At 48.6% G+C, this 70,597-nt stretch overlaps 2 protein-coding genes across 2 annotated transcripts in view; one reads left to right on the forward strand and one right to left on the reverse strand.

Moving 5' to 3' along the window:
- Positions 1-9,906: 9,906 nt before the first annotated feature.
- MAP2K6 (mitogen-activated protein kinase kinase 6) lies at positions 9,907-48,732 on the reverse strand. The gene is made up of 12 exons (XM_059485704.1): positions 48,586-48,732; positions 25,945-26,011; positions 25,081-25,129; positions 24,650-24,763; positions 23,026-23,145; positions 22,163-22,279; positions 21,063-21,114; positions 19,400-19,527; positions 19,034-19,111; positions 17,573-17,712; positions 14,418-14,463; positions 9,907-10,399 (listed from the first exon to the last, which is right to left on the reverse strand). The coding sequence occupies exons 1-12, from the start codon at positions 48,599-48,601 to the stop codon at positions 10,322-10,324; spliced, it is 1,005 nt and encodes a 334-aa protein (XP_059341687.1). The 5' UTR covers positions 48,602-48,732; the 3' UTR covers positions 9,907-10,321.
- An 8,166-nt stretch (positions 48,733-56,898) lies between these two features.
- The window catches only part of ABCA5 (ATP binding cassette subfamily A member 5), a 44,074-nt gene continuing 30,375 nt past the window's right edge, over positions 56,899-70,597 (forward strand). Inside the window, exons 1-7 of the mRNA XM_059485625.1 lie at positions 56,899-56,971; positions 60,869-61,001; positions 63,091-63,203; positions 64,303-64,507; positions 66,520-66,678; positions 67,565-67,662; positions 68,899-69,128. Coding sequence (XP_059341608.1) covers positions 63,099-63,203; positions 64,303-64,507; positions 66,520-66,678; positions 67,565-67,662; positions 68,899-69,128 — 797 coding nt within the window. The 5' untranslated portion in view covers positions 56,899-56,971; positions 60,869-61,001; positions 63,091-63,098. The remainder of the gene's footprint in view (positions 56,972-60,868; positions 61,002-63,090; positions 63,204-64,302; positions 64,508-66,519; positions 66,679-67,564; positions 67,663-68,898; positions 69,129-70,597) is intronic.

A 70,597-nucleotide genomic window follows, 5' to 3' on the forward strand; every position in this document is an offset into this window, starting at 1 on the left:
GGTGGTTTGGATTCTCACAAGGAAATAATTCCCTCCACAAGGCTGGAAACTGAAAATCACCCCCGTTGCTCTGTGCTGCCTTTAACCCAGCTCTGCCCCTGCTCCCTGCCTGCAGCCCAGGGCTGTCCTGAGGGGCTGGAGCTGCCCCGTGCCCCGGCTGACAGAGGGGTTGTGTGAGGTGACAGAGCCCGGCAGAGAAAACCAGCAAAGCCTGAGACAACACAAACAAACACCACGCAATTAAAAGAAGGGTGGGAGATGTGGTCTGATGTACTTCTGCCAAGAAATAAATATTTTACACTGCCTTTCTTTTTTTATTTTTTTTTTCTAAAAGCACTTGCATTGTGTTTTTGTAAATCTCAAAATGGTTGAGTTACTCCCTGCACAACACACACTCACACACACACACACACACCTCTCACACCCTCCAATGCACACAATTCCAGCTTTGTAGAGCTACTGGATTTGCTTTGAGACAAGTTTCTTGTGCATTTGGACAATTTACTTTTGAGACAAGTTATTTGCAAGAAGGCAAAGTTCATGCATGGCTTTGACAGCTCCACTTTCTCATAAATGGTTTTTGAAAAGCAGAAAGCAAATGAGGGCCAAAGCTCCATTTAAAGTTCACCTCGGATGCCTGAAAAGCATTTATACCCACATCCTTCTGAGGTCCCTGCTTTATGAACTTCTAATCAATTCCACATTCTGCTACCCAACGCTTCTTATACGTTTGGGGAAAGAAAACAAACCAGAGAAGCAGCGTGAGCTGTCTGAAAACAGCTGCACCAGGGAAGGGCTTCAAATGTGGCCATGTGGCACTTGGGGACATGGGCTAGTGGTGGCCTTGGCAGTGCTGAGTTTTTGGTTGGACTCGATGATTTTCAAGGTTTTTCTACCCTAAATGACTCTGTGGTTCTCTGATTCTGTTATTCTTGAGCAGAAAGGCTGGGGAGGCTTTGGAAGCACCTTTCCAAGGGGAGGAATGGAATAAAAAGAACAAAACCTGACGGGTTTGGAGCCCCCAGTCCTGATTCTCTCTCACACTTCAGGGATTGCCCTCAACATCCCATGGGGAACAAGAAGCTGCAGATGAAATGCTGCATTATTTCTGCAGACGAACTGCTGGATTATTTCTGCAGATGAGTTATTGGATTATTTCTGCAGGACCAGGTGTCCTCCACCCCAGAGGTGACACCTGGCTGTCCCCAGCCCTGCCCTGGCCCATCCTGAGCACCAAGGGCTCAGCAAACTCCATGGAAATCTGACAGAGAAAAGCCTGGCACGAGCCTTGTACAAACCAAGTTTGCCACCAGCCAGATTTTAATTTCCAGGTGGAAAGTGGTTGTTTTGTCAGAATTCAGGGTGGTTTTAATGACACAGAGCATTTTACCAGCTAAATTGAACCCTGCTGCTACTCAATCCCCTCTCAAAGGAACAAGAAACCCACCTCGTTCTTCCCTCCCAAAAACATAAAAGTGAGCAGGTTTCTTCAGAAGCCCCCAAGATGTTAAAACAAAACTCCAAAAATTACAATTTTTTAAAAGCAAGATTCCCTATCCCCATCCCTAATTCTAGAGCAAACCAGGACGCTAAAAGAAAAATAATCTAAGTTGCTAAAAATATAATTTAAAATCATAATTAGGTGTCTACTGCCATCCCAGCTGGTAGGAGAAACCACAGGGATTCCACATGGCTCCAGGGCAGGCTGGGAGATATCCTCAGCACCTCTTGGATAGTACCAGAAAGGGATCAATAAAAAATAAATAAGAAGAACATGAGAAGGAATATAAGCCTTCCACAGGGATGGAAAAGCAGAGACTTTCACAGTTAAGCAACCAAATTATGTTACTGTAAAAAAAATCCTAAAAATAAAGTAAAAAAGGACTTGTATCAAAGCAGGTTGGAAAGTCTTCTCCTTCCTAACATGTTCATGTGCCCTCTCCAACACCAGACCACTGGGATCTGGGTGCTTTTCCATTTTTTTGCTCATATTTTGGTGTTTGGGGTTTTTTTCCCAGCCAAAATGATGTAGAAATATTGTTGTTACAGGTTTCCCACCATCTCCAGAAAAAGCAGACTTCACACCTTAAGAAAGAAAGTCTAGAAATCCCATATATTGATGCTAAACAGGGATCTTTGCCAATAAAACTGTAAATCCTTAAATTGAAGATTCTGGACAATTTTAGAGAGTTGTTTAGGGTTGGGTTTTTTTTTTCCCCTACACGAAATGACAAATTTTACTCCAACACATTTCCAGCTTACAAGAAGCTCCATTTAGCCTCTTCCTCTTGTTGTATTGCTATTAAAAATTGCAGAATTCCAGCTCTTTTGGATGTTGTGACTATTTCCAGCAGCCCCTGGCACAGGGACAGCTCTCACCAAGCACAAATCACTGGATTCACCAAAATAAAAACAGCGGCCGAGCCCTGGAAATTCACTTTACACAGGGATTTTAAAGGGAAAATTCAGAGCCAAATCCTGGCTTGGGGGATGTTGGATTTTGAGCCCCAGCCTGCAAGAAGCCCCCCAGAAGGCACAGTCCATGCTGTAGGTGTTTATGCAGGATCTGGGAATAAATTTGGGTTAAAAATGGATGGAGAGCTCTGCAGCTGTACCTGGATTTGGGAAAATTCGATCCTGGCTCAACAGCTGTGACAGAGGCTGGGATTTATCTTTAAAACCACATTTTTTGGCTTTTACCAGGCACTTAATCCATATTTCTTCACCCTGGTTGTGCAAATCAAGGACACCTGGCCCTTCCTGACTTTTCACAGTATCCACCCTGAAAAACAACCCAAACCATAAAAATGCTGAAGGTTTTGGGGTGTTCTGGGACACCCTGAGATGGCTGAATGTTCTCTCCTAGAGGGAAAAATCCCGAGATATGGCAGAACCCAACACCTCCATCCCGTAATTCCTGGGGAAAATGTGTCTGAGTGAGTTTTTGGAGGCCGTGGATACTCCAGGCTGCTCTTCCAGCCTCCAGACATTGGCCCCTCTCACTGAATTTAGCTCCATCCACCTCCTGGCACAGCTTGGTGTGTCAGGTCACAGCCTTTTGGAAAGATCACGGCCTGCTCTCATTATTTCCTCAAAAACAATCATTATCTAGGGGCAAAACCAGACTGAACTCAAGCCTGAGCTGGCCTGAATTATTCCTGGAAGATAAAGCAAGCAGCAGCTTTCCTGATGGGTTCAGGAATACTTTGGGGTGTGTTTAGTCTTGATTCAAAAATTACACCACTGCGAGTTTCCTGGATTTAGCTAAGCCCAAAAGCGAAACTAACAGATCAAAATACCCCGAAATCAAACTGCTAGGAAGGCTTTTCAGCTCTGGCTAACACCAGGCAGCTTTGGAAATGGCCAGAGGACGTCTGAGCTTTTGAGATTTCCATCTGCACGTCCAAACTTCTCCCGGTTTATCCCCGCAGAACCTCGCGGCCCCGTCCTGCAAACACCAGGAGCCTCCCGAGGAAGGGACTGAGGCTCATCCTGGCCCAGCCACCTCAGAGCAGGGCTGCTGCAGCTCCAAAGGGCAGCAAATGAAGGGACAAACTCCTGCAGGGTGGGGATTCCCAGCTGGGGAATCAGGGAGCAGGGAACTGGGGAGGACAGGAGCTCCTTCCTCACCAAAAGCACTCCCTTCCAGCTGGCTGTGAGTAAAATCCCATGAAAATAAAAATATGAGAAATATTTTGATATGAAAATAAAAATAAAAAGGTGCCCAGGATGTCAGGTGTCCCAAACGGCAGCAAATGAAGTGACAAACTCCTGCAGGGTGGCTGTGCAGGTCATTCCCAGCTGGGGAATCAGGGAACAGGGAACTGGAGAGGACAGGCAGCTCCTTCCTCCCCTACACACCCCATGGACTGCAGACCCCTTCCCCTCCCTGCTGGCTGCCCATGAAAACAAAAAGATGAGAAATATTTTGACATGAAAATAAAGATATGAAGGTGCCCAGGATGTCAGGTGTGCCAGAGCTCTGCAGCATCCCAGGGCTGCTCTGAAGGACACAAATCAAGGACTCCTGGCCCTTTCTGACTTTTCACAGCATCCACCCTGAAAAGAAACCCCAAAACATAAAAATGCTGAAGGTTTTTGGGTGTTCTGGGACACTCTGAGATGGTGAATGTTCTCTCTTAGAGACCATCCCCACTCATCCTGCAGCCCCAGCTACTCCCTGGCTGTCCCTGGTGAATTCCCTCCTCCTGCTGGCCTGAAAATGGAAGATTTCCAGCATTAAACTGGTTGAGACCACCTTGAAAGCTTCCCCTCTTCTCTCTCAGCTCCAGAGACCTCCAGGCTTTTCCCTTTTTTTAAAAGGCAAAAACCCTCCAGGCTTTTCCCTTTTTTTAAAAGGCAAAAACCCTCCAGGCTTTTCCCTTTTTTTAAGGCCACACAGCAGCAGCATGCCTTGGGTCACCTGCAGGTTTTCCCCCGTGGGTTCTTCTTGGGTTTTAGGTTTTGCTCCCCTTGCTGGAGCTGGGGATGAGTGGGACCCATAAATGTGGGTCTGAAGGAAGATGTGGGGAGGGCAAGGGCAGCCAGGCTGCTCTCAGGCTGTGTCCTGCCCCTCCTGCTCCTCCCTGGCAGAGTGCTCTGAGCTGATATCATGATCAGAGCACTCATTTTGTCCCCAGGCCATTAAATCCACCCTTAAATTCACTGCACTCTCAGAGTCCTTTCCATTTATCCAGCAATGGACCTTTGTGCCTGCAGCACTGCCCCAGCAGCTCCTGGCTGTGTTTATTCATCTGCAAACACCTCAGACCTGAGATGCAGCTTTGTCTGGCCCTATTTATCACCAAAAGCCTCTGTTTTGATGGAGTGGGGTTGTGTGAAGGAGCAGAGAGTCCTTTCAGCCTTCAACAGAGCTGCCACTCCTCCAGCATGATCCAGGGGGGATCTCCAGGGCAAATTCCACATTCTCCATCTGCTCCAGCAAAGGCTGAGCTGAAATATTCATGAGGAGATGTGATCCCTTCTCAGCAGAAACAATCTGGGTTTTACAGGCCAGGCAGAGGCCAGAGGAGCAGGCACAGCTCTGGGATCCATCCTCTGCTGCTGCTTTCAAGGAAACCAGGAGCCTGGGGCAGGACACAGGGTGTGAAATGTGCACATCTGGTGTGAAATGTGCACATCTGGAGTGTTCTGGGTGTGCTGACCACCCTCCCTCTCCCCAGGCACATCCAGAGCAGAGAGAGGAACCTGCTCTAACATCCACGACCATAACATGGCAATAAAGATTAATGAGCAAAAATTGCCATTTTACATCTAATCCGTGGGGATTTGTGCTCATTAATCTTTATTAGTGTGTAATAACTGTTTAGACACTCAGGACAGATTCTCAGCTGGACCAAACTGGCTCTGTTCCAGTGGAGCAGTGCCAGTTTACACCCTCCATGACCCCAGCTCACCATGAGCCATCCCATCTGCAGCAACCACAGCCCTGACAGTATTTCCCCAGCAGCAGGGGCACACTATAAGTGAAGGCAACTATTTGTCTTTCCCTGCATCCCAAAAAAAGAGAGCTGCATGTGTCCAGGAAGCTCAACAATAGACATGTCAATAAACACCAGGAAATGCAGTGAAAAAGCAACAGCAACAAAAGGAACCCCAAGGAGCAGGGAAGTGGATGGTTTCAGAGGCAAGAATGTAAGATCTGGTTTGGCAGGAGCATAACTAAGAGGGATCTTTGGCATGTGAAGGAGTGAAAGCACCAAGACAGGCTCCCAGAGTTCCTCTAACAGGAACAAGATGGAAAAAGGAAAAAAAAAATTTAAAAAAGAGCATCTTGGCTGGTTTTTTGGGTGTTGTTTTGAATAAAAAGGATTTATTAAACATGGGAGCTGGTGGGAACCTTGTCTGAAGCACACCAGAGCAGCCACTGAAGCAATGCTGTGTTGACCAAGCAGGATTTCCTCTTCCAGAACGTGGAGGGAAGAAGGGAAATGTGCAGGTACACAGCAGCATGGAGAAATCCCAGCTGAGGCTGTGCCCTCAGCCCCTTCCCACCTGGACAAGGTGCAGCAGGGTTGAGAATTCAGATTTTTTTAGAGATTTTTTTCAAGTACGGACCCACCAACTCCCTCCTGCGTCACACACCTGCCTCCAGAAATGAAGTTTCACCTCTTTAACAAGTCAGAGATGCCTCTTTGTCAGCAGTAAACTCACCAAAAGTCAGGGGAAAGCAGAGAAATACAGTACAGAGATATCTGTGTCAAGGTTTGTCCACCTGGAAGAACTCCAGGAGAGATGGGCATTGCACCCAGTGCAGCAGCATCAACCTGGTGCTTAAAACAGCAACCAGAAAATGCCCTCCAGCTCCTCTTTCAGATTTAAGGGTCCAAAGGAGACCCAGGAAACATCTTTGCTACCAGAGACACTTCAGAGCTCCACCACGGCAGGGCTGCAGCATCCTGGAGATTGCAGGGGCTGTGCGGTGGGAGGAAGAGGAGGAGGAGGAGGGACATCACACCTGGGGTCCCTGTGGCAGCCTGGAGAGGCCTCCCTGCCCTGCAAACCCACCCAGAGCTGGGCCTGAGCTCCCACAGCTTTGCTCTCTCTCTGCTCCCTGAATCCCTTTGGGGTTCTTTCAGATTTATGGCATTTGGGAGCTGCTCCTCTGAAAATCCCAGTTTGCGGCAGTCCCAAACCCTGCGCTGTGTGAACACAGAAAATCTTTGTGAAGAGCATCCCTAACCCTCCATCCCCAGGCTGTCAGGAAAGGTTTCCCAGAGCCTGTCTTGGCCAAACAAAGACCTGAGCAGCCACCAAAGGCTATTCACCTTCACAGAGGTGCCAATTAAAGAGCAGAGAGAAAATCCTGACCTATCCAGCAGCTCTGCAGGGCTCTGAGGCACACAGGAGTCCCTGGCTCTCCTCCCTGAGCTGAAGAGGAATTCCTGGCTCAGGCCAAGCTTTGTGCCCACCACAGGGATGCAGGGACAGCTCCCCTGCCCTCTCACAGCACCTCCCACCCTCACACAGCTCCACACCTACTCTGGCCTCACACAAACCACTTGAAAAGGAGCAAAGTCACGGAGAAGGAGCAGGGAAGGGAGGGATTGCTGAGTGCCCTGTTGTAATGTCATTAAACCAAGGGATTAGAGCAGAAAGCAGAGAAGCAGGGCCTGTGTGGAGGCAGGAGGAACCTTTCAGAGGGTTACAGACAACACTGCCATTAATTCTCCATTGGAAAACGCTGGTGACATTAATATCTGCTATTAATACTGAGCCCTGACAGTGTCTCATAAATTCAACCTGTCAATTGCCATGGCACTGAAATGAAGGTGCTCTGAGGTCAAGGAGATGTGGTGTCCAAATGAGACTTATATTGCAGGGGAAAAGCAGCAAAAACAATCTTGAACAAAAGCATCAGATCCATATGTAGGAAAACCAAAGGGTGGTTTTAAATGTCATGTTTTTCAAAGTGAGAATTGATGCTGGAACCAAGTCTATAAACTGGCTGGCTGGACTTTCAGCTGCAGCTGAGGACAATCAATCAAAACAGCTCTGTGACTCTGAGAAAGTGAGAGAGAGCAAAAACACACACACACACACACACACCATGGAATATGAGAGGGCAGATCACGAGCCAGGCCAGACCTCTTAAAATTACACTGAAGTAAAACATCCTCGTGTTTCACCCGCCACAAAATGTAACCTGAAAGGTTCCCCTGGGCTCAGGGTGAGACTGGAGCTTGTCCTTCCCCGAGGGCTGGGCTGAGCAAGGAGAACCTCCTCCTCCTCCTCCCCAAAGCCCCAATGACCTGGGAATGGCACCCTGATTGCTGCCAGCCCTCTGCGAGCCCCTGCTCTGCACCAGCACTGAGAAATGCCAGAAATGCTGCCCTGCCTGACAGTGCCAGCCCAGCCTGTGGTGGCAGTGGCAGTGACAGTGCCAGCCCAGCCTGTGGTGGCAGTGGCAGTGACAGTGCCAGCCTGTGGTGGCAGTGGCAGTGACAGTGCCAGCCCAGCCTGTGGTGGCAGTGGCAGTGCCAGCCCAGCCTGTGGTGGCAGTGACAGTGCCAGCTCAGCCTGTGGTGGCAGTGGCAGTGACAGTGGCAGCCCAGGCACTGGCAGTGTCACTGTGTGCCTCTCTGAAGGGTTGGCACGTCCCCAGCACTGGAGGTGCCACCACCCCACAGCTCTGCAGGGGACCTGAACGCTGCCCTGCCGGGGGATCCCTTCCCAAAATCCCCTCAGACTGTTCCAGCCTGCACCAGCAGAGAATGGAGCTGCTACCCTGGCAGAGAGGGTGAAATGACACCTGGACAGGGTCAGTGACATTCTGCACATGTTCAATGACACCTGGACAGGGTCAGTGACACCTGCACACATTTTCAGTGACACCTGAACACGGTCAGTGACATCCTGAACAGGTTCAGTGACACCTGCAGAGGTTCAGCACTGCAGAGCAGGGTTAAATGACACCTGGACAGGGTCAGTGACACCTGCACAGGTTGAGCATTGCAATGTCACTGTTCAGTGACACTGTGCACAGGTTCAATGACACCTGCACAGGTTCAGTGACACCTGCACAGGTTCAGTGACACCTGCATAGGTCCAGCACTGCAGGGCAGGGCTCCATGACACCCTGCACAGCTCCACCATTGCAGGGCAGGGTGTTTCTGCTCACACCTGGCTCCGAGGGGCTGTGCCCCAGCCAGGGTGGGGACAGAAGCGCGTGCAGGGGCTCGAGGCACTTGAGCAGCCCCCCACATGCACAGGCAGGCCCCACTGCAGGGCTGGGGAAGGAGCCAGGGCAAAGGCAGAGGGGCTCAGGCAGCTGTGGCTCAAAGCAGCGTTAACCTGGAGCCAGCACCTCACTCCAGGCTCAGCAACACCCACAGTGCCCCCTGCTCCACACAGTGACTGACCCCAGGGCAGAGGCACCTCCAGCTCCTCTCCCACCTCAGCAGCCTCCTTCTCTTGCTGCTGGGGACATTGCAGCTCGTCCCCAGCAGCAGGGAGCTCCTGGACAGGGTGGGCTGTGGAGCCCCTGCGTGGTTTCCCAGGCTGCAGCTCCCACGTGCAGCCAGGGCAGAGCCCAGAGCTGCTGTAGAGCCCAGAGCTGCTGTAGAGCCCAGCTGGGGCTGGACACAGCCCAATCCAGGTGCCAGCAGGGGCTCCTGGCAGCGCTGGCACTCCCAGACCCTGTGGGCAAGCAGGGAGGGATTGCTGCCAACGCAGTGCCAGGAGCCCTGGAAACCAGCACTGAACCCCACCATTCTTTGGGGGTGTCACACCCTGCACCCTGTGACCCTGTCCCACCCCCAGAGGACAGAGGAGCTCCCACTGAGGCCCAAAGCAGCTCATCCCCAGCCCAAGGGAGCCTCGGGCACTGCAACGCTGCTGGGCAGGCGGGCACGGACCAGGGCAGCCTCCTCCTCCTCCTCCTCCTCCTCCTCCTCCTCTTTGTGCAACTCCTCTGACAGCCTCCTTCCTTCCTCCCCTCCTCTTGTCCCAGACACTGTCCCAGGGACTCCAGAGCCCCCAGCCTGCCTCCCCAGCAGGGCAGGGCTGGGATGGGGCTGGGAGCACCAGCTGCACTCGGTGTGTGTGTCTGCAGGTGACACAGGGGACACCAGGAGGTGACACAGGGGACACCAGGGCCTTCCTCCCCGGCACAGCCCGAGCAGCTGAGCTGCAGGTCTTGCTCATCAATTCCTTTTATGATGCACATTAAATACACTCCACAACAGGGACACTTCTCCTCTGCTCTCTCCTCTCCTCAGACACCTCTCCCCCAGCAGAGCCCTACAAGTGCTGTTGCTGTGGCCTCATTTTGCATCACCATCATCACCATCATCATCATCACCACGCACTCATCCTAATATAAAACAGAAATCTATTCCATCAAGCACTTAACATAAATATTAAAATAATGGAAGGGACAAAATATAAATCTACATACAACTTCATGACTACCATAGCACCTATTACCATGACAAAGCAAATTCTGGTTCAGGGGAAAGGGAAGGGGGATGAGGAGCAAGTTAGGAAGAGGAACCTCATTAAATATGTAAATCACTCATTCAAAAAAATTTTGTTGTTGTTGTTGTTTTGTTTTGTTTTTTGTTTTAAGGTTACCAACCTTATTAAAATTCATTCCCACTAACCAGCTCGTTCTATGTCACTATGGATACCAAAAAACCCTTTCAAAAAACTCGGGCAGGGCGGGGGTTTCTCAGAATAAAACCAAACCAAAGCAAAACAAACCCACTTTCTGTTGGTGCTTCCATGACAAGTCCTGCCACGTGGCCCTCCCCTGCACCCACCAGTCCACAGAAGGGCAATTCTTCCCCAAGTCCAGTTCTCAGTCTCCCAGGATGAGCTTGACAAAAGAGGCGACGTCTGTCTCTTTGGATTCGTGCAGGGTGAAGAAAGGATGTTGCTGGGAAAGCAGAGAGAGAAAAAAAAAACAAAAAAAAAGCAAAGTTTATTATTCACCACAATGAGCATAAAAGCTTTTCAGACAATCCTCTAGACAGTGAAGCAGGTTTTGTCCTTAGCATCATAATATTGGGTATTTACAGCAAGTCAGGGAGCACGAGGGCTGCTCCATGGAATTGTGATGCCCCCCTGGATTCCCCCCAAACCTGGCTGGCAGGGCTGAGTGGGCAGCTCTGGAGGCAAAGGGAAGGCTTAGAAAACCCTCTTGATCTATCCCAAAACATCTCCCAGCCCATGGTCACCCATCCAGCTGGAGCAGGGCAAACCTTGCTGGTTTTCCCTCAGCCCTGTCTGTGTATTTTCACCCTCTGGTGACTCCTGGGCCTCATTTCCTCCCTGAGCTGCCCCTCCTCAGAGCAGGAGAGGCTCCTTCACACGGGAAAACCATCCCTGCTGGAAAACCATCCCCGCTTTTGTGTTTAACTGCTTCATCCTGACCAACATGGGGAGACAGCCTGCCAGAAAACCCTGCTGACATTTCAGCACCAATGGAAAAACACGGGTGAGGAGGAAAAACACAACCAAATCCACCCAACCCAGAGCAACAAAACCCTCTCCACCAGGAGCAGCAATTCAGTTTGGTTGGGTCAGACACACACCAAGCTGAGATCCCACCTGAAAACCCCCAAAATCCTGCTTGGCACCCACTGTCCTGGCAGATAATTGGATTTATTTGTATGGAGGGGGTCAGAGAGAACCAAAAGGCAGCCAGGGCCCTGCAGGGCTCACAGTGATCTCTGCTCTGTTCAAGGGTTTGATTTCCAACCCCTCATTTCAAATTTTTAAAGGTAATTTGGGGTTTCCAGGGTTTTTTCCAGGCTGCCCCTCAGCTCAGCTCCTGAGCATTGGCTGCTTGTTGGCAGTGGCCAGGTGGAGGGAGGAGAAGAGCAAAGAAAAGAGAATTTTCGAGGTGGGCTCGAGTGGAAAGTCACCCAGGGAATAAGATGAGGCAGCTCAGAGTGGCTGGGAAGAGATCCAAAGACACTCCAGTAAGGAAGAGGAAGCACAATTATGTGGGAAACAGGGCTGGAATGGGCTGGGGCAAAGATCCAGGCAAAACTTAAGGTCTCCCTAGGTCAGACAGTGACAGGAATTGAAATGTCCTGAGTAACTCTGAGGTGACCCCAATGCCTTGTCATTATCCCAGCAGGACACCCCTGCTTTCACACCCTGTAAGAGCCTGAATGAGGGATGTGGGACTCCAGGGGCTCTCCAAAATGCAATTTATTGTATATAAAATGCATTTTTTTCCATCCAAAATGTCACAGCAGCCCAGGGTGGTGGGTGAGAGAGCTGTGCCTACAGCTGCCTGGAGACCCTTTGGTTTTGGTTACATTGCATTCTATACTTTTCTTTTGATTACACTGCATTATAAACTTTTCTTTTGGTTACAAAAGAAAAGAAGCCATGCTTCATGGCTTTGCTTGCCTAATAATTAATTAGACACATTTTGCTTCATGTTAGCCTGGTAATGCAAACCAAAAAAAATGTCCCAAAGGTGGCAGAGTAGGTGGGATGAAACACTGCTAGGAGCAAGTATTTTTCATATCAAAGCTCAAGGGTTACAGTGCATTATAAACTTTTCTTTTCGTTACAATGCATTATAAACTTTTCTTTTGCTTACAGTGCATTTTATACTTTTCCTTAGGTTACAATGCATTCTATACTTTTCTTTGGGTTACAAATGCATTATATGCTTTTCTTTTGGTTGCATTGCATTCTATACTTTTCTTTGCTGAGCATCTTCATACAGTAGAACCAATCTATCCCTTAACTTTTATCTCTAGCCTATCACAACTACTGTAATTACCATATTCATGTTACTGTTCTCCAATCACTCAAAGTCAGTACATTACAGTTTAAGCTAGATGTTGTTTTTCAGTTTTCTTGCAGTGGAAAATTCTGAGACCTTTTTTCTACTTGCAACTTTGCTACCTTGTTTGCCTGTGCTGTCTTTGTGCTTAGTAAAAACATCTTCTTGTTTGGGGTGGGTTTATCCTTTGCTCTAAGCCATAAAAACCCTTCTAACTAACATAAAATACCCTTTGGATCCTTGGTTATCCAGTAAGACTGGCTCAGCAATTCTTCTATATCAAATCTTGCTTTCATTTCTATTCCTTCGTCAGACTCTACATTTAAAAATCTTTCTGCCAAGCACACAGATCTGTGAGACTTTCCTGTCAAACTTCCACCCTTCCCAACAACACCCACTGAGGTGACACCCAAAGCACAGCCTGGAAACACCCAAAATGTGCCAGGGGTGGCAGCAATGCCCCTGAGGCTGGCACAGAGCCCTGTGCCAGGCAGGGAGTGCAGACCACCACTCCTGCAGTAATTTCGTGCTCCACTTCACCTGGGAAAAGGGGTTTTTAAATGAAATTAAGCACCCCCTATCAGCTTTCCTGATGCTCAAGATAGCACAGAGTCACATTTTCCACGAGAAACCTCAATTCCACAGGAAAGCAAGGGAGCAGCCTTGGTCTAAATGACAACTCCAATCCAGCACCACAACTTAATGCTGTACGAGAGGAAAAAACCCCAACAGAACAGCAGCCCTCAACCACAGGACCTCACAACATCCATGTCAGCCATAAAATACCACAGCACTGAGGTACTCTGCAGGGGTGATCCAAGAACCTAATTCAATAGAAATGCACTCCCTTGCCAATGGGAATTATTGCTGCAGCAGACAGAGCTGCTCCAGTGAACCTTTCTTGATAAAAGGCCATTTGGCAAAGTTCAGACGTTTGCTTAAAATATACAGATGGATTTATTCAATGATATAGCCCCCAAAAAATAAAGTTTTTTTTTTTTTAAAAAGGCATAAATCTCAGGCTTCTCTTTGTTTGAAACCAAGCTGTGTGTCAATCACATCTATTTATAGTTTAATTGCATTACAGGGCCCAGCACCAAATGCCACGGGAATTATTCACTGCTTACAACTCAGGGTTGTGGATTTCCAGCATGACTTGCAGGTAAAAATCACCTTAAACCTGCCCCTTCTCCCCTCTGAGCAGGAGGTGTGAGGTGTGGTGGGTCTGACCCTATGGAGGGTGAATGTACATCCCAAAAATTGTGGGGTAGGGAATATGAGTGCCTAAAGAAACCCCTCAGCACTTTCCACCCTTAAATCCAGGTGATGTTGGCACTGAGACTGGACAGGGGTGGGAATGCAGGGTCAGGATCTTCAGAAATGACAAATTTAGGCACCTTCAGAAAGCTGTGAATTGTGTGAGAGTAAAAAAGGATTCAATGTCTGCAGGAGTGAAGCACCATCTTCCTGAGCTCTCCTGCTTTTTGCCAGCTTTCAGGAGCACCAGAAAGTCATGGGAGAGAGAGAGGACATGAAGCTGTGGAGCCCAAGCAGAAAAATCTGTTCTGGCCAGCCGCAGCCCAGAGCAGTGCCCTGCATTTCCCCTGTCACCAGCCTTTACTGGCATTTTCCTCCTTGGTTACTCCTCAGTTATCCCTCCCAGTAAACAGTCTCTAGGCAGCAGTTGAAATTCAATAACTGGAATTATTAGTCACAGAGTCATCCCTGTCCCCAACATCCAGGAATTATTCTGTCCAAAAATGCTCGTCTCCAAAGCACCCGGGCAGCAAAACCACTTTGGCCACTGGGTTCCTGCAGCTCTTGGGGACATCTGGGGCACACTGAGGGGTTTGAGTTGATCACACAAAGGATTTGAGCCTCACTAACTGATTTTTCACAGCCTCATTCTTGTCCATGACCCGCTTTAACATGACTTTTCTCCCTTGATTTCCACAAAAGGTGGAAAAGCACCTGGCTGAGATTTCAAAGAGCATCTCTGCTTTGCAGACACCCTCCCAGCGTCACAATTCTCCCATCTGGTATGAAAAAAGAGATGCAAAGCAGCCCCAAACCCCATCACTGTTGGAATCTCTGCCTTCAGCACCTCCTGTGACTCTTTCCACGCTGCTTGATGTGTGACACTCACCATAAGCTCTGGGTATGTTGGCCGTTCTTTGGAATTCTTCTTCAAGCTTTAATTGGGGGTAAAAGAAAAAAGAAAAAAATAGAATTGATGTTCTGTCTGCAATAAAATAACACCATGACCACATTAAGGTTTAAAGACTCTGCAGAGCAAGCTCAGCTACTTCTCCATGCTGAGGAAACCGTTTAGGTGTTGAGGACAGGGACAAGAGCTCAAGGTGCACCGAGAGACCTGGAGCCACCAAAATCACCACTCAAAACACTGATTTATGCTGGCACAACTGGGAGTTTGGGTGCTCTCCAGCAGGCCAGCGGCTCAGGGAAGGATTCAGGCTCTGAGCTGTGCCTGGGAGCAGTGACTGAGTGGCTGCAGAGCACGTGCCCAGCTGTTTATCACTGTGCTGTTATCATCAGGGAATTCTTCTATGGGACATCCTTTTTTTCTCCTCTCCTGCAACAAAATAAGGTTTAAAGACTCTGCAGAGTAAGTTCAGCCCCTCCTCCAAGCTGAGGAAAAATTTAAGTGTTGAGGACAGGGAAGGGACAGTGCTGGGTGCAAGAGCTCAGCATCCACTGAGACACCTGGAGCCATCAAAACCACCACAAAAACACTGCCTCTTGCTGGCACAACTGGGAGTTTGGGTGCTCTCCACAGGCCAGTGACTCAGGGAGGGATTCAGCCACTGAGTTGTGCCTGGGAGCAGTGACTGAGTGGCTGCAGAGCACGTGCCCAGCTGTTTGTTTATCACCACGCTGTTATCAGCGGGGACGCTTCCATGGGACATCCTTTTCTTCTCCTCTCCTACAACAGATGGCCCTGGAGGGTTGTAGCTGGAAGTTATTTTGGTTTCCCTCCAGCAGAAAATAGCTTTTTAAAAGACAGGACGTAATCTCTACTCACTTCCTGGCAGTGTATTTAGGGGAAAGAAACTTGGAGCAACTTGAAAAGATCTTCGCACACGTACGCGGCGGTGGCGGGGAAAAGGTGTCACACTGAGCAAAACAAAAGTGAGAACCTCTGCTAGGATTTGCTGGGGCCCAGAGGAAGCAGAGGACACACACTGAATAGATATTTCCTGCTTGCTGTGTGTAGAGGGCTCGTGTTTAGTGTCATGTTGTGAATGAACAGAGGAACCCGGGGCCCGTACGTGCCAATATCGCCGGCCCGAAGGTTCGGGATGTGTCACATCCTCCCAGCCAAGACAAGGTGAATTTGAAGGTTAGCTTCGTCCAGATTTGGTGCAATTCTCTTAATTTAGACCCTCCACAAAACCAATTCATGCCCAGGTTACTAACAGCAGGAAATCTGGTGATAAGTTACTGAAATCAATGTGAATTTTCAGGAATGAAAAGTTATATTGGGATGTGATCCTGACTCAGATATCCCAGGGAACTTCCTGCAGTGCCTACAGCTGATCAGACTTCAGGCAGCAGATGGACAGACACAGTCCTAAACCAGGCTTGATACAGAGTGGCTGTGACCTGGTTTGGTGTCAGAAGGAATTCCCAGACCCCGATAACACAAAACTGGTGCAGAGTTCACCATTCCAAGTCCTTTGCACAAAACTGGTGCAAAGTTCACCATTCCAAGTCCAGGCCACTCTCCTGGCAGTCAGGGATCTCCAGTGACCCTGAAGGACAGGATTTGCCAAGACAGGAATCACCAGAGTGGCTGTGGATGTAAATCCCAAAGCAGCCACAGCCTGAACTGCAGGACACAGAGCTTGGAAAAGCAAATCCCCAGAGAGGAGCAGCCTGGCTGGCACAAGCAGGGAAGCAGCAGAGCCAGCAGCACTGTTGGAGGAACAGCAGCTGCTCCAAATCCTCAGCATGGGCTTGGCAAGAACGGGGGGCACCTTGTGGGAGGATTTTCCAAGGCAGCTCCCCCAGAGCCAGGGCACAGCGGGCATGGCAGGGATTCCCCAGCGTGGTGTCACAGACATCTTTCATGGAAAATCCTTTCCTTAGGGTTTTTCCTCCTGAGAAGCTGAAAGGCCTCAGGAACAAAATGTAAACATTGATTATCTGCTGCTGTGGAATGCAACAGGTGCATCTGGGATTGGTCTCATGTGGTTGTTTGTAATTATTGGCCAATCACAGTCAGCTGGCTCAGACAGAGAGTCTGAGTCACAAACCTTTGTTATCATTCCTTTCTATTCTATTCTTAGCCAGCCTTCTGATGAAATCCTTTCTTCTATTCTTTTAGTATAGTTTTAATGTAATATATACCATAAAATAATAAATCAAGCTTTCTGAAACATGGAGTCAGATCCTCATCTCTTCCCTCACCCTCAGACCCCTGTGAACGCTGTCACAGCGTGGGGCAGGAGCTGAGCAGCTGGACCCAGGGACATGAACACAGGCTGGAACAGGACTCTGAGGAATCCCAACGTGGGTACTGAGAGTCCCCAGGCAGCAGCAGCAGCTGACAGCTCCCTTCTGGGGCACAGCACAGCCCTGCTGCTGGCAGCTCAGGACAGTCTCACATTTCTGTTTGTCTATCTGCCACCCTTTGCGCCAGCCTGGCAGTGGGTGGGTGGCACTGCAGGGCCTGCCTGGAACACCCAGCCCAGGGCAGGGGCTGCTTGAGCCCCCTGTGCAGCGCTGCTCCAGCCCTGTCCTGCAGCACAGCAAACCCTCCTGCTGCTGCCAGGGCAGGGGAAAGCACAGCAGCAGCCCCAGGGCCCCAGGAGAGGGACAGAGACCAGGCAGAGGGGCCAGCATGGGGCAAAACCTGCCCTCAGAGCTGTGTCCCCTGCAGGAACACAGTTTGGGGACATTGGGATGGGGCTGTGCTCAGTTTGGGGACATTGGGATGGGGCTGTGTGTGCCACACTGTGTTAATTGGGGTTGGGCTGTGTGTGGCACAGTTTGGGGTCACTGGGCTGTGTGTGGCACCCTGTGCTGCTGGCATGGGGGCAATCAGAGCCAGGAGCCTCCTAAACCCACTGTGCCCCCTCCCAAACCCCCTGCGTCCCTCTTAAACCCCTGTGACCCCTCCCAAACCCCCTGTGTCCCCCCTGCCCCTCAGACAGACCCCCCAGCCCTGCTGTGTGCCAGGCATGAGGGCACAGGGAAGGTTCTGCCCAGAACAGCTCAGAGCTGCCTGTGAGGGTGAGCAGGGCCAGGGAAAGAGAGGGAGAAGAGGGGAACTTTTACCATTGCGAGGTAAAATCGACGAACTCTGCTGAGAACCTCTCTGCTGGGAGCTGTGGGGAGGGCTCCTCCACCACCTGCTTCAGCTGCTGGAACGGGGTGCCCCAGGAGTCGTAGGGGAAGCGCAGGATGGCCAGCTCGATCTGCAGCACAGAGGGGGCTCAGGAGGGGACAAAGCCCACAGCCATCCAGCCCAGGGGTTTGGGACGGCCCCATCAGCAGGGGACACACCCCACAGCCGCCCACTCCACGGGTTTGGGATGACTCTGATAGGAAGGGGGACACCCCACAGCCACCCACCCACCCCATGGCTTTGGGATGGCCCCATGTCCACCCTGAGTGTGGTTTTGTGGCTCCACACAAATGGGGATGTTCAGCCTGGCGATTCTAGACCCCCTCTCTTGCAATGCCCAAATGGGGATTCCAGAATAGAGGGAGAGGGATTTTTTACATGGGCAGACAGTGATGGAGCAAGGGCGATTGGTTTGGAACTAAAGAAGAGGAGAGACATAGATCAGATATTAGGAGGGAATCGTTCCCTGTGAGGGTGGTGAGGCACAGGGGGCACAGAGCAGCTGTGGCTGCCCCTGGATCCCTGGAAGTGTCCAAGGCCAGGCTGGACAGGGTTGGAGCAGCCTGGGGTGCCAGAAGGTGTTCCTGCCCATGGCAGGGATTGGAATGGGAAGATTTTTAAGGCCCTTTCCAACCCAAACCATTGTGGGATTCCATGATTTCCTCACCACAGCACATTGCTATCCCCCCCCAGCAAACAGGAGAGGCAGGAGGAGCCCAGGCAGCTCCACAGGCCACCCTGTCACCCCTGCCACAATCCCAGGGAAAAACCAGCCCACCCTGCAGAGGGTAAATCTGGGAGCAGATGGATTCCCCAAACACTGCCTGGGATCCCCCCCTGTCCCTGCTGTCCCGAGGGGGCCTCTGTGGGTGGCTGAGTGCAGGGAGGGCTCTCAGCGCTGGCAGTGCAGGCCGGGCACTCCACCATCCTGCCTTAGCCCATGCTGCCATCTCCCGGCAGCTCCAACCTGCACAGCAGCCACAGCCGACACAGCGGCTCCTCCTCCCTCCCTCCCTCCCTTCCACCCCGGGGCACCTGCCTGAGCTCCTCCCCTGCCCACCCTGTGCCAGCAGTGCCGCTGTGGGGAGGAGAATGAACCCATGAGCCACACCGAGCACTCCTGGTGGCCCTGGCAGCTACAGGTGACCCAACCATGGTGATCCCCTGGTGACACCCCTCCCCAGGTGACCCCGAGGTGACCCTGCCATGGTGACGCCCAGGTGACCTTTCCGTGGTGATCCCCCCAGGTGACAGCCCTGGCAGCCCTCAGGTGATACCACCATGGTTATCCCCAGGTGACCCTGCCACGGTGATCCCCAGGTGACTCTGGTGACCCCCAGGTGACCCTGCCATGGTGATGGCAGCCCCAGGTGACCCCCAGGTGGCCGTACCATGGTGATGCCCAGGCTCCAGATGTCAGATTTGACGCTGTATCCCTTCTGGTTCAGCTCGGGGTTGATTCTCTCCGGCTGCCAACAGACACAAAGGGGGGTGAGGAGCAGCAGGGGTGTCCCCAGTGCCCTGCCCATGCCCAGGTGAGCAGGGGATGCCCTCAGTGCCCTGCCCGTGCCCAGGGAGGGTCTCTCAGGGTGCCAGCAGCCCCCTTAGTAGCCCACACAGCCCATGAGCTGTGCACATGGAGTCAGATCCACCATTCCTCCCTGCCATGAGGGTCTCTGAAAACACAACAGGCTCCCCAAAGGAATCTCCAGGGCAGGAGCTGCTGCTCCTTCCCCCCAGGCTCCTGCTGCACTTACAGCCATGTAGGGTTTGCATCCTGCATCCATGGTTTTAGCCACAGAGTCAACCAGGTACCCGCTGATGCCAAAGTCACACATTTTCACCTGCCCCTGCGTATTGATCAACACGTTAGAGGGCTTTACATCTGCAAGAAGGAACACAGAGCACAGTCACCGTCACCTGGGCGTGCTGGGCCAAGGCACAAGGAACACAGAGCAGCCAAGAGGCACAGGGCAGAAACTCTGCCCCAGCCACAGGAGGAACAGAGCCAGTGCCACTGCCTGCTCCAGCTGAACCCTGCTGCTGCCCAGGCACTCACACACTCCTTCCTCCTCAGGACAAACTGAAAATTACCCTTAAAAATAAAAGTGTCAAACAGCAACTGCAGGTTTGGTTCTGAGTGTGTTCAAGGCAGCTTTGAAACCCTCTAGAAGAGTGTAAGGAGGGGATTTGTGATTTGGTTTGAGGCTGGTTTAGGTGTCAGACTGCTCTGCTGCACTCAGGGAAGCTCAGGAAAGGGGTGAGGATGGGAGGATGAGGCTGGAAGGGAGATCCCTTGTGGAGTTTTATATATAAAACTTACACACTCTATATATATAAAACTTTATATATATTGCTGTATTCTAAAAGCTTAAACTCTAAGTTTCTATTGGAAATCAAACACCCTCTGAAGATTCTTTGCTTCTTTTAATCCCAAGGTTGAGATTAAATGTCCTAGAGGGTATTTCTTGTTTATCAGACGTTTATCAGTTCTTATCTATGTCGCAGTCTCACAAACCCTGAGTTCTACAGCACTTCACTCTAAAAAACTAAAAACGGAGCCCCATCTCTCTCTACAAGGCTTTTTAAGGATAAACTGTCCAATTAAGAAATGACACCTCAATTATTTTTACTTTTAACCCAATAACCAACCACCGCTGGCCTGCAATGGGGACCTTTTTATCCAATTACACAAAACCACCCAAACCCATGGAGAAGAAGAAGAAGAAGAAGAAGAAGAAGAAGAAGAAGAAGAAGAAGAAGAAGAAGAAGAAGAAGAAGAAGAAGAAGAAGAAGAAGAAGAAGAAGGAGGAGGAGAAGAAGGAGGAGAAGAAGGAGGAGAAGAAGAAGGAGCAGCCTCCACCCCAAAACCTCCATCTTCCTTTATATATATTACTATATTCTAAAAGCTTAAACTCTTAATTTTCCACCCTGTGATGGAAATTCTATTCAAACTCCACACCCACAATCCCAGTGCTATAATTTAATTTTGGAAGCTTCTCCAGGGCCTCAGGTCAGTGCAGTTTTCTCTTGGGGGTCAGTGCCTGGCAGCACAGAAAATCTGAAACTCTCATCATCCACCAGGGCTCCAACATCCCCTCCCACTGCACATGAGCACAGAGCCATGGAGCTGGGGGACAAACCTGGGCACAGCCTGCCCCAAAGTCAGGGAAAAAGGCTGAATTTCACCCAGGTGATGAAGCACACCATGGGTTTAGGGTTTAGGGAAACAGCTCTTCCTCCTCCTCCTCTTCAGGAGCAGCAGGCAGATTTTAAGGAGCAAACAGCAGCCATTCCTCTGCCTGGGTTTTGCTGAAGTCAGGAGATGCTGGGGAGCATTTCTGCTGTCAAAAGCTCACTCTGTCTGGGGTGTTTTGGGAGCCCAGGCTGGGAGCAGGGCAGGGTGTGCCTGGCACTCACCTCGGTGGATCACAGAGAGCTTGCTGTGGAGATGTTCTAGTGCTTTTACAATCTGCAACAACAAACCCAGAGTCAGTCACAGCCGGCAGCACCACGAGGAGGAGGAAATGACACCTGGCTTCACCCCCAGACCTGCCAGGAGGGCAGGAAAACCAAATTCCCCATGAGTCCTGCATCCTGCCAGCAGCCTGAGGGTTCGGGGGCTACCCAGGGATCTTCCTGGGGGCCCCAGGACCCTGATGAGAAGGGAAGGGAGCTGCAGGAGCTTCCCCAAACCTCACACTGGTCCAGCTCTCCATCATGTGTGGATGGGCACATTCAGAGCTGCAGGACCCTCCCCACACCTCATACTGGGCACATTTATGGCTTATAAACCATCCAGGAGCTTCAGGAGCTTCCCCAAACCTCAGACTGGGCCAGCTCTCCATCATGTGTGTGGATGAGTACATTTATGGCTTATAAACCTCCATCATGTGTGTGGGTGGGCACATTCATAGATTATAAACCATAAAGGAGCTGCAGGAGCCTCCCCAAACCTCACACTGTGCCAGCTCTCCATCATGTGTGTGGATGGGCACATTTATGGCTTAAAATCCATAAAGGAGCTGCAGGAGCCTCCCCACACCTCACACTGGGCACATTTATGGCTTATGAACCATACAGGAGCTTCAGGAGCCTCCCCAAACCTCACACTGGTCCAGCTCTCCATTATTTGTGTGGATGGGCACATTTATGGATTATAAACCATAAAGGAGCTGCAGGAGCCTCCCCAAACCTCACGCTGGCACAGTTCTCCATCATGTGCATGGATGGGCACATTTATGGATTATAAACCTCCACCATGTGTGTGGGTGGGCACATTCATGGATTATAATCCATAAAGGAGCTGCAAGAGCTTCCCCAAACTCCCACTGGTCCAGCTCTCCATGATGTGCATGGATGGGCACATTTATGGCTTATAAATAACATCAGACCAGGCATGGGAATGGCCACATGGGCTGGCACATGGACCAGCCTCCTCCTGGTGCCCACAGAGCCAGGGAGGGCCTGGCTGAGAAGAGAAACCCTTTCCCTGCCCTCCTCCCCCTGCTGCCACTCACAGAGACGGCGATTTTCCCCAGGATGTCCTCGGGGATCGTCAGGCCTTTGTCAATGACGTGTTTGTAGAATTTGTCCAGTGAGGTATCCATCAGCTCCATGCAAATCCACACATCTCCCTGGAGAGCGAAGCAAGCAGACACCCAGAGATTTCAACAAAACATCTTTCCTTTCCCTTTCCTTTCCCTTTCCTTTCCTTGAAATTTCCCTTTCCTTGAAATTCCCTTGAAATTTCCTTTCCTTTTCTTTCCTTTCCTTGACATTTCCTTGAAATTTCCTTTCATTTCCTTGAAATTTCCTATCCTTGAAATTCCCTTGAAATTTCCTTTCCTTTCCTTGAAATGTCCTTGAAATTTCCTTTCCTTTCCTTGGAATTTCCTTTCCTTCCCTTGAAATTTCCTTGAAATTTCCTTGCCTTGAAATTCCCTTCCCCTTCCCTTCCCCCTTTCCCCTTCCCTTTTTTTGTTTTTTTTTTTTAAACCCATTGAAAGCTGTCCTGGACTTTCTTTTCCCCTGCTCTGGAATTCATTGCTGTGCACATTCCCTACCATTTAGGGCATCCCCTTCCCAAAGCAGAACCACGGTGATTTAGGAGCCCAGAGAATTATCAGGAACTGAGGCTCCCAATGCCCAGCCAGGGAAAGTTCAGCTCTGCAGAGCTGTGCTTCAAGCTCTTGCATAAATCCTCCTTTTCAGAGCTTTCCACGTGGATGAAACCAAGCCAGGGCAATTTTAACACGATGGGACCAGGCTGTCCCACAGGCACAGTGAGTGACAGGACTAAAACCTCCACGTCCAGGTGCAGATTAAACCCCTGGCACCTGCAGAAGTACAGGAATGGGAACTGAGCCCCAGGAAGCCTCACCTCTCTGAAGAGTGCCCCGTAGAAGGTGACAGTGAAGGGACAATCCACTGTCCTCATGGAGATGTCCAGGTCCATCAGCAGCCTCTTCTGCTCCTGGCTGTTCACCGTGGCTCGGATCCTCTGCAGGACACGGCGGCTCAGGGGCTGCCCCAGGGCCTTGGGCACACCTGGAGCCCCCCAGCACCCCTCGTGCCACCCCTCTGTCACCCCTTTGTCACAGGCACGTCCCCAGCCCAGCGCCCACGGGGTGTTCACAAGGATGTTTATGGTTTTGACCTGTCACGTTCACATTTTCTGAAAAATCCCTTCGCCCAGGATTCTTCTCCTGGGAAGCTGAGAAGCCCCAGAGAAAAAGGAGAACAATTCTTTTCAATCTCATTTGCTTCTCCCGTGTTTTGCTCCTTTGGAATGTGTTTGGAGATTGTTTACCCACACGTGATTGTTTCAGGGGTTTTTGGTGTGAATTATTTTGACTCTTTGGCCAATCAGGGCCAAGCTGTATCAGGACTCTGGAAAGAGTCACAAGTCTTCATTATTATCTTTTTCGCCTTCTGTAGGTATCCTTTCTGTATTCTTTAGTATAGTTTAGTATACTATTCTTTAATATAATAGAGTATAATAAAATAATAAATTATCCTTCTGAGAACATAAAGTCAGATTCATCATTCCTTCCTGCCACGAGGGTCCCTGCAAATACAATATTGACCCAATCCTTCAATATTTTGTCTTATGGACTCATGCTGCAGTGTGAGCTTTCTTAGCCAATCATGTTATGACACACAAACCTACAGTGCTGCATTCTGAATTCCTTATTCACCTTTGTAGCTATTTTTATTTTTTTCCATATCTAGGATGGTGGGGATGGATGGAGATGAGAGATCTCTGCAGCCAGGTCATGGAACTTGGGGTTTATTGCAAAGGGTCCTGCAGGGAGCTGCCAGCACAGCTCAGAGCAGTAAAGAGAGAGGGAGAGAGAGGTAAAGAGAGTGGTAAAGAGGATGAGAGAGCGAGGTTCCCGTTACAATACAATAAATCTTCTTCTGGTTGTGGAACTTGGAGTTTATTGCAATGGGCCAAGTGCAGGGCCCTGCTGGGAGCTGCCAGCCACAGCTCAGAGCAGTAAAGAGAGAAGAGAGGGGGAGAGAGGATGAGAGAGACAGGATGAGAGGGTAAGAGAGTGAGGTTCCTGTTATAATAAAATAAATCTTCTTCTGTGCTGAATATTTTAATTCTCACTAACCAATCTAGTACAAGATACAAATCCTACAGCATTTACATACAGCCTATAAGAATCATTACATTACCACACTGTGTTACATTTTAAACCCTAAAAACTCCTCTTTGGGCCCCTTCTGCCAAGCTGTAGGGTCTGCTCTGAGCCTTGGGCCTGTCTGCAAGCAGAGGGTGTTGTTCCATCAAAAGGGGATCACCTTCAGCTGGCCACACCATTGCTTTCCAGTTGTTCAGTAACTGAGGGATCTCAAAGCTTGCTTTCATTTCAATCTCACTTATAATTCCTATATTCTCAAAATCTTCTGCCAGGCAATCATATTGCTAAGGCTTTCCTGTTTCATCTCCCCCATCACCCCAGCCCCCAGAGGGTCAGATCCCCCAGCTCTGGTACCTTCACTGCCATGATCTGCCCGCTGGGCATGTGCCGCATCTTCTCCACCACGCCGTACGCGCCCCGGCCCAGCTCCGAGATGGGCTCCAGGTCATCGGCCTTCACCTCAAAGTTCTGGGGGACAAATAAAAATATAAATATTTATATATAGATTATATGTTAAAATATATAAATTATGTTAATTATATATAAATAATATATATAATACATTTAAATATATATTCATATATTTATAAATATATATATTTATAAATAATATGTTTATATATAAATTATATATACATAAAATATTTTATATTTTTAAATATAAATATATGTTAAAATATATAAATTATAATGTCAATTTCTGCCCTTTCAAGGGGGTTGAAGTGAAGCAATCCCACAAGCAGCCAGCCCAGGATGGTCTCTGGTGCCAGAGGTCTCACTCTTACCTCCTCACCAATAGAGATGCAGGCTTTGGAGTCCAGATCTCTGGGCGGCCTGCACAAAAATAAAATGGAAAATATTTGAAATATTCCCCACAAAAATCAATTTTCCCTCAGTGACTAAATCCAGCCCCCAAACCATCCCCTCACACCTTCCCTGGCTATGCAGGATCAACAGATTCACAAAGTCACCCCAAAAAAAGGAAAAAAAGTAAACGGAGCTGGCATTTCTCACCCCCAGCCTGGCCCTGCAGGCTCCCACAGGGATTCGCTGTGAAATCAAGGCAAGCACCAAATCCCTGCCAGCTTTAGGAAAAGTGCATTGCGTGGGCAGGAGCATCCAAAGGTGCTGGAACCCCTCACCTCAGTCCCACAGCACAGGCTGACCGGCTGAAAACACCCAAACCACACAAGTCAAGCAGGCTGGGGATGCACCAAGGGCCCTAAAACCAGAGGGATTCCCACTGCAAGGGTTTAGGAGTTTCATGCCTCGACCAAACGCCTGCTGCTCAAACTGCTGCCAAAGTGCCACACCAGTAAAAACTGGGGGCCCGTTCTGGTTTTTAACTTTTTTCTTTTTTTAACTTTTTCTTCTGCTCTTTATCTTTTTATCTTTTACTGCCTCATCCAGCAGCACAAGAGACTGAATAATGCGGCTGAGATCTGGGAAATGCAAGGGCTGAGAAATTATCAGACAACACCAGAACGGTTTGGGTTGGAAGGGACCTTAAATATCATTTAATTCCACTCCCTGCCGTGGGTAGGGACAACTTCCACTGTCCCAGGGTGCTCCAAGCTCCATCCAAGTGCTGGAGGGCAGCCGGGCTTTGTGGTTTGCTTTTCATTCTGCCCCAGTGCTTGCAGACTTACGTGGAGCTCGTCTGTGGTTGCTCAAATGCTTCTTTAGGAATTTTCAGCCCAGGGTTTCTCTTCTTGCCTGCAAAACAAGAAAGAGGCAGAGTTAAAGAAAGGCACTTTCTGGTGGTTGTTGTTGTTCGGTGCGATTTGTTTGGGGTTAATTTGTGAAACACAGCTTGTCTGTATTTGCTGAGCTCATTTAAGAGAAATGCCCGGCCAGGCTGGTGGGGCAGACTCAGGGCACAGAGTTCAAACATAAAGTGCCTTTGTTCAGCAGGGTTTCATTAAAACCTGTGAGCCCTGCCTGCCAACATGCCCCAGAAACCAGGCAAGAGCTCTGGCAAAGGCAGGCCAGGAGAACATGCAAAGGGAAAGGTATTTCTGCTCCTGCCCACATAGGAACCCTTCAAACACTTCTCAGATTTTAAAACCATTCCAGATACAGAACTTCAAACCCTGGCAGGATGGAACATCTCCTGAAAACTGCACCTGAAAGTGCAGATTGTGATTCTGTTTAACTGCACCTTTCATCTCCTGGTCACTACAGTTATGCAAACCCAGCAAAAATAAAGCAGAATTCGAGTTTGGAGGCTTCAAAGCCATTTGCTTCTATTCACACTGACCAGCCAAGCTTTGCTGAGCTGAGAAACACAAGAAGCTTTTTATGACTGCACAGATCCAGCCCCTGGGAGAAAACAACCTGGACACATCACCCATGGCACCAAACCCCAAGGGAAACATCTGCCTGCTTGCCTGGGTAATAAAATCCCCCCAAAAGGCACAAGCATCTAATTGAGGCCTTCAGCATTTTTAATCTGACATTTTCTATTAATTACTCTGTTTTTTAATACAGGAGCTTTACTCTCGTTTCCCAACTCTCTCTCTCAAACTTCACCTCTACTTTGGTCCATTCCCCCCAAAAAAGGCACAAGAATCTAACTGAGGTATTCAGCGTTATTAATCTGACATTTTCTATTAATTACTACAGGAGTTCTATTTTTTACTACAGGAGTTTTAGTCTCTGTTCCCAACTCTCTCAAACTTCACCTATAATTTGGTCCACCCATACACTTCACCTCTAATTTGGTCCATTCCCCCCAAAAAAAGCACAAGCATCTAATTGAGGTATTCAGCATTTTCAATCTAACAATTTCTATGAATTACTCTTTTTTTTAAAGCAGGATTTTCACTCTCTGTTCCCAACCCTCTCTCTCAAACTTCACCTATAACCTGGTCCATCCTCCCCCCAAAAAAGGAACAATTTATTGAGTTATTCAGCATTTTTAATCTAACAATTTCTATCTTTTTTTTTTAAGCAGGATTTTTACTCTGTTCCCAACCCTCTCTCTCAAGCCTCACTTATACATGTCTGAATTTGTTTTTCCTTTTGACACATCAATAGATGCCTGTGCATCCCAGTGCCAGAGGGGATCAAAGGGCAGCACCCAGGATAGAAAATGACCTGTAGGAATCAATTAATCAATTTGGATTAGCATATTTTTTAGAGTTTTAGTTTTTGGGTTGTTTTGTTGCTGTTGTTGTTGTTGTTGGGGATTTTTTGTTTTGATTTTGCTTGGGTTTTTTCAAAGATTTTTTTTTTTTTGTTTGGGTTTGGAGTTTTGGTGGAGGTTTTTTTTTCCCAATTTTAGTGGGGTTTTGGTGGTTTTTTAGTATTTTTCTTTCTTCATCTGCTCCAAAAGATGGACAAAATTTGACAAAGTCACTCCAGGATGGGCAGGCTGCAAGAACCCAGCTGACACCTTATGGAAACAGCATTTATTGGAAACCCCTGTGCACACACACTGATTAGAAATCAACAGAGCTGTGAATGCACAGAAGGAAAAAAAATGTGGAAAAAACCCCCAATTCTCTGCTCCCAGAGAAAACTCCCAACTCACACGGGAAAAGCAAAATAAAAGCAGCAAGGTCATGGAGAGCACAAAGAACAGCTCTGAGCTTTCCCAAAGAGTAAAAGCTGGTGTGCAAGGAAGCAAAAACAATTCCAAAAACCAGCAAATTTTTATTCTGTTGAGTTTTCCATTCAGGATGAATGGGACTCTTTGGAATGGGACTCTTTGGGTGGAAAATTTGGGATTTTTTGCCCTTCTTGGGTTGTGCTGGAATTTCGGGGAGCCACGTTGATTTCTAGAGTTCTCTGGTGCTGGCTGCTCCTGTTTCCCTCTCCTGCCCAAGCTGTGCCAGGGGCACCTCAGATCTGTGGGATGTTCAATGGGAGAGCTGTTCTGGATGCTGGCACCTCATCCTAAAAAAGCAATCTCAAAAACACAGGTCTGGCAGTGCAGGAAAACAAAATCCCTGCTCCTCTGGCATTTCCAAGCTGCCACCTCCCTGCATCCGCAAGGAAACGAGACAGGCACAGGAAAAACATCTTCAAACTGATTTTGCATGTGGAAAAGAGACACAAAATCCACCAAATTGCCTATAGAAGAGCTAACTGCTCCTTTTAGGGCTGAACTGTCCCTGTGAACACTCAACAGCTCCTCCTGGCAAACCCCAAGGATTCACTCTGGCACGACCGAAATCCAACAAGAAACAGGCACAAATTTGCTCTGTTATTCCCTTTTTTCCATTTTATCCCTCAAGGCTTTGCTTGCACCACCCCATGTGCTGTCCCCAGGCTGCTGTGGGAGGGTGAAGATGAACCCACTGGAAATTTTGATTTGAACTGGACCCAGAACAGGTTGTGCACTGTTGAGTCTTATCTTGGTTCACGAGTGGTGTCAGCAGAACCAGGGAGCAAAAAGCCAAACCCAAATAAACACTAAAAGCCTTTCCTCCTAGGGAAATAAAATCTGCATTTTGGGGAGTTTATTTTCCTTGTCTCGTCTTCACAGAACACAATATTTTGAAACTTTGCCATTTTTTTGAAGCACAATCTGTCCGTGCCTCGCAGCTGCCAAGGCAGGATTGAACATTCCTTGGGGTTTTCTTTTCAAGAAAAAGGAAAGCAACAACAGTAGCTTGAACAAGACATGGATTTCATGATGGCACCAAGAGGAGGGATGGGAAATGGGAATTGCCATGGGCAGGATTTGCACCTGCAGCAGCCAGAGGTGTGTGGATGGTGAGGCTGTGCTGACTTTATGGTTATTTAATGAATCCTGGGCTGAAATCAGGCGATTTCATGGCTTTTAACTGCTCCTTTTGTTCCAACATGCAAAGCACTCATCCCTCCAAGCCTCTGGGGCCAAGGTGTGTGAGTGGTTTGCAGGAAGCCCCAGCAATCCTGAGCATGGCACTGCTTTAAACCCAAAACAAGCAGCAGAACCATCCCAGCAGGAGCCAGGATCCCCCTTCATTCACAATTCAACACCCAGCTCACACCACTGACTTTTTCCCCCAACACAAACACACTTAAAAGGCTTTTTATTAAAAGGAAAAGAATATTTGGAAGTCTCAAGATCAGTTCTGTTCAATAGGAACTGCCAAGCAAGCGTCTCTCTGTCAAAATAAAATCTCCCAGTTTGCCAGAGCACACTCAGCTTGGGGAGCACTAAAATCATCTGCACAGGAGCTCCAAAGGTGGGGGCAGCTCAATAACCCACAAAATGGGATGGTACCTGTTCCATGCAGCAGCAAACCAGTATTTTCCACTCTGTTTTTGTGAATCATGACTATTTTTAGCTTTGTTTCCTGGACAAAACCGCCGTGTGTGTGTTTATCTGCGCTGCCTGTGGCCCCTCTCAGCCCCATCTGACACAGAAACTGAGCTTTTGGAGATTGCAAATCTGGGAAAAGCAGATTCAATAACAGAGCCAGGGACTGGAAGACAAAATCCACCCATGGCAGGCACCAGGGATCCACACAGGTGCTTCAAACACTGAAATAACAGCACAGGGCTCCAGCCTGGGGCACATCCCAGCCGGGCAGAGGGATTTTGCTGCAATTCTTGGGCATCTGCAATAAGGAAAGCCCCAGTGATCCACCACACACAGCCCCAAGCCCAAATGTGGTTCCTTCTGCAGAAGGTTCTGCTGGTGGCTCAGCAGATGGGATGGTGCATCTGCTCCCCAGCACCCAAAAAATGTGAATTTTCTGTGCAAACAACCCCTGGAGCTTTGCTGTCCCTGAGCCTTAGAGTAAAGCTCATTTGAGAGCTCTCCCTGCAATTTGGCACATGGAGAACATCCACAAGCACTTGACTCAAAAGCCAAGTCTGAAGAATAATTGAGGCAGAAAAAGCAAGCCTGGTTTGGAGTGATGCTGAGAGACACCTCCAGAATCCAGATTTGATAAACAAAACTTCCAGGGTACCTGTGACATTAAGCAGAAGCTTAAATCTACTTGGTTTTAGCAAAAAAAAAAACCCCAAAAACTCACAGTGAATACTGAACTGGTGCTGAAGAAGGCGCCACCTTTACAAAGCCAGTTTCCTGAAAATTCTTTCCTGCAAGTTCCATCTCAGGATGAGAAGAAAAGCCTCAAATTGTGCCTGGAGAGGTTCAGATTAGAAACTGGGAGGAATTTCTTCTCCAAAAGGGTGGCCAGGGCAGTGGTGGCATCACCATCCCTGAGCAGAGGTGGCACCTGGGGACGTGGTTTAGTGGTGGCCTTGGAAGTGCTGGGTTAATGTTGGGATTTAATGTGCTTGGAGAGCTTTTCCATCCTCAATGATTCCCTGATTTTGGGGTTAATTTAATGAGCTTGGAGAGCTTTTCCATCCTCAATGATTCCCTGATTTTGGGGTTAATTTAATGAGCTTGGAGAGCTTTTCCACCATTCCTAATTCCCTGATTTTGGGGTTCTTGTTTGGATTCAACGAGCTTGGAGAGCTTTCCCATCCTCAATGATTCCCTGATTTTGGGGTTAATTTAATGAGCTTGGAGAGCTTTTCCATCCTCAATGATTCCCTGATTTTGGGGCTAATTTAATGAGCTTGGAGAGCTTTTCCACCCTTCCTAATTCCCTGATTTTGGGGTTCTTGTTTGGATTCAATGAGCTTGGAGAGCTTTTCCATCCTTGATAATTCCCTGGTTTGGGGGTTAATTTAATGAGCTTGGAGAGCTTTTCCACCCTCGATGATTCCCTGATTTTGGGGTTCTTGTGTGGTTTCAATGACCTTGGAGACCTTTTCCACCCTTCATAATTCCCTGATTCTGGGGTTAATGCTTGGATTCAATGAGCTTGGAGAGCTTTTCCACCCTTGATAATTCAAAGGGAAGACAGAGGAATTTGCTGCCCACATGGGCTGTAACAGAAAATAAACTTTGACTTCTGAAGGAAAATCCCAGTCTCCAGACTTTTCACTGCAGTCAAAAACCTTTTATTATATAATCCAAAATAAATGGTTCCTTGCCACAAAAAGCTCCTATTTCCTTCAAAGGATGTTAACTAGTTCTGTCTTCACCACAATTTATTATTAAAAATGTTTTCAATAGCCATGTAGCAACATTTCCTTTCAAACAACACTCTTAGGCACATAACATGCTGGTAAAATTTCACAGGCAGGAAATGCCTCTTTCTCCCATTTTTAGGAGATAAAAGTGGCTCATTTACAATTCCTGTCTCTCTTAAGGATTTTTTGTGTGATTTCTTGGAAGGTTTTGAAAGCTCAACGATCTGGTTTTCCCCTATCAGCTGTAGTGTCTGTGTGAGCAAACTCCCATCTCAAAAATGAGGGCAAACTGGGAATGTTTGGTGGGTTTCCATGGAAGAAAAGTGAATTTTGGCAGCTCCCAAGCCTGGCCTGACCCTCAAGTGCCACTTTGCACAGGGACAGGACCCATGGCCATGGCTTGGGTGCAAAACTCCCAACCCAGATGGTTCTGGCAAAACCCAGGAATTAAGAATATTTATTTTGTGTCCCAGCCACCCTGTAGATGCTGAGCAGGAGGAAATTCCTCACACAAAGCCTCGGTGTGCAAGTGCAAAGGGTTTATTTTATCACAGCTCTGCTTCAGCCCACATTTCAGCAACAATGGTGGGTTTGGTGCTGCCAAAGAGAACTTTAAACCTTGCAGGACACCTGGAAATACCCAAATCTCTGAGAAATTCACTCATTAACCCCCTGGACACAAACACTGAGATATCCCAACACAGCACCCAGGGCAAAGCAGGGTCACATGGAGCAACTGCTGCTGCAGGTGTAGCAACCTTGTATTTAAAAATATTTTGGCAAAATTACCAAAAATGACCAAAAAGTGAAAAAAAAAAATTTTAACAAGTATTGCAAACCATCTCACAGGTTCATTGTTTATATTTGTGAATTCCTATGGCTGTTACAACAGCTGCTGTAGGTGTAGCAACCTTGTATTTAAAAATATTTTGACAAAATGACCAAAGAAGTGAAAAAGTATTTTTAGCAAGTATTACAAATCATCTCAGGGGTTCATTATTTATATTTGTGAATTCCTATGGCTGTACACAGACCACCCTGGCACAGTCTGAGGGTGGGGATGTCCTGTACCTGCCCCAGCTCATCCCTACTGCCCAGTGCTCAAGGTTTGAAGCCTTTAATCCTGCCCAGGTCTGTCCCCCAAGGAATTAAATTGTTCCCCCACACGTGGGGACATCCCAGAGGAGCATTCCTGGTGTGCCCAGGGTCGGACACTGCCCACTCCAGACTAAACAAGGGCCATGAGCACAGCCCGGGGCTCCCTGCGAGCCGAAAAATGAAAATACACAGAGATAACAAAGTCTCTGCTCAGTGAGTGGGGCTGAGGAGAAGCCCGGCTGCTGGGGCTGTACCAGAACTCCTCATGGCTCCACTCCAGCTGAAATGGAAATCCAGCCCTCACAGAGAACACAAAGGGGGCACATTCCTCAGGCAGCCACTTCTGTGGGTTTTGCAGCACAAAATGCCACATCCCCACGTGTCCCCCCTATGTGGCACCTCCACAGTGGGTCCTGCACCACCACCTTCCTCCCACGGGCTCCAAATGGGTAAAAACCTTCTGAAATTTGTGGAACAGGCACTGAATTTTGGATTTAAACACCTCTGGGATGGAGCTGCAGGTGACAGGGAGGAAGGTGGTGGTGCAGGAAAATCCACTCCAGCTGAAATGGAAATCCAGCCCTCACAGAGAACACACAGGGGGTACATTCCTCAGGCAGCCACTTCTGTGGGTTTTGCAGCACAAAATGCCACATCCCCACGTGTCCCCCTCATGTGGCATCTCCACAGTGGCTCCTTCAGAAAGGTGTAGAGAGCAATAAGGTCACCTCCGAGTCTCCTCCAGGCTAAACAACCCCAGCTCCCTCATGGGTTCCTCACAGGGTTTGTGTTCCCAGCCCCTCACCAGCCTTGGTGCCTCCTCTGGATGTGCTCGAGCACCTCAACATCCTTCCTAAACTGGACACAGCTCTCGAGCTGTGCCCACACCGGTGCCAAGAGCACGGGAAGAATGACCTCCCTGCTCCTGAATCCAGCCTCTCCCAGCACTCATTCATGTCCCAGCACCCAGCTGTGTCCCTAACATCCAGATGTGCCCCAGCTCCACTCCTTGCCCCGGGCTCTCTCCATCTCAGGGCTGCACTCACAGGGCTGCACTCCCTGCTCTGACTCAGCCCCACAAGCTGCAATAAACCCAGGCCAGGAGAGGCTCCAAACCAAAATAGCAGGGCTGTGCAGGGAGAGCAGGGAGAGGCGAAGTGCACCCGCTGAACTGGGGCAGCCCTGAGCAGCGCCAGGGTTATTTGTGTCCCTGCTGAGGCACCCACACTGCCCAGACAAAGCTCTGCAGCTCTGCTGCCAGGTAAAATCACAAGGACGGGGCTTGGTGCCTGCCTCCGCCCGGCCTCCAGCAGGAGAAGCTCTGAACAGCAGCAGAAGAAAACGGGAGAAGCTCTGAACAGCAGCAGAAGAAAAAGCTGGAACAGGCAGCTCTGCAATAAGGACTCCAGCAGACTCAATCTGTGGCTCCTGTGGTGCAGACATGGACAGAAATGTCACCAAACTCTGCAAATATCAGGAGCTGTTTGCCTGCCTTTCAGCAAGCTCTGTATGTCAGTAATTGAATTTTGGAGGTAATTTCCTGACTGGGGCTAATCTCTTTTACTCTGCCCATTTTCCTCTTAACACACCCTGCAAAAGGGCTGCAGGCTGCTGGGTCACTGGTGACAGTACTGAAACCAGGGGATGCCATTTCTTCTTGTTTATCTGCACATTTTGGTTACCAGAGTCTGTCTGTCCCCCCGATAAGAGTGCATTTCCAATGAGTTATTAAATATCAATAATTTTGAGAGCCAAATGGGAATACTCATGGAAACAGAGAAGTGTGCCACAAGTCATTTATTTATTGAGCATCTTCACCTTCTGCAGAAGGCCCTGGTGAGCAGGAGGGCTGTGTTAATCCATGTGCAGGTCAGAAATGAGGTGCCAGCTCTGCCCAGATTTTTCCTTCATGAGAGGAACACCACAACAGCTCTGGCATGGCAGGAAAGGATCTGTCCCCTGGCATTCTGTCATTGGGAACTCTGGCAAAGCTTCAGCCAAATATTGTGATTTAACTTCAACATGTGAAGGTCAAAGCTTTGATTATCCTGCCTTGGTGCCACACCATCACACAGCTCTCTTGCTATTCTGTAATGATGCAAGAGCTTACTTGCTTATTTTTATGTCTCAGTTATTAAAGATCCATCTTTAATAACTGAGATATAAAAATAAGCAAGTAAGCTCTTGCTTACCTTTCAGTAAGCAATTTTAACCTTTTTTAAAGCAAATTTATAATTCTGACCAGTGCAGAGGGGAGGAACCAACTCCTGCTCCCTCTGCTGGAGATGCCTCCAGAATAAACTTTAAAACACCCAGAAACACCATTGCTGGGGGAAACGTGTGGAACCACAGAAATCCCAGAAAACCAAAGCTGTGACCCCTCTGTGGGGCACTTAAAACCATCCAGGAGCACCAGTGCTGGGGGAAGCCATGGGAAATGCAGGAAACCAAAGCTGTGACCCCTCTGTGGGCACTTTAAAACACCCAGGAGCACCATTGCTGGGGTGAAGCCAGGGGAAAACCCAGAAAAACCAAAGCTGAGACCCCTCTGTGGGGCATTTAAAAACACCATTGCTGGGGGAAGCCAGGGGAAATGCAGGAAACCAAAGCTGTGACTCCTCTGTGTCCCACCACCAGCTCCGGGCACTGACCCAGCTCCTGGCCAGCACTGCCCTCCTGTTTATGGCACTGCCCTCATTTATGGCACTGCCCTCCTGTTTATGGCACTGCCCTCATTTATGGCACTGCCCTCCTGTTTATGGCACTGCCCTCCTGTTTATGGCACTGCCCCCATTTATGGCACTGCCCCCATTTATGGCACTGCCCTCCTGTTTATGGCACTGCCCCTATTTACAGCACTGCCCTCCTGTTTATGGCACTGCCCCCATTTATGGCACTGCCCTCCTGTTTATGGCACTGCCCCCATTTATGGCACTGCCCCCATTTATGGCACTGCCCTCCTGTTTATGGCACTGCCCTCCTGTTTATGGCACTGCCCCCATTTATGGCACTGCCCCCATTTATGGCACTGCCCTCCTGTTTATGGCACTGCCCCCATTTATGGCACTGCCCCCATTTATGGCACTGCCCTCCTGTTTATGGCACTGCCCCCATTTATGGCACTGCCCTCCTGTTTATGGCACTGCCCTCATTTATGGCACTGCTCCCATTTATGGCACTGCCCTCCTGTTTATGGCACTGCCCCCATTTATGGCACTGCCCTGTTTATGGCACTGCCCTCCTGTTTATGGCACTGCCCCCATTTATGGCACTGCCCCCATTTATGGCACTGCCCTCCTGTTTATGGCACTGCCCCCATTTATGGCACTGCCCTCCTGTTTATGGCACTGCCCTCATTTATGGCACTGCTCCCATTTATGGCACTGCCCTGTTTATGGCACTGCCCTCCTGTTTATGGCACTGCCCCCATTTATGGCACTGCCCTCCTGTTTATGGCACTGCCCTCCTGTTTATGGCACTGCCCCCATTTATGGCACTGCCCCCATTTATGGCACTACCCTCCTGTTTATGGCACTGCCCTCCTCTTTATGGCACTGCCCCCATTTATGGCACTGCCCTCCTGTTTATGGCACTGCCCTCCTGTTTATGGCACTGCCCCCATTTATGGCACTGCCCCCATTTATGGCACTGCCCTCCTGTTTATGGCACTGCCCCCATTTATGGCACTGCCCCCATTTATGGCACTGCCCTCCTGTTTATGGCACTGCCCCCATTTATGGCACTGCCCCCATTTATGGCACTGCCCTCCTGTTTATGGCACTGCCCCCATTTATGGCACTGCCCTCCTGTTTATGGCACTGCCCTCCTGTTTATGGCACTGCCCCCATTTATGGCACTGCCCCCATTTATGGCACTGCCCCCATTTATGGCACTGCCCTCCTGTTTATGGCACTGCCCTCCTGTTTATGGCACTGCCCCCATTTATGGCACTGCCCCCATTTATGGCACTGCCCGCCCTGCCCAGGGCTGCTCAGGAGCCCAGGGGCACACAGAGCCAAGCACTGGAGCTGCTCCAGCACCACCACCAGCAGCAGCTCTGGCACAGGAGGGAGCTCCAGGAGCTCCAGGCTGAGCAGGGCAAGGTGGATGCAGCTCCCAGGGAAGCTTTTTCAAGTTCAGACATGCTTAAGGCAGAGGTCAGAGCACGACCTGCCAGCCACCTCCTTCACTGCTTTTCCACCCTGCTGCTTGGCTTGGCCCAAACCTGCCTTCCACTCCTCCCAGCACATCATCTCAAATGCCCTCAAATCCTAAAAACAACCCGAGCTGCAAGGGACCCATCAGGATTATCCAGTCCAGCTGCTGGTCCTGCACTGACACCCCAAAATCCACCCTGGCCATCCCTGGGAGTGGTGTCCAAACTCTCCTGGAGCTCTGGCAGCCTCGGGCTGTGCCCATTCCGTGGGGGAAGAACCTGTTCCTAAAATCCATCCCAATGCCCTGCCACAGCCCCAGCACTGCCTGTCCCTGCCCCTGTCCCTGTCCCCTGTCCCCTGTCCCTGTCCCTGCCCCTGTCCCTGTCCCTGCTCCCTGTCCCCTGTCATTGTCCCTGTCCCTCTCCCTATCCCTGCCCCTCTCCCTATCCCTGTCATTGTCCCTGTCCCTGTCCCTGTCCCTGCCCCTGTCCCTGTCCCCTGTCCCTGTCCCCTGTCTCTGCCCCTCTCCCTATCCCTGTCCCTGTCCCTGTCCCCTGTCCCTGTCCCGTCTCTGCCCCTCTCCCTATCCCTGTCACTGTCCCTGTCCCTGTCCCCTGTCCCTGTCCCTGTCCCTGCCCCTCTCCCTATCCCTGTCCCTGTCCCTGTCCCCGTCCCTTTCCCCTGTCCCTGTCCCTGTCCCTGTCCCCTCTCCCTGTCCCTGTCCCAGAGAGCAGAGGTGGGAGCTGCCCCCAGGGCAGAGGCTGGAATTGCTGAGATCTCTCCTCATCCTCCTCCAGGCTGAGGAAGGCACATTTGCTTGTCTGGCCTAGAAAGAATACAAGGCATTTATAAAGAACAAAAGCTTTTCCCCAGGTTTATCATGCAGTTTTATCTCAATTTGGAAATCACACTGAAGAAATCCATGACAGCACTGTGACAGACTTGTGACAGCAACTCTTGTCCTTCCAATAAAGTGACACAAGTGGGCAGATTTTTTTTCTCTCTCTTCATACGTGCACATGGATCAAAGCCCATCAGGTCACATCTCTAAAGCAGAAGCTGAAAATGCAAATCTCCTTTTAGGAGCCCTCCTGCCAAAGCCTCCACAGAACTCCCCATGAGAGGTTTGAGGTTGGAGCTTCACTTACACACTCCCAAAACGGAGATGCTTCCCATGGGCAGATGAGCAGAACTGGGGAAAAAGGAAAGCAGAAAAAGGGGAAAAAAGGAACCAAGAGAAGCAGGATAAAAGAAATCATCAACACAGACCCATAATGTCCATCCCGCTTAGCAACCAGGACAAAATACATCCCAAGCTTGTAAATTCCTTTACGGGTGTGCTCGACCCCAACCAAGCACATTCAGTCCCATGCAGAAGGACTCAGATGTTCTGAGTTTACCACGTGCACTTTCAGGATGAAGTGAAAAAATCCTATTAAAAAAAAAATTAAAAATTTTAATTAAAAAAAATTTAAAATTAAATTTAAAAATTAAAATTAAATTAAAAATTAAAATTAAATAAAAAGTTTTAGAAATCCTATTTAAAAAAATCCCACTTTCACGATTTAAAAAAAAATCCTATTTAGCCTTTCCATTAAGGCAAAATAAAAAAATTCTTCAGCCCCTACTGCTCCAACCAAGCACATTCAGTCCCATGCAAAAGGACTCAGATGTTCTGAGTTTACCATGTGCACTTTCAGGATGAAGTGAAAAAATCCTATTAAAAAAAAAAATCAATTAAAATTAAAAAAAATTAAAAATTAAATTAAAATTAAATTTAAAAAAATTAAAAATCCTATTTAAAAAATCCCACTTTCAGGATGAAAAAAAATCCTATTTAGCCTCTTCATTAAGAGAAAAGAAAAAAATTCTTCAGCCCCTACTGCTCCAAACAAGGCCCTGCTCTGCATCAGCGCTGAGTGAACCTCCTGCCTTTCTGCTGTGGCAATGCCTTTTTAAAAAAACCCTTTTTAAAAAACCTTTTTAAAGCAAACAGCTGGAAAAGCAGCCCCCCTTGGCAGGAGATGCTCGCACAGGATGGAGCCTAAATGAGATTATCCGAGGTACAGAGAGGCTGGAAGTGCTGGCATTGTTCTGCCTCTGTGCAGGAAGAGCCAGAGGAGAAATTCTCTCCTACTGCAGGAAGCTGTTCCAGCCCCTTATCAGACAGAAAGCTCCTGATTTCTTGCGGGGGAAGCACCAAATGTTTTTGAGGGGAAGGAAAAAAAAAGAAAGGAAAGGAAAGAAAAAAAAAGAAAGGAAAGAAAAAAAAAAGGCATGGCTGGCTCTTAAGGAAAAGAAAAAAAAAAGGAAAGGCATGGCTGGCTCTAAAGGGGAAAAAAAAGGAATGGCTTCTTGTAAGTCTCTTCTGAATTTACTTGATTTTAAATGTCTGTGTAGAAGACATATTTATTTTCTAGAATTTTAGATCCTGCTGAAGAATTAAAACCCCACTTCTAAGATATATTTTTTGTCATAGTGTTCTCTTGCATTTCAAGCTAAACTTGCCTTGGCCAGAGGCTTATTTGTCTCTCCTGAAGTGAACTTCACATTGTATCCTGGACAGCATTTTACATCAACCTTTTACACATGCAGACAAAAATAAAAACATGCACCAAGTGACCTCAAAGCTTCCCAAAATCCTTTCACCAACCCATTAAAGGCACCTTAAGCATTTCCTATTCTTGTCTCAGTAAACGGCCTGGTGACATGAATGGAGCTGAGGGAGCCTGAGGTGCTGCCCTGCTCAGGTGGCTCTGAGCAAAGGGACACTGCCAGGGCACATTGCCCTGCTGTCACCCCACAGGGACATGCAGGGCTGCAAGCCCTGGGCTCCTCCTCTCTGCCAAACAACGGGAATTCAGCCTGCTCTCACTCCACAGAACCACTGGGAAAGACCTTTGAGCTCATCAAGCCCAACCCATGACCCTACACCTCCTCACCAGCTAAACCACAGCACTGAGTGACATGTGACATGACAGTGACCCCACCACCTCCCTGGCAGGTGATCCCAGCGCCCAATCACCCTTTCAGTGAAGGATTTTCTCATTTGTTGCCTCCAGAAATCAACTTGTTTCTCACCATCTCTGAATGCAGCATCTGTGTCACCCTCCCCAGCTGCCAGGGGCTATTTTGGGCTCTCCCTCCAGTCGGGGGCTGCTTTGGGATGTGGGATGTCCTTCCCTGCAATGCACAATCTGCTCTTTTGCTTCATTTATAAAACTGATTGCTTGGCAGGGATCCAAAGCTTTCTGTAGATATGTTCCAGAGTTTTATTAGCAATGAGCAAATTGCTGGTGTCCTTGACAAAGGTAAGGAAGTCAGAGCCTCTGTTATTTGACTTTATTTTTTTTCTAGAAGGTCTCTCCCAAAGGACAATTCCATGTCACAGAGCAGAGCTCACTTGCTGCACAAGGACCTGTAGATATGATGGCTGTCTTGACATATTCCATAGATATGGAATAAAACCTAAAAAACTTAGATTTTAACTCTGTTCCCTATTTTGTGCCTTATTTCAGCCTTGTCTCAGCCTGGTTTCTCCTGGTAGGTTGTTAAGGGATTGTGGTTTCCATCTCTTAGGAGTTGAAAAGCAGAAAAACACTTTGGCACAGGTCAAAACCCAACAGTATTAGAGCCTTGCCTTTCTTCTCCTTTAATAGGCTACTCTGACAGCCCTCTGCTTGTTAAATGAGAGAAAAATCTGTGGGCAAGCAGTGAAGGTCAATCTTGTGGTTTTTGAAAGCATTTAATTAACACAGTTAAGTACCAAGGTCTGCTTGGGAGGGAACTTGTGCATTAACCAGCAGCATCTTTCTCTTCAGAGAAGCAAACCTGGGACTGAGTGCAGGCTTTATCCTCATCTCCCCATCCCAAACCTCAGAGCCGCTCAGATTCAGCTGCAGCAGCTTCCCTGTCCTGCTGCTGCTGCCAAAACTGTGAGGAAATGATGGTCAGAGCTGTTCTGCACCTCCTTCTGCAGGGTTTGGGGTGAGCCCTGCACCCTCAGGGCTGTGACTTCTGCTCCAGGCCTTTTGGGCAAGTGATCGAACAAATCGACTTTTGGGGTTTTGGCATTTTAATGACAGCATGTAAAGTCCTTGTCTCTTCCTTGAGCTGCTCTCAGCTCTGACAGGTGCTCCTTTCCTAAATATCCCATATTTGTGCTTTGACCCTGGGCAGCCACATGCACAAACCCCACAGGCCGACAGCTCCTTTCCAAAAGGTCACAGCGTCAGCTGCTTGAGAGCAGAAATCAATCCCAGCCCTCACAAAGCCACACTGGCTTTTATTCCTTCACACTTTTTGCAGCACTGGAGACCCTAATTGCAGACAATGAAAGCAGCCCTAGGAAAAAGGGGCAGTGCTGAAATCCAAGCTGGGAAGTGTGGCTGTGACTCCAGTGCTGGAGAGGTGCCCTGAAAGCAGGAGCTGTGCCCAGGGCTGTGCCTGGTGCTGCACAAACCAACCCTGAGGGCAGAGCTGCTGCCAAAAACACCTTCTGAGCTTGTGTGCCCTGATTTTGGCAGGAATTGTGGCAGGGATGTGGCAGGGACTGCTCCCCTCCCACCTGCAGGGACTAAGGCAGTGACTGCAGTGGGCTCTGCCTGAGGAGCTGCACACCAAAGATGTGAGAGCAGACAGAACAGAGCAAATCCAGGGAAAAATCACCCAGTCATGGAATGGGAAGAGGCCTTAAAGTTCATCTCATACCTTCCACTGTCCCAAATTGCTCGAAACCCTGTCCAGCCTGGTCTTGGACACTTCCAGGGGTGTCTCGGACACTTCCAGGCAGCCACAGCCTCTCTGGGCACCCTGTGCTTTCCGTTTTTAATTCCTAGAGATGAAAACCACAATCCCTTAACAACCTACCAGGAGAACCAGGCTGAGACAAGGATTTCTTGGATAAAATAAGGTATAAAATAGGGAACAGAGTTAAAATTTAAGTTTCTTAGTGTCTATGGAATATGCCAAGGCAACCATCACATCTACAGGTCCTTGTGCCTCACCACCCTCACAGGAAGTAATTTTCTTTTAATATCTAATCCAAACCTACTTCAAAAAGTCAGGAATCAATGCTGGGTTTGCCTTTATAAAATATTCTTTCTCCCTTCCCTTTTGGCTCTCTGGGAAGGTTTGTGTTTGCTGGATTGGGCCTTCCATCACTTCAGAGCTCTCAGAACAACAAAAGACTTTTGAGTCATTTTCTATATCTGACCTTGAACTACTGCAGAAGCAATAAACATTCATGAGAGGAATGATACCACAGAGTGAAGCTGTAATTTTTGTAACTTGTTGCTTGAGTGTGGAATAATCCCTGTGAGCAGCCAGGAGTGAGGCAGTGAGGGATCAGCCCCCAGGGCAGGCACAAAAACCACCACCAGGCCTGGGATGTGCGCACAGCAGCCACACACACCATGCTCTGGGGCCATTTGGCATTGATAAGCATTTTTCATTGAGTGCAATTACATATTTTTGTTTAGAAAAATGATTCTCCTTCAAAAGCAGCTCCCAAGTCCGTGCTGATTCAGCCTTCATTAAAGGCCTCTTCTTGCAGACACACTCAAGTGTTGACTCCTGCACTGATTTCCTATTGCTGCCTTATCTTTGGCATCTCATCTGCAACTTCTGCTGGGTTTTTCTTTCTTTTTTATTTTTTTTTTCATCTGAATGCAGTAAAAGTGGCTCCAGTTCTTCTCACGATTTTTGATCTGCCTGGGTGCAGGCTAAGAAAACCCAGCCCTGATGATAAAATTGCTAAGTAGGCTAACAAAACAGCACCAGCAAGAAACTGGATCAGCTCAGCTCTGTGCAGTTTTCCTGCTAGAGTAGGGGAAAAAAAATGCTTTTTCTCTCACAAATGTGAAACCCTACCCCAGCTGCAGAGGTTGTTTGCATTGGGCTTCACAGGACTGGGATTTTGCAGCCCAAAAAGCCACAGACACTGCTCCAACAGCAAGTGGGGGATGCAGCCAGAGCAGCTGAGCCTCTCCTGATGCCATCTCTGACCCTGCCCCTCCAAATCCAGGCTCCTGCTGGAGGTTGGGATGCAGATCCAGAGGGATTTTTCACAGCTCCAGAGGATTCCTGCAGCTCCCACAGAGGATGTGCAGCATCTCTGTGCACCATGGCCAAAGGAAAGGTGACTCGGAAATGCTCCAGCACCCCATGTCCTGGTGGGATGAACCCTCTGTGTGTTTGGAATCCCCATTTTAAAAGGATGGGGAGGTTGGAAGGATGGGTTTAATTCTGGCTTTGAGGCAACAGAAAGCCCTACAAGCACCAGGCTCAGACTTCCCCTCTCCAAACTGCTTTTCACTGAGCCAAGGCCACTGAGCAGGAGTCAGTTCTCCATTCACACCTGTCAAGTGCAGAATATTGTGGATTTGGAAGACAAAAGCAAAGAAAAAAAAAAAAAAAAAAAAACCCAAAAGAACCCCCAGTTTTTGCGCAATGAGCAGCTACGGAAATTGCACCCAATGGCCTTCACCACTTGGCCACCACAGACCATAATAATATGTGAGGTGGCACAGCTCCAGCCTCTGGATCTGCTTCCCTGCTCCCACTTATAATGCTAATCCCTGAAACTATTCCCAGCCAGGCCCTGAGGAAGGGAGCTAAGGAACTGCACAGGTAATGAAACAGATTTTTATTATTTTTAATTACAGCTCTGTCCACGTCTCAAACCAAAAGAACGCTCCTGGCCACTGGAGGCTGACTCAACATTTCATCTTAATGATGCTGCCAGCTTTTAAATACACCCCAAAATGGTCCCCAAAATGAGAGAGGGCAGGAAGGGAGCCCTGGTGAGTAATTCCTGCCCAGAATTGCTGTGCCAATGCTGCCATCACAGCTGTGCCCTGCCCTGGCAAGGGCAGAGCTTTGCCTCTGCAGCCGGAATTCGAGTTCATGGGGTGAACCCCTTGGGGCAGGGCTGGGGACCAGCACAACCACCAGGCTGAGGAGCTCTGGGCCTCCAAGGGCATTTGCAGAGGGCTGGAGAAGCATCCCCACTCCTGTGCTAACACAACTCCCACACTATTCTTCTTTTTCCAGCTTTTTTCAGGTGTGTTGGTTTTCAGTCCTTTTTGCAGAGGGGCTGTCAGTTGTTTGCAGCAAGAGGAAAAGCCCAAGTGACAACAGACACAGGCACTGTTTGGGGGGAAAAGGCAACTTTTTAATCACTTTGTGTATTTTCAACACAAAATCTCAAACCTGCTGTGACCATGTTCCATGTGAAGAGTCTCATCTCTCCAATCACTCCTGTGGTTTTCATGGAGCATCATTTGCTTCACCTCAGCAGCTCGTGGATGTGTCAGTAGAGGGAACTGAGCCCTGAGGAAGCCCCCAGGTTTTGGGGACTTAAACACCACAATAAAAAGGAGCATTGAGGAGCCTGGCAGGAGCACTCAGCTCTCTGCTCCCGTCTTCCTGCAGCTTTTATTGCTAGAATTGCTCCTGGTTGAAGCTTTTAAATATTAAATATGTTGCTGGGTGGCAGCTGCTGGCCTGAGCAGTGGTGTTGGGACATGTTGGGACATGCTGGGACATGGGGACAGGACAAACACCTCCTGAGGGCAGAGCAGGGGCTCACCCAGGTGTCTCAGCCCTCACCTGGGCACAGCTTTGGTTCACCTCCAGCCACTTTTCTGCCCCAACCACATTTTCCTCTTCCCAAGCTGGGTAATTCCTCCAGCCTGGCACTGCAGGAGGTTTTTAAACCTCTTTATAAATATTTGTCCCCTCTCTTAACCCAAAGCAGGCACACAGGCACCTCCAGCACTTAACCTAATTCAACAGGGCACCCTTAAAAAAAATTAATTAAGAATAAATCATCAGCTGCAGCTGAAATCTGCTGCTAGTCCAGGCTTTGCTAGGCTTGCACCCGGCTGACCGTGCCAAGTGCCTGTGTCATGGCAGTGTGTGAGTGGGGAGAAGCTGAGCTGGTGCTGATGAGGCAAAATTCACATTGCACAACCCACAGGAGCTGCCTGCAGGTTAATCCTCCACCAGCAACAACCTGCCACCTACCTAGGGCTTCAAAAAAAAACCCAACAACAAAGAATAGTTCAGCTTTACAGCTGCTCCACTGAGACTCTGGCTGGGGAAAACATGAGTGTTTCACATAAAACTCTGGTATTTGGACTAGGTGCAGGCCTTTGGTCAAAGTCCATGGGGTGCACGCTCAGCCAGCATCACGTGGGACGTGCTGCTCACAATCTCAGCTTCCCTTTGCAGCTGGAGCGCTGAAAATTGTGTTTGAAACAAGAGCCTGAGCTTCAGGTGTGAGACCAACAGGCAGCAACACTTAGTTCAAACATCATTTCAGTGTGTTTATGAATCAGTGCTCTCCTGGGTGCTGCTCCCCCTTCCCTTTTCTCACTGCAATGGAGAAATCTGCATATTTGCAGGTGTTTGCTCCCATGTGGGCTTTGCCAGGGAATAATTCCCCCCGTTGCAAGGAATTTGGGAGACTCCTGAATATATCTGCTGTCACCAGAGTCCAGATTTACAGCCTCAAACTGTGCTTGGCTTGAAATTAATATGGACTTCCTCTTTTTTTTTTTTTCCCCCCCCCCCTTCCAAAATAATATCCTATTAGTCATGACAGCCAAATGGGCTGGATTTGGGCAAGGATTCAACTTCTGAGCTCCCATCAACACCAAGGCCCTCCTGGCCAGAGCAGCCCCATCTCCAAAGATGAGGAACAAGCTGCAGGAACCTGCTGGGCTCAGGAAAAGCTGATTTTTGCTGTGGGCCGCTACATCAAACAAATAACACCAGTCTGCAGCTTGAAAGAGGGGATGAACAAGCGCAGGGTGAAATGCAGGGTGTCTCTGACTTCAGGTGAGTTTTGTATTTGGGTGGACCCTCAGGGGCAGGTGAGGTGGCTCAGAGCCACCAGCACAATGCTGCTCATTCCTGCTGCAAAAAAAGCCAGAAGAAAAGTGTTTTTTCCTGAATTCCAGGGGGTTTTACTCTTTAGACTGTGCAGGAAGCAAATCCCCCCCCATTTTTTTGCACAGCACAGGTAGGGTCTCCCTGAACCAGGTGGGATTCCTTGCAGGGAGCAAGAACAACTCTGCTGCTCACATGTTCCCCCTGCCACGCTGCACCAAAAAAAATTAATCTCTGGCAAATTCTCAGAACAACTCTGGAAAGGATTCAAAGCAGGGAGAGGGCTCAGCAGCTGGCTGAGGCGCTGGGCTGTACTTTCCACAGAGCTGCTGAGGAACCTCCTGTGCAGCACATGAAAGCTGATCCCAAAAACTCAGCTTATCCCAAAGAACGACACCTCTGCTGCAGAGCCCAGAGCTGAAACCCCTTCCTGAGCAAAAGCTGGGCCCGAACAGCTGAGCTTGGAAAAGTCATCTGTGCCAGGAATGCAGGCACTGGTGCTGCAGGCAGCGAGGAGGGCGGCAAAGGGAGTCAAGAATGATGCCATTCATTGAGATCATGTTTTGTGGGTTGGCTACTTCCATCCTCCCTTTTCCTGGTACAAGGCCCTGCTGGGGGACACTCAGCACTCTGCAGGGCCACCAGCACAGCTCCCTGGGTGTCACCACTCTGCACGCTCAGCCTTTGCCACCCCCAGGCTTTTTGGGGACCCCCTGTCCCGCCCTGGCAGTGGCAGAGGGCTCTGGGTACCCCTGGGTTCAATCCTGCATTATCAAACTCCCTTGGCTCTTTGCATCGGAAACTTTTACAATTCCCCTGCTCGGCTGGAAAAGATGACTGCAGCAAACCCAAATTAGGAATAAATTATACAACAACTTTACATTTTTTCTTTTTACAAAGGAAAGCTGTGTGGCAAGAGCTGTGCAGGCACCTCATTCCCAACGTCCTGCCTTGCAAGGATTATTGTGGAAGGGTTAGTTTGAATAAATAAATAAATAAATAAATAAACACAACACGAGCTCCAAACCCACTTTGGGACCTGCTCCTGCCAGGCCACACGCTTCCTGTCACCCCCAAAATCCCAAATATGCGTGAGAGCTGCAGGATGCAGCGAGAGCCAAGCTGCAACATCCACCCCAAGCACTTCCAAAAGCTGCGTCTGTGTCACGGGCAGGGATTTTCACAATGAATGGCCACAGCTACTCCTCCTTAAAGCTCTCTCCCTGTTGCATTCCCGCAGCATTTTTGCAATATGAAATTCTCCACCTCCTCCCAGCCTGCCCCCCCGCCCTTGCAAGGGCACAAGGCAGAGGCAGGCAGGAATGAGCAGCGAGTTAAAAAGCAAAGAGCAAAGAGCCAGCTCTCTCTTTGCCACCACCACCACCACCACCACCACGCTGGCAGAAATAAATCACTGCTGTCCCCTTCCCAAAGCCCCTCCTGCTGCTCCTCAGGCCTCAACTCCTGCCCTTCTGCAGCTCCTCAATGCTCAGCTTTGCCCTTTTGCAACTCCCAAACTCTCAACTTTGCAGCTCCAAAATGCTCAACTTCTGCAGCTCCAAAATCCTCAATTCCTGCAGCTCCAAAATCCTCAATTCCTGTCCTTTTGCAACTCCTGAATTCTCAACTTCTGCAGCTCCAAAATGCACAATTCCTGCAGCTCTCAAATGCCCAATTCCTACCCTTTTGCAACTCCTAAGTTCTCAACTGCAGTTCCAAAATGCTCAGTTCCTGCAGCTGAAAAATGTGTAATTCCTGCAGCTCCAAAATGCATAATTCCTTCCCTTTCGGAACTCTGAAATTCTCAACTTCTGCAGCTCCAAAATGTCCAATTCCTGCCCTTTTGCAACTCCTAACCTCCCAACTTCTGCAGCTCCAAAATGCTTAACTCCTCCCCTTTGCAAATCCTGAATTCTCAACTCCTGCAGCTGCAAAATACTCACCTCCTGCAGCTCCAAAATGCATAAATCCTGCTCTTTTGCAAATCCAGACTTCTCAACTTCTGCAGTTCCAAAATACTCAACTCCTGCAGCTCCAAAATGTCCAATTCCTGCCCTTTTGCAACTAAATTAATAATTTCTGCATTCTGCAGCTCCTAAATGCTTCAGTCCTGCAGCTCTTAAATGCTCTAGTCCTGCATTTCTGCAGCTCCACAATGCCTAATTCCTGCCCTTTTGCAACTCTGAAATTCTCAACTTCTGCAGCTCCAAAATGCACAATTCCTGCCCTTTTGCAACTCCTAAATTCACAACTTCTTCCCTTCTGCAGCTCCTAAACAATTCCTGCAGCTTCAAACTGCTCCATTCCTGCCTTTCTGCAGCTCCCAAACACCCAATTCCTGCACTTCCAAACGCTCCATTCCTGCCTTTTTTGCACGCTCGGGGCGTGCTGGTGTGACCAAAAGTTACCAAATATTAAAAGAGAGAAGGGGGGAGAGAAAAGGGTGGAAAATGATCTCAGCGCTGGCACGAGAACAATACTTTCCCATGGAAACATAGGTATATATTTAATTCCCGGTAACTCCACTCCAGTTTCACCTTTCATCTCCCTCGCGGACTTGTTTAAAAGTTTGCTTTAACCCCGCGCCGAGCCCCGGCTGCAGCTGCTGCTGCTGCAACACCCCCCGCTCGCTCCGGGCCGTGCCAAAGGCGGCCGAGGGGCACCGGGGGCTGCACCGGGGGCTGCACCGGGGGCTGCACCGGGGGCTGCACCGGGGGCTGCACCGGGGGCTGCACCGGGGGTGCAAAGGGAGCTGCACCGGGAGCTGCGAGCACTGGAGGCTGCACCGTGAGCGGTGACCCCCGGGCAAGGCGGGCGTGCAAACTCGCGGGCACCCGCACCCATGCATGCGCATGCACCCGCACCCATGCATGCACATGCACACGCACACGCACATGCACCCGCGCATGCACACGCACACGCACATGCACGCGCACACGCAGCTGCACGCGCGCTTGCACAAGGGAACGCGCAAGTTGCACAAGGGAACGCGCGCGCGCGCACCAGCTTCCCCCCCCCACCCCGCCACCGCAAGTTGCACGAGCGAGTGCACGCGTGCACGAGCGTGCACGTGCACGTGCATGCACGCGCGGCCCTTGCACGCGCGCGCATCCACCCGCGGCTGCACGTGCACGCGCGCTCTCTCACCTCGGGGCTGAGACATTGTCCCCCGGCGGGCTGGGGGCAGGGCGCGCGCACACAAAGAGCCGTCCCCCCGTGCGCGGCCCCGCCGAGGGGCGAGCCGCCCGGCGCGCTCACACACACCACACACACACAAAAGATGCGAGCCGCGCGCTCCCCCCCCGGAACGCCGCGCGCGCTCCCGCCTGGGCGGCGCGGGGCTCGGGGCGCGCCGGGCCGCGCCGTGCCGGGCCGGGCCAGGCCGGGCCGGGCCGGGCGGGGCCGGGGGGAGCGGGGGGGGGGGGGGTCCCTGCGCGGCTGGCGCGGGGTCGGCGCGGCTGCACCTACATGATGGGCCGGGGCGGCCGCCCCGGCCTCCGGCGCGCACGGGGGGGGCACCGCACTGCGCGTGCGCGGCGCCGCCGCGGGGCCGCATGGGAGATGTAGTCGCGCGGCCTCGCATCCCGCCTGCTGAGGCGCCGGCAGGGGGCGCGGAGAGCGCGGCGGGTTCGCCCGCTTCAAACGGATTAAAATCGCTTCAGACCGATTGAAACCGCTTCAGACCGATTGAAACCGCTTCAAGTCGCTTCAAAACGCTTAAAATTGCTTAAAACCGTTTCAAGTTGCTTCCAACCACTTCAAATCACGCTTTCCAAAGGCCCATGAACAGAGGGAAGGGAAGGGAAGGGAAGGGAAGGGAAGGGAAGGGAAGGGAAGGGAAGGGAAGGGAAGGGAAGGGAAGGGAAGGGAAGGGAAGGGAAGGGAAGGGAAGGGAAGGGAAGGGAAGGGAAGGGAAGGGAAGGGAAGGGAAGGGAAAGAAATTTCAAGGAAAGGAAAGGAAATTTCAAAGAAAGGAAATTTCAAGGAAAGGAAAGGAAAGGAAATTTCAAGGAAAGGAAAGGAAAGGAAATTTCAAGGAAATTTCAAGGAAAGGAAAGGAAATTTCAAGGAAATTTCAAGGAAAGGAAAGGAAATTTCAAGGAAAGGAAAGGAAATTTCAAGGAAAGGAAATTTCAAGGAAATTTCAAGGAAAGGAAAGGAAAGGAAAGGTTATTGCAAAGCTGACTAAAGAGCTCAAACTTCTACATCTGCATCTGGCCTTAACTCCCTGCCTACTGTAGTTTGAATTTTCTATGAGTCCTGATTTATTTATTCCCCCTCTCAACTCACTCCTTGCCAAGGGATGAATTTGCCGCTGAGAAACTGGGCAAGCAATTTCTGTGGTGTCACTGCTGAAAAATCTCCCCTCTGTCTGTAAACAGGAGATTTGCCCCGAAATGCTGTTTGTTTTAGACACCAGGCTGTTCCCAGCCTTGGTTTGATCAGGGAGCTCGGGAGGCAAGCACAGTCATGTGCTGGGTTTGTCCAGGAAAGCACAATTGGAGGCTTCAGTGTCAGTGTTTGTGTGAGCACTCACTCCTGGGCCAGAAATTCACCCCACCAACAGCAGTGAGCTCCAGCACCCCCAAATTCTCCTGCTTCCCCTTGCAGGAGCTTTGCCAGAGTTGTTTCCCTGTCCCATCTCTCTGGGGAGGGGGGTGCTTGCCCCTGCTCCATCTCCCTTCACAAGGAATGCTTTGGGAAACCCAGATGCTGCCCAGGTGGGATTTTCAGCTGTTACAGGTGGTGGGAAAGGAGCAAAACTGTGTCCAGAACACCTGTGGTGCCTCCTGGTGCATCCTTGAACACCAAAACCAGGTTTTGGGGCTTAAATCAGGATTCTCCCAGCATGTCATGAGGTGGGAAGGGAGGCACCACAGGTTTTGTTCTGAAGCTGTTGGGTGTTTTGGATCACAGCCCTGTGCAGGGACAGACAGAAGCCCTGTTTTTTCCCAAATCAATGCACTTTGCAAATGGAGAAACCAAGCAGAGCAGCTTGGCGATCCAACTTTATGGGATGGGACAGGCTCCAGCAGTTCCTGTGCTGAAGGATCCAGTGGCTATTTCAGTTTCTTTGGTTCTGGTTTATGTTTTTATTTGATTATTCTGCTCCCAGCCATCCTCTCCTTCATGGCAACGGGGAAGGAAGGATAATTTGGAACAAGTGTACAGAAGTTTGGCTTGGTCTGTCCTGTGACAGGCAATGAGACAATGACATTTTCAAGTGTGATCCCATCCTCTGCACAGAACCTCATGAAATTTCTCATTATTTTTGAGCTCAGGTAGGGGTCAGTCCCCACAGAGCTGCTGGACAAGAGAATGCAACCATTCCCTAATGCTCCCAAGGTACAGGAACAAGCTGGAAATTCAAAATAATTGGAATAATGACCCCAAAGGCCCTGGCTCTCTGCTGCAGAGGATGAATAAAGTGCAGGAAGTTCTCCCAGCTGGGATGAGGGACCCTCCCAAGGGATGTCTGGGCCAGGAGCTGGAAGCAAACCCAAAGCAAACAGAGGGTGCAGATGCTGGGGAGGAGGTGAGAAACAATGAGCTGTGCTGATGGCAGCAGCACCATCTGCTCCTCGGGGGCTGCTGACATCCTGCATTCCTTTGTTCCCCGGGAGCTGCAGCCTGCAGGAATTTGAAGCCAAACACAGCCCCTGCAGTTCAGCCCCATCTTACCTTTTGTCTGAATTTCCTCGGTCTCCTCCTCCTCCTCTTGCAGCCCTCAACTCCCAGTTTTTCCTGAGTTGATGGATGAAAACCCAGGAGAAGTTGGAATTCTCAGAAGTTAAACAAACTGTGCTGCCCCAGCACACACAGGGTGGGATGCTGGTAAAATCTCTCTTTAGCTGAAGAGCTGAATTGAAAGGATAAAATGATCCAAGAAGCACATGCAGCTCATAAAAGAGGCAGAGGCCAGTAAATAAAAATGACTTTCAGCTTAGTAATGAGGTTTTAGAGCCATAAATCTGGCTGGACAGTAGTGATGAGTCAAGCATGCTCTTCCAGGAGGGGTGAGGGTGATGTTTGTGTGTGGTAACCTAAAGAGGAGGGACAGAGCTGGAAAACCAGGTAGGAATTTTACATTTTTAGAAAAATATGCAATGAATGCACAGGTGAACTAAAGCAGCCTCATCATTCTAAAATCATTGATCTGGGACTGGGGGAAAAGGAGTTTTTACATGGCCTGTCTTTAACTGCTTGTCCTTCCCTCTGAGCCTTGCACTCCTGCACTTGGGGATGGTTTTGTTTCTTAGAAAAAACCTGAAATTTTACCAGTCACATCTCTTTTTGTGGTCACCTTTTTCTGTGTTGCTGCAGAAAGTCAGAGGTCCCATCCCTCTGTCCCACTTTGGGCAGAGCTGAGCGTGGTGCTTTTTCCTTGGTTGCTGGTGTGGGTTTAATGCTGCAAACACTGCTGGGTATTTTAGTGTTTGCATTTGCTCCTTTGTGCCCTCTCTGTGTATGACACACTCTGGGTTTGCTTTGCTGCAGAAATGAACCCAAATTCATCCTTGGGGCACCTGGGAGCACTCAGAGCAGCCCTCAGCCCCAGCCCTTTTGTGTCTGTGCATTCTCAGGGTCACATCCCGAGCTGCAGGCTCTGAGCACTGCCCTGAGCCTGCTCAGCCCTGCAGGGACAGCTGGCTGCTCCATCCTTAGGGTCAGATCCATCACCCTCAGCCCCCCTGGCTGGCTGCTCCATCTTTGGGGTCAGATCCATCACCCTTCAGCTCCTCTGGCTGGCTGCTCCATCTTTGGGGTCAGATCCATCACCCTCAGCCCCCCTGGCTGGCTGCTCCATCCTTAGGGTCAGATCCATCACCCTTCAGCCCCCCTGGCTGGCTGCTCCAACCTTAGGGTCAGATCCATCACCCTTCAGCCCCCCTGGCTGGCTGCTCCATCTTTGGGGTCAGATCCATCACCCTTCAGCTCCTCTGGCTTTAATATTTGCAGCTCACTCAGCTGGCATTGTTTGAGTGCCCAGTGCTGGGTGACATTGTGTGGCTCACTGCTGGGTGACACTGTGTGGGTCACTGCTGGGTGACACTGTGTGGGTCACTGCTGGGTGACACTGCTGGGTGACAATGCATGGATCACTGGTGGGTGGCTGTGAGGAGATGTGGCCTCAGCCCTCCCCTGACTCCCCTGCACCCCTCACTCCTAGAAGATGTCAGCGTTTGGGATTTGGGATTTGGGATTTGGGGCAGGGTTTCACCTCAAGGCACTGCTCTGCCCTTTGCACTCAGTTTCTTGCTGTTTGTGCCCAGCTCCTTCATGCCACCCCTTTCTTCAGCAGCTTCATTCGACAACTCAGTCAAGGGTTCAGTCATAAACTGCTCGTTGCTCTGGATCCCCAGGGATGCAGAATGATTTTTTCAGGTGGATGCAATGCTGGGGTCCCAGCCAGCCTTAAAATTCTCCGTATGGAGTGTGCAAGGCAAGGAGAAACCTGGATATTGAGGGACAGAAGGAGAGGCCTTACCAGCAGCCAGGGAGAGAGAAAAAGAGGAGGAACTGATGCCTTGAGAAGGCTGAGCTGAACAGAGCTGGGCAGAGTTACAGAATAAAGCAGAGATTTATTCAAAGCATCTCCTCCATGGATCCATCTTGGGCAGCACAAGAGCCCAGCCAGGGCTGCACCCAAGGTGAACCAAAATGGCCCCAAAATGCACGGCCGGGCACGGGGTCTCTCCCTTGGATCAGCTCTGCTCCATTTGCACCTTGCAGTTCATTGTCCCATCCCAGCTTTACCCATCCAGTCCCACCCTGCTTGTTTTTCTCTCTCCAGCCCACGGGGTTTGTGCTCCTGGGCTGAGATTTGGATCATTTGTCCTTGGTGCCCAGCTGGAGCAGGAATTGTTTTGTCTCCCTGCTCTGTGCACAGAGCTCAGCATGCCCTGATGTGAGCCCAGCCCCGCACACTGAAGCAGCACAGAACCTGGAACATATGAAATCTAAAACTGAAGGCATCTTTTCCGCCACTACAAAAATGTTCTAAAACATGGTGGAACGAGGCTGAGCAGCTCCAGTGCTAAACAAGGAGAGGTGGCACCTCTGTCTGAAGGGATCTTTTTTTTGGGATGGCAGCCGGAAACATCTCCTCCTTTAACTGACATGGATATCTGGAGTGTGCTGCAGTGCAGAACCAGCCAGGAGCTTTTTTTAAAGCAGGAAATCATATTCAATAATCCAGCCAGGAAAACCACTGGGAAGGGAGCACAGCTGGAGGTGGGCAGGTGGCTGCAGGACCAGGGCATGGTGCCACACACAACAGTGGCGCTGACAAAAATTCTCATTTTCTGTCACATCCCCATTGGGGAGAGGTCACATTTTCCCCCCTCAAACTCTGCTGACTTAAAATAGGCATTTGGCTTCTTTTTTCTGCAATCATGAGGTATTACTCATGGCCAGAGTGAATCTATGTTTGTACCCATCTGGGTGTAATTATGGCATTCTATATGCATTGCACACAATGTATATATTGTGCACTGAACTGCTGCCATGGCTCTTGTTGAGCTCTCTTGATGCTTCACTTTAAAGCTTTTGGTTTTGTTTTTTTGTTTTTTTCCCCCAGAGGTTTCAAACTTCCCGTAAAAATCTATTCTGGGCTGGGACTCCTTGTGCCAAGTCTTAGGCCAAGTTTGAAATTTCTTTTATGAAATTTTATTCTGAGCCAGCCTGGATGTTGTTCCAGAAAGGGGATGAGGGCGTGGCGTAAAACCCTGTCCTGCATGGTGTGAGCAAACCTGACTCCTAAAGAACTGAATTTTGCATAATCACTTCTAGGGATGCAAAATGCTGCAATTCTCAGCTGGTTTTGAGCCCTTTCCTTTAAATCCAGGGATAAATTGTACTTGTTAATGATGCCCTGGGTCTGAATATCAGGATATTTTTGGTGTCCAGGAGCTGATTGCTTTGAGAGAGACCAAGGACCCTCTGCAGTTTGGTGCAGCTGCAGTTGGAGCAGTAAACACTGGAGCAATTTGGGTTTTGCACAGTTTATTTCAGCCTCTTTCCAGCTCCCAGAAAAAGGGAGGCCTCAAAATGAGGTGCTCTGAATTCCTGCTGGCAATCTGGGCTGCAGAGGATGCAAATGCATCATCCTTGTGCTTAGCCACAGGTTTATTGATGCAAACACATCACTTCCAGTAAATGTGGAGAAGATCTCCTCAGCCAGTGCCTGAGCCAGCTGTGTGCGCAAGAAAAAGAACTGAGAACATGGACTACCTGTTACATCTGTTCCCTATTGTGTCTGTTTCCTCCCCCTCACAATTTTCAATAATAAAAACCTCTGAGTTAGCTGGAGCCTTTGAGATCTCCCCAGCGTAGCAGGCGGATCCTCAACTGGACCAAAGGACTTCGTCTCTGCGTTGGTAGCTATATCCCCCCTCCTTCCCTCTCTCTTTCTCTCTCTTTTTCTCTCCCTTAATCCCTCTATCACATTTTTGCTGTAGTTATTTCAATAAAACTGCATTTGATTTGATTATCACTGCAAACCCCCTTGTACCGTGTTGGTTTTTGCACTCTGAGGTCACTCCTACGAACCATCAGGTCATCTGTCCACTAGGACGGATCCTGACAGGCGGCCAGAGAGAAAATGGGATGCCCAGGAGGAGAGAAACCTTGGAAGAGAGGATCCCTTGGAGGAGGGGGTTACCTGGAGGATGGGGGTCCCTGGGAGGGGGACACACAAAGATGGGGTCTCTGGAACAGGTGCTCACCTGGAGGATGGGATCCCTGCGAGTGAAGCCCTCAGGAGGGATTAATGCCCAAAGATTTTTGCTTTTTATGTATTTTTCCTGTATTTGTGGCTCTGTTGGCTGTTGTTGTATAATTATTTAGTTTCTCAGCTAACTCCAAAGCTTTGTGAGACAAACACATTCCTGGAGTGCTGCTCTAATTTTGTTTCTTCAGCCAGCCAAGGCCATTTCACTTTCCCATGTGTTTCGATACAATGTGGGGCTGGAAGCAAGGGGGAGGCTTCAGCAGGGGGCTGAACCAACAGGGGAACTCCTTCATTAACTGTACTTCTAATTGGGGACTCTTATAAAACTTATAAAAGTGTCAAAGGCCTGTACCACTTGTGTATTCTGCCATAAGCCTGCCTGGAGGACCTTCAATAAACGGTAATTGCTTTTTTCCTCACTTTTTCCCTCATTTTCATCTCCTTTGGTGGTGATTTTAGGGCTGGTGAGGCATCAGGATGGGGCTGGAGGAGAGAATCCTGAGAAGGGAGGGATGGAGGTCCCTGGCAGGAGGGATCACCCAGAGGTTGGAGGATTGGAGTCCTCAGGAGGGATGGGGTCACCTGGGAAAGGGCCTCAGGAAGAATGGGGTCACTTGGAGGATGGGGTCATGAGAAAGGGGTCCTCAGAGGGGATGGGGTCCCTGGAAAAGGGGTCCTCGGGAGGAATGGCGTCACCCAGGGGAAAGAATCCTTGAAAGGGGGGTCCCTTGAAGGGAGGCACCTGCAGGATGGAGGTCCCTGGGAAGGGGGGATCATCCCGAGATTGGGGTGCTTGGGAGGGCAGTGATGGATTACCCAGAGAATGGAGTCCTCAGGAGAGGTGGTCACTGATAGGACGGGGTCCTGGGAAGGGGGTCCTCAGGAGGAATGGGGAACCTGGAGGAGGGGGTCCCTGTAAAAGGGGTCTCTGGGAGGAGGATGAGGAGGTGCTCGGACAATGGGGTCGCCAGGAGCGTGGGAGCCCCGGGAGGAGCAGATCCCTGGAGAGGGGGGGTCTCTCAGAGGAGGGGTCCCTGGGGAGCAGTGTCCCTGCGAGGGAAGGGGTCCCGAGCCCCCGGGAGGGGAGGGAAGGGGGCCCCTGGATCGGGGCTGTCCGGCAGGGGAGAAAGGGCAGCGGCAGGGAGGGGTCCGGCACTGCGGGCTGGCCCGGGGCTACCGAGGGATGCCGGGGGGTACCGGTGGGGTTCAGGGGGCACCGGGGGAGACCGGAGGGTACTGGGGGGTACCAGGAGGTACCGGGGGGTACCGGTGGGGTTCAGGGGGTACCGGGGGAGACCGGAGGGTACTGGGGGGTACCAGGAGGTACCGGGGGGTACCGGCGGGGTTCAGGGGGCACCGGGGAAGACCGGAGGGTACTGGGGGGTACCAGGAGGTACCGGGGGGTACCAGCGGGGTTCAGGGGGTACCGGGGAATACCGGAGGGTACTGGGGGGTACCGGCAAGGTTCGCCGGGTACCGGAGGGTACCAGGGAATACCGGAGGGTGCTGGGGAGTACTGGCAGGGTTCGGCGGGTACCGGGGGTACCGGCGGGGTTCGGGGGTTACTGGCGGGGTTCGGGGGGTTCGGGGGTTATCGGGGGGTTCGGCTCCGCTGCCGAGGGGCGGTCCCGGGCCGGGGGGCGGTGGCAGGGCCCGGGCCCGGCCCCTCGGGCTCGGGAGGGACGGGAAGGGGAAGGAGCGGAGAGGAAGAGGAGGAGTTGGGCCGTACCTGGGTGCGCGTCATTACCCGCGGGTGCCGATGGCTGGGGCGGCGGGGCCGGCGGGGCTGCGCGCTGAGCGGTGAGAAAAGCGCAGTGCCGGGGAGCCACAGCGGGCAACGGGGACGGGGGGAATGCAGGAGTGCCCTTCCTGCGAGACACGCGGGGTAACCGCGGCTGCGGCGCCCTGGGGATGCGGGAGGATGCTGGGGATGCTCAGGGATGCTCAGGGATGCTCGGTGATACTCAGGGGTGTTGGGGATGCTCAGAGGGTGCTTAGGGATGCTCGGGGATGGTGGAAATGCTCAGGAGATGCTCAGGGGTGTTGGGGGTACTCAGAGGATGCTCGGGGATGTTCAGGGATTTGCCGGGATGCAGGAGGATGTTCGGGGATGCAGTAGTATGCGGGAGGATGCTCGGGGACGTTCAGGCATGCTCGGGGATGCTGGGGATGCTCAGGAGATGCTCAGGGATGCAGGAGGATGCTGGAGATGCTCAGAGGATGCTCAAGGGTACAGGAGGATGCTCAGGGATGTTCAGGGATGCAGGAGGATGTTCAGGGATGCAGGAGGATGCTCAGGGATGCAGGAGGATGCTGGAGATGCTCGGAGGGTGCTCAGGGATGCTGGGGATGCTCAGAGGATGTTCAGAGATGCAGGAGGATGTTCAGGGTTGCTGGGGATGCTCAGGGATGCAGGAGGATGCTCAGAGTTGCTGGGGATGCTCGGAGATGCTCAGAGGATGCTCAAGGATGCAGGAGGATGCTCAGGGATGCAGGAGGATGCTGGAGATGCTCAGAGGATGCTCAGGGATGCTGGAGATGCTCAGAGGATGCTCAAGGATGCTCAGGGATGTTCAGGGATGCAGGAGATACTCAGGGATGCTGGGGATGCTCAGGGATGCAGGAGGATGCTCAGGGTTGCTGGGGATGCTCAGGGATGCTCAGGGATGCAGGAACATGTTCAGGGATGCAGGAACATGTTCAGGGATGCAGGAGGATGCTGAGGATGCTGCAGGAGCCGTGCAGGGACAGCCCGACCCAGCTCTGCCCTGTGTCATTCCTTGTCCCCACAGGGAATCAGGGATGAGTTTGGAGGGAAGGGATTTGCAGCCCCAGGCAGGGCAGGGGTTCCCCTTGGGGCTGATATGGGAGAAAATTCAGATCAGGGAGAAAATTCAGACCAGGGAGAAAATTCAGAAAAGGGAGACAATTCAGCCCATTTTTTAAACTTACCATAAAGCATTTATGTTATTACATGTTGTTGTAGCCACAATTTCAATAATGTGAAGAGCACAGCAGAGTTTTGCTGAAGGACCAGCTCGGCTGCTGCCTTGTAGCAGCAAGATCAATAATCTCATTTTCCTGCTGTTCCACGGGGTTGTTCACTCATGAATTGTTTTTGCCTCGAGCCACAGCTCGTTTAGCTGTGGCAGACACACTTCTTGTTTGGTTTTCTTTGGGTTTTTGGGGTTTTTGGGGTTGTTTTTGGCTGGAGAGCCAAGGCAAACGTGCTGAGCAGCACCAAGTCACCCTGTGAGGAAGGGAAGGGAAGGGAAGGGAAGGGAAGGGAAGGGAAGGGAAGGGAAGGGAAGGGAAGGGAAGGGAAGGGAAGGGAAGGGAAGGGAAGGGAAGGGAAGGGAAGGGAAGGGAAGGGAAGGGAAGGGAAGGGAAGGGAAGGGAGGCTTCCCAGGATCAGCTGAGCAGTGTTTGAGAAGCACTGGCATCTCTGATGTGGAATTACAGCCCAGAGCCAGCCGTTCCCTTGGCATGGCTGTGATTGAGATGCCCACAAGGGTTTGTGTGTCACCCTCTTGCCAAAGCAGCACAAATCACAAGGCAGGGCCTCAGCTGAGGAGGATCCTCACGGCCTATCTCCATTTTTCCTGCTATTAATCCATTCAAATGCCTTGCCAGCTTTTTCTGCTCATCCTCTGTGTTCCTTTCCTTCATCTGGAGTTTCAAAGAGGGTTTTGCTTGTTTTTTTTCCTCCCCCAAATACAATTTTTCACCCTTCAAGTGATGCTTCTTCAGTGTCCTTCATCGTTCTGTAGCCTACATGGAGGTGGCAGGTGTAATATGAAAAATTAATTAACATTCTTCAAATGACCCTTCCTCCAACCTGGCTGACGTAAATGAAAGCATGGCAGAGTTCCAGTGGAGATGTGGGAGTGTTTTGGGTTTTGGAAGTGGATGGAAAATAATTAGAGAAAAAACAGTAACTGGCAGTGATGATTGAATCTTGTTAAATTGTCTTTGCCAGGTTTGGGAGTTTAATGAAAACATTATTACTACTACTACTACTATTATTATTATTATTATTATTATTATTATTATTATTATTATTATTATTATTATTATATTGTTTTATTATCATTAATAATATTATTATTAATGTTATAATTATAATTATTAATTAATTAAAATATTGTTGCTGAGGGAAAGGGTTCCTGGGTCAGACCCTTGTGTTGAGGACGACCCTTGGTGTTGTTTCATTCCTGGGAATGCTCTTGGAATGTGCAAACAGTGGCACTTGCAGGGCATGCTGTGAGCAGAGGAGAGGCACAGTGATTTTCATGACCTGTAAGCAAGAACTGCTGCTTTTGATTATTTTTCAAACACTCTGCTGTCACTGGGAAAGGTTTTTTTGCCTGGAAATATGCAGAGGAGTTGTACTCATTTTTCCTTCAGGGCTTGGTTACTGTTGTAGCTTGGTGTTGAAGCATTTTGTAGTTTGATTTTTTTTTTCTTTTTAGGCAAAATATTTTTTTATTTTTAATTTTTGGAGTAGTCTCAGTGTGAGGGCAGCACTCCAGGCTGGAGGTGGGATTCCTTCCCAGAAATTGAATCCCACATCCCTTGTGGGGTCTCTGCTCCATGGAGGACCCCAGAGCCATCCTGGGAATGAGAATTCGGTTCCTTTTAGCCCCTTTCCCCTCCTCTCACCCCTCCCATGCTCAGACAGGCTCTGTGTATAAAATATTTGTGTATTTATAGTGGTGCTGACATCTGAGGAGCTTCCTGAGGTGGTGCCTGTGCTCCAAAAAAAGATTTCCCCATTAGGACCCAGCCAGGGAAGGAAGTTTGGGCCATGTGGTGTCTGACAGATAACTGAGAGCCCGGAGCTCTGCACAGGCACCAGCAGCATCAGCCTCTGGAAGGAGTGCTGGGAGGCTGAAATACGGATAAATTCCATATTTTCCACTGTGTTTTGGCTGCAGGGTTGAGGGATTACTCAGTTTCTTGTTGGAGTTTTGGATGCTGAGACTTTGAGACTTTCTGTGCTGGCAGGCACTGACCCCCAGTAGAACTCTGCATTGACCTGAGGCTGTGGAGAAGCTTCCAAAATTGATTAATAGCACTGGGATTGTGGGTGTGGAGTTGGTTAGAAGTGTGTGATATCACAGGGGGGAAAACTTAGAGTTAAGGGTTTAAAATACAGTAATATATATAAAGCAAGATGGAGATTTTAGGGCAGAGGCTGCTCCTTCTTCTTCACCTTCTTCTCCATGGGTTTGGGTGGTTTTGTGTAATTGGATAAAAAAGTCCCCATTGCAGGCCATGGGTGGTTGGTTGTTGGGTTAAAAGTGAAAATAATTGAGGTGTCATTTCTTAATTGGACAGTTTATCCTTAAAAGACCTTTTAGAGAAAGGTAGTTATAGCTATTTTGTGCCTCATTAGTGAAATACTTCATAACTCACCCCTTGTGAGACTGTAATATGGATCAGAAATTATCTATATTAGAAATAAAGATGGAAATATGGATAAGAAAGAAAAAAGATTCTTTATTTCTTATCTTTTTTGTTCTTATCCATGTAAGAAATAAACACCTGAGTCTGAGCACGAAATACCACCTCAAGAGCTTCAGTCCTTGACAGAGGCAGAGAAGCCAAACCCCGCAGTTTGTCCCTGGTGCTGCTGGAGGTGCCTTTGTGCCACTGTCCCCTCTGAGCAGCTCCTGCTGTTTCTCACCCTCCCAGGTGAAATGTCCCAACGTTCCCGGCTGAGGAAGCAGAGGGAGATGGACGCTGAGCCCTGACTGCCCAGCTCAGGCAGCACAAAGGGTGGGAAACCCAGCAGAGAGGAGCCCTTGCAGCCTCCATCCCTCCCCAGGTACGTGTGGTTATCTCCTGGCAGAGCATTTCCCATTCCATCCCATTTATTAATTAATCTCGTTTCTCTCTCCTCTCCCCGGGGCCACGTGCAGCCTGGGGGGTGATGAAGAGGTTAAAGAGGAGCAAGCAGTGAGTGGTGCTGGCTGTGCTCCAGCAGGGGATGGGGTTACTCACAGCCCGTTGCACAGCTGGCCCCGGGGCAGCTCTGCCTGCCCTGCTGCTGCCAGTGCTGCTGCACAGGCACTGCTGGCACTGGGGTGCCCTGGGGAAATGGGAATGAGCCTGGCTTAACTCAGGGCCAGGGAGCTGGGCTGGAGCTCCGAGTCCTGCCTGGGGTGGCTCCAAGGCGTCCTGGGGCACCTTCAGCCCAAATTCCCAGATGGATTCCTAATTGCTCTCATTCCCAATTGCCAATTTCTCTCACTGCCAGGTTCTCTCATTCCCAATCTCTGTCATTCCCAAGCTTTCTTGTTCTGAATTTCCACATTCCCAGTTTCTCTCATTCCCAATCTCTGTCATTCCCAAGCTTTCTTGTTCCAAATTTCCACGTTCCCAGTTTCTCTCATTCCCGATCTCTGTCATTCCCAAGCTTTCTTGTTCCGAATTTCCACGTTCCCAGTTTCTCTCATTCCCAATCTCTGTCATTCCCAAGCTTTCTTGTTCCGAATTTCCGCATTCCCAGTTTCTCTCATTCCCAATTGTCAGTCTCTCTCATTGTCAGTTTATCTCACTGCCAATTTCTCTCATTCCCAGTTCCCAATAGCTCTCATTCCCAATTTCTCTGGTTCCCAGTTGTCAGTTTCTCTCATTGCCAATTTCTCTCACTGCCAGCTTCTCCCATTCCCAATGTCTCTCATTCCCAATTGCCAGTTTCTCATTCCCAGTTTCTCTCATTCCCAATTTCTCTCATTTCCAATTTCTCTTATTCCCAATTTCTCTCATTTCCAATTCCCAGTTTTTCTCATTCCCAGTCTCTCTCATTCCTAGTTTCTCTAGTTCCCAAATTCTCTCATTCCCAATTTTTCTTTCCCAGTTCTCAGTCTCTCCCACTCCATCTCTCTCATTCCCAGTCTCTCCCATTCCCAATTCCCAGTTTTTCCCATTCCCAAATTCTCTTTCCCAGTTTCTCTCATTCCCAATTTCTCTTATTCCAAATTTCTCTCATTCCAAATTTCTCCCAATCCCACCTGCCAGTTTCTCTCATTTCCAATTCCCAATTTCTCCCATTCACAGTCTCTCTCGTTCCCAATTTCTCTCGTTCCCAATTTCTCCCAAGTCCCAGTTTCTCCACTTCCCAATTCCCAGTTTCCCTCATTCCCAATTCCCAGTCTCTCCTATTCCCAGTCTCTCCCATTCCCAGTCTCTCCCATTCCCAAATTCTCTCTTTCCCAGTTTCTCTCATTCCCAATTTCTCTTATTCCAAATTTCTCCCAATCCCACCTGCCAGTTTCTCTCATTTCCAATTCCCAATTTCTCCCATTCACAGTCTCTCCCATTCCCAGTCTCTCCCATTCCCAATTCCCAGTTTCCCTCATTCCCAATTCCTATTTTCTCCCATTCCCAGTTCCCAATTTCTCCCATTCCCCATTCCCAGTCTCTCCCATTCCCAGTTTCTCCCATTCCCAGTTCCCAATTTCTCCCATTCCCCATTCCCAGTCTCTCCCATTCCCAATTCCCAGTCTCTCCCATTCCCAGTCTCTCCCATTCCCAGTCTCTCCCATTCCCCATTCCCAGTTTCTCCCATTCCCAGTTTCTCCCATTCCCAGTTCCCAATTTCTCCCATTCCCCATTCCCAGTCTCTCCCATTCCCAATTTCCAGTTTCCCTCATTCCCAATTCCTATTTTCTCCCATTCCCAGTTCCCAATTTCTCCCATTCCCCATTCCCAGTCTCTCCCATTCCCAGTTCCCAGTGTCAGACACGTGATGTGTATCAGGAGTTATTAAAAAATGAAAAACTGAAAGTGAAACCTCTCCGTGGCAATCCAAACCAGAGCTGCCGAACGCTGCGGCTGCCCGGCTCAGCTTGGAAAATTATTTAATTAAAAATAATTTAATTAAAAATTTGTATTTTTTCTCCTGAAAGCAGCCCAGACAATGGCCCCAGGAGCTCCAAGGGAGGCAGGAGTGTGGAGGCAAACCCGAGCTCTGCTCTTCAAGAATTGTCTGATCAAGTGCAGGACCAAGAAGAGCAGTGTGCAGGTGAGGGGCTCCTCACAGGAAATGTCATGAGCTTTTTGAAATATTCCATTTTTTTTGGTGCAGAAGGTGCTTTTCCCACTATTTTTCCTGGTCTTCGTGAGTATATGATGTGTATTTTTGAACTTTTGAAACGCTGAATTTTGAAATATTCCATGTTTTTTGGTGGACAAGGTGTTTTTTCCTCTGTTTTTCCTGTTCTGGCTGATCCTGATGGGCATGATGCACCCTCACAGGAAATATGATGAGGTTTTTTTAAATATTCCAATTTTTGGTGCTTTTCCCTCTATTTTTCCATTCCTGGCTGATTCTCATGAGTACATAAAGAGCTTTTTTGACCTTTCAGATACTTAATTTTGAAATAGTTCCATTTTTTTTTGTCCAGGAACTGTTTTCCCTGTGGTTTCACTTGTTCTGGCTGATCCTGATGAGTATATCATGAGAGTTTTTTTGACCTTTCCAGATACTGAATTTTTAAATACTCCATTTTTTTTTCATCCAGGAAGTGCTTTTCCCACTGTTTTTCCTGTTCTGGCTGATCCTGATGAGTACATAATGAATTTTTTTTACCCTTTCAGATACTAAATTTTGAAATATTTAAATTTTTTTTCGTCCAGGAAGTGCTTTCCCTCTGGTTTCTCCCATTCTGGCTGATCCTAATGAACATATATTGAATTTTTATGACCCTTAAAAACACTAAATTATAAAATATTCCATTTTTTCCGCACAGGAGGTGCTTTTCCCTCTGTTTTTCCTCATCTGGCTGATCCTGATGAGCATGGTGCACCCTCACAGGAAATATGATGAGGTTTTTTTAAATATTCAATTTTTTTGGTGCAGGAGGTGCTTTTCCCGCTATTTTTCCTATTCTGCTGATCCTGATGAGTATATAATGAATTTTTTGACCCTTTCACATACTAAATTTTGAAATATGTTTTTGAAATATTGAATTTCTTTTTTTGAAATTTGAATTTTTTTTTTTTGTCCAGGAGGCGCTTTCCTTCTGGCTTCTCCCATTCTGGCTGATCGTAACGAGCCTATATTGAATTTTTATGACCCTTAAAAACACTAAATTACAAAATATTCCAATTTTTCCACACAGGAGGTGCTTTTCCCTCTGTTTTTCCTCTTCTGGCTGATCCTGATGAGCATGATGCACCCTCACAGGAAATATGACGAGGTGCCCAACACAGACCTGGGCCCCCTGGACCCCTCGGTGCTGGTGAATTTTGTCATTGGCTACACCCCCCCCACGGCCCAGGCTCGGGACATCATGAGGAAAGTGGCTTCTGACAACTTTGAGGATGGTATTCACGCCTTAAATCTTATTTTTTTCCCCCTCCTATCTCATTCTAGAACTTGTGTTTGAAGTGGGAACTCAGGGGTGCTGTAGCAGGAAAAATCTGAATTTTTCAGAAGAGGGAATGTGAAGGTGCTGGGCTTTTTTTTGTTGATTTTTAGGTGTTTTCTTGTTGGTTTTTAGGGAGTTTTGTGTTGATTTTTTAGGGGTTTTTTGGTTGGTTTGGGGTTTGTTTTTTTTTTTGTTTGTTTGTTTTTCTGGTTTTATGGTTTTTTTGATGATTTTAGGGTTTTTCCTTGGTATTAGAATTTTGGTTTGGGGGCTTTTTGCTGGTTTAGGGGTTTTTTTCTGTTTTGGGGGTTTTTTTGGTTGTTTTGGGGGTTATTTTTTTAATTATAGGGGTTTTTTGCTGGTTTTGGTGGGGTTTTTTTTGGTTGGGTTTTTTTTGCTGATTTTTGAGTTTTCTTGCTGGTTTTGGGCCACCCAGAGCCCTGGCTCGGGACATCATGAGGAAAGTGGCTTCTGACAACTTTGAGGATGGTATTCACACCTGAAATGTTTTTTATTTCCCCTCTTATCTCATTCTGGGCCTTGTGTTTGAAGGGGGAACTCAGTGTTTAAAGGGGGAGGTTGGTGGTGCTGTTAATAGGAAAAATCTGAATTTTTCAGATGAGGGAATGTGAAGGTTTTGGGCGTTTTTTGTTGATTTTTAGGGGTTTTTTTTGGTTGGTTTTGGTGGTTTTTTGACTGGTTATATGGGGTTTCTTTGGTGGTGTTAGGATTTTTTCATGGTATTAGGATTTTTATTGATTGGGTTCTTTTTTTCTGGTTTTCGGGGTTTTTTTTGTTGTTTTCAGGTTTTTTGGCTGGTTTTGGGGGTTATTTTACTAGTTATAGGGCTTTTTGCTGGTTTGGTGGTTTTTTGCTGGCTTTGGGGGTTTTTTTTTTGCTTGTTTAAGTTTTTTTCTTGGTTTGGATTTTTTGTTTGCTGGTTTTGTTTCCTGGTTCGGGAGATCATGAAATGGCTTTTAATAACTTTGAGGATGGTATTCACACCTTAAATCTTATTTTTTTTCCCCCATATTTCATGCTGGAATTCTGAGGGGGAAACTCAGTGTTTGAAGGGGGAATGCAATGGGAGCGTAATAGGAAAAATCTGAATTTTTCAGAGGAGAGAATGTAAAAGACTGGGGTTTTTTCGTTGATTTTTAGGGTTTTTTTGTTGTTGTTGTTGATTTCTAGGGATTTTTTTGGTTGGTTTTGGGGTTTTTTTGTTGGTTTTGGTGGGGTTTTTTTTCTGGTTATATGGGGGTTTTTTGATGGTATTAGGGTTTTTTTCTTGGTATTAGGATTTTTATTGGTTGGGGGGGGTTTGCTGGTTTTATGGGTTTTTTGATGGTTTTAGGGTTTTTTCTTGGTATTAGGATTTTGGGTTTAGTTTGGGGGTTTTTTTCTGGTTTTAGGGTTTTTTTGCTGGATTTAGTTTTTGTTTTGTTGTTGTTGTTTTGGGTGTTTTTTTGCTGGTTTGGGGTTTTTTTTTACTAGTTACAGGGCTTTTTGCTGGTTTGGTGGTTTTTGTGCTGGTTTTTATAATATTTATATTATAATTTTTTATTTTTTATTTTATAATATATAATAAACATATAATACATATTTATATAATATATATGATATATAATATAATATATGTGAAATTATATAAATATATATTTATATAATAATATATAATAATATATATTATTATATATAATAATAAGATTGTATTATATATTATATATAATAATATATATTATATAATAATATATATAATATGTATTATATTTTATTATATATATTATATATATTTTATAATATATAATAGATATATATTATATATTATATGTTAATATATTATATATTACTATATATATTATATTATATATTAATATAATATATATATTAATATATATATATAATATATATTATATATATATATTATATATATAATTTTATTTTATATTTCTATTTTAATGCTTCCAGGCCTCATCACTGAGGAGTATTTGAGTGAGGAGGAGCTGGAGGAGGCGAGTTTCCTCAAGCCCTCCAACTTTGTGGGGGTGGTGTTCAAGGACCCCATGTCCTACCAGCTGAGGTTCCACGACTCCATCGCCATGTCCTCCATCTACACCGAGTCCAGAGGTAAACCTGCAGGAAGCAAGCTGAAAAACCATCCCAAAATTTCATTTTTTGGGTTTTTTTTTGACCTGGTTTGGTGTGTGTTGTTTTGTGGGGATTGTTGGTGGTGTTATTGGGGAGTGGAGCAGCTCTAGCTCAGTTTTTTGGGATTTTATTGTGGAATTATGGCATGGAAAGGTTCCTGAAGATGATGATTTAGTAGTAACTCCAGATAGTAATCCAGAGGTAAATCTGCAAGGGAATAAGCTGGAAAATCATCCCACATTTTCCTTTGTATTGCTTTTTTTTTGGCTTGGTGTTGGGTGTATTGGTGTGTGCGGTGTTACTGGGGAGTGGAGCAGCTGTAACTCAATGTTTTGGGATTGTAACGTGGAATTGTGGCATGGAAAGGCTCCTGAAGATGTTGATTCCCTATTTGATAGTAAATCCAGATAGTAATAGTAATCCAGAGGTAAACCTGCAAGGGAATGAGCTGGAAAATCATCCCAAATTTTCATTTTTTGGGCCTTTTCTGGCCTGGTGTTGCATGTATTGGTTTGTGGGGATTGTTGGTGGTGTTATCAGGGAATGGAGCAGCTGTAACTCAATGTTTTGGGTTTTTAGTGTGGCATGGCCTGGCTTGGAAGGGATCCTGAAGATGATGATTCCCTATTTAATAGTAAATCCAGATAGTAATGGTAATCCAGAGGTAAATCTGCAAGGGAATGAGCTGGAAAATCATCCCATATTTTCCTTTTTTCTGGCCTGGTGTTGCATATATTGTTTTGTGGGTTTCACTGGTGCTGCTATCAGGGAATGGTGCAGCCGTAACTCAATTTTTTGGGATTTTATCCTGGAACTGTGGCATGGAAGGGCTCCTGAGGATGATGATTCCCTGTTTTCCCTGCAGCCACGTGCTCCAACCTGCGCAAGAGCTGCGAGTCCGTGACCTACTGGAGCTCGGGGTTCACAGCCCTGCAGGCCTGCATTGATGCTGCCATCATCCAGGTGAGGAATCCCACAAAGCCCACCAAAAAATCCCATAAAATAGGGCTGGGAACACACAAAACCCCTGTGAGGAAGCCCTGAGGGAGCTGGGGGTGCTCAGCCTGGAGAAAAGGAGGCTCAGGGGTGCCCCCATCGCTCTCACAGCTCCTGAAAGGTGCCTGTGCTCAGCTGGGGCTGGGCTCTGTCTGCAGCAGCACTGACACAGCCAGAGCACACAGCTCCAGCTGCACCAAGGGAAATACAGGCTGGAGAGCAGGGAAAAGTGTTTGACAGAAAGGGGGATAAAGTTCTGGAATGTTCTGCCCGGGGAGGTGGTGCAGTCCCCATCCCTGGGTGTGTTTGACAAAGCCTGGATGGGCACTGGGGGCCAGGGCTTGGGTGAGGGGCTGGGGCTGGGCTGGGCTCGATGGGCTTGGAGGGCTCTGACAACCTGGGGATTCTGTGATTAATTCTGTGGAAATCCCACAAAATCCCATTAAATCCCATCCTCACCCCAAGGAAGGGCAGATCCAGGGGCTGCTTAATCTATCTGTCAGTCCTGGGAGATGCTGTGTCAGATCCCAGCTGGGATCTGATGAGAAGGCAGAAGTTTGGGGTGGGTTTGCTGGTGTTTTGTTCAGGACTGTTCTGTCCAGGTACCACTGGGAAAATCCCATAAAATCCCATCCTCATCCCAAAAAAAGGGCAGATCCAGGGACTGCCCAGTCTCCTTAATCTGCCTGGAGCTGCTGTGCCAGATCCCAGCTGGGATCTGAGGAAAAGGCAGAAGTTTTGGGGTGGGTTTGGCCATGTTCTGTCCAGGACTGTTTTGTCCAGGATTTCCCCAATCCTCTTGGGTTGGATTCTGAGGATTTTTGTCTCCATTTGGATCCCAGAGATGCTGAACATCCCGCACAACCTTCCTCAGAACACAAATTCTCATCCCAAAATGCCATTCCAAGCAGGGGCTGCAGAATTTACCTGCAAAATTTATTATTTTGGTGTCACTATTGCTCAGCAATTTCCCCAGCTTCCCTCCCCTCATGCTGCTCATGGTGGCAGCAAATTCCATCTTTTTAAATTCCACATTTCCTCATTTTATCCCCAGGCATTCAGGTGTTTTCCAGTCTTGCTTTTGGCCTGGAATTTGATGTCAGGAAAGTTTTGGCCTCTCCAGATCTCTGGGGTGGAGTGGTTGGGATGGGGCTAAAAACTCAGGAAAAATGTCAAAATAACTTTTCCTCCTCTTTCTTCCAGCTGAAAACAAACCATTCTGTCTGGGAACAGCTGGATCTGACCAGAGCCATGGTTATGGGAGAGGCTGCAGTGGTGGAAATTGATAATTTCCCTCGTGCAATCATTTTAATTTACCTGGTGATTGCATTCTCCCCCTTTGGGTATTATTTGGCAATTCACATTGTGGCAGAAAAGGAGAGGAAGCTGAAGGAGTTCTTGAAAATTTTGGGACTCCATGACACTGCCTTCTGGTATGTGAGTGTTTGCTACAACCTGTTTCTTATAAAAGGAAAAAAAATTAAATATATGTAAAGAGAAAAATTAAATATATGTAAAGAAAAGGCTTCTAGGAAAGGAGGTAGTGAGCCAAAAATGCTTAAAAACCTCCATAAATTTACATATACATATATTTAATTTCTTTTTCTGTTCTTAGAAAAGAAACAAAATTAAATATATGTAAATATATATTTTAACATATATTTAAATTTTTAAAAAATTAAATATATGTTAAAAATTATTATTTTAAAAGATTATGTTAAAAAATTTTTCTAGTTAACCTCTTCCATCCCACCCTCCAGTTCTTAAATTTCTTTCAATCTTTAAGTGAAAACAACCAAAAACTGAGATATTCTGTACAATTAAACAGAGAAAACCTTGCAGTAGCATGGAAATATGAATATTTTAATAATAATCCTGCTGCGTTTATTCATGTAAAGCTGCACCAGATTAGAGGGATTAAGCCTCATCATGTGTGAGGTTTTATGGAGGTTTTTAAGCATTTTTGGCTCACTACCTCCTTTCCTGGAAGCTCAACAGGTAACCTGCAGCCTGGCACATAATTAAATAAACCCAACTTTATAATTTAAACATGCCAGAGCAGTCTCGGCAACAAGTTTTCAATTATTTCCTCATCCTGATGATGAAAATTGGCCTGGGCAATAGAATATTTCATTTTTCTCCCAGACGATGTGTTAATTTGAGATCATTGATAGCTGAGGGGATAAAAACAAGTTTTTTCTTTGCCCTTTCTGGCAGGGTTTTCACCCTGCACTGAAACCTCCACCTGGGGTGGCTGGAATGATTTGTTTTTTAGTTGTTTCAGAGGAAATGTGTCATTTTTTGCTGCCTGCGCACAAAACCACCCCTGTTTGCTGAGCTCAGAGTTGCTCCCACACTCACAGCTCTGGTTTTCAACAGAGCAGGATTTTATTACCCTGCCCAGCAGCCTCTATTAAAATTTAAACAGAATTCCTTGAATTATTGAAACCTACGACTCTGTTACCTTCTTTTGCCCATAGCAGGGAATTAATTATGCAAAAAATAAAGGTGAATCACCTGATTGTGCATCTTTAGCTGCCCTGGGTCTCAGTGTGTGCTGAGGACTACCCCAGGATATTCACAACAGCTCTTTTATTCAGGTTTTGTTACAAACAGATCTTTTATTCAGGTTTTGTTACAAACAGATCTTTTAATCAGGTTTTGTTACAAACAGATCTTTTATTAAGGAGTTGTTACAAACAACTTTTTTATTCAGGTTTTATTGCACATTTGGCCTATGGTGCAGTGAGACACAGAGTTAGAAATTAACTTGGGATAGAAGTCTGTGTGGAATATTAAAGAGTGCTGGGTAGTGGAATATGTGGAATAATTAAGAGTTCTGGGTTTTGGAACATGTGAATATTAAACAGTGCTGGGTTTTGGAATATGTGGAATATTAAAG

This window comes from Ammospiza nelsoni, chromosome 19, assembly GCF_027579445.1.
Source record: "Ammospiza nelsoni isolate bAmmNel1 chromosome 19, bAmmNel1.pri, whole genome shotgun sequence".
Classification (NCBI taxonomy): domain Eukaryota; kingdom Metazoa; phylum Chordata; class Aves; order Passeriformes; family Passerellidae; genus Ammospiza; species Ammospiza nelsoni.

Coding starts and splice junctions, on each gene's coding strand:
- MAP2K6 (XM_059485704.1), bottom strand. Junction 24,764..25,080: donor GCATCTCTATTGGTGAGGAG/GTAAGAGTGAGA, acceptor TTTGTCCCCCAG/AACTTTGAGGTGAAGGCCGA. Junction 19,112..19,399: donor GATGCAAACCCTACATGGCT/GTAAGTGCAGCA, acceptor GTCTGTTGGCAG/CCGGAGAGAATCAACCCCGA.